Source organism: Haliotis rubra, unplaced genomic scaffold, assembly GCF_003918875.1.
Source record: "Haliotis rubra isolate DU_JTF1 unplaced genomic scaffold, ASM391887v1 Scf1344, whole genome shotgun sequence".
Lineage (NCBI taxonomy): Eukaryota > Metazoa > Mollusca > Gastropoda > Lepetellida > Haliotidae > Haliotis > Haliotis rubra.
The window spans coordinates 145681-212459 of record NW_025765275.1 but is presented as its reverse complement, the minus strand read 5'-3'; the positions used below and the strand labels follow the sequence as shown (position 1 = coordinate 212459).

Below are 66779 nucleotides of genomic sequence, written 5' to 3'. Positions count from 1 at the left end.
GTTGCCTAGCCTCCGATAATTTTTCTTAAAGAGGCCAACCCGTGAATCAAAACCTCTCGATACATCATAATGCGGCGTTTCAACCATTTCAGCCAGTAAGGCTTAATAGCTTTCCAGCTATTGTCGATGGTTAATGACCCACCGTGTCGCCCTTTCTTTTTCCCTCCCCGACATTGTCAGAGCTCCAACCTTCCTCATTGCCCGTTTCTTCTTCCTTCGGCGACTTCCCAGGTGTAGCCCCTCGATGTATAACCTGTTTTAATAAGCCAGTGCTCGCACTTCAGTGTCTGCCATTCTCGGCGACAGGAAAGCAGCTACCTCGTTGTATTTACTACCCCTTTTTTTAGATCAGCTGCATTGTAATCGTCGGCATAGAGTCTCCGGTCCCAGAGACGAACCCTTATAGCTCAAAGTTCGCTTTGTCCGACACTCCCAAGTCTGGATCGTTTTTAAATAAAGTCGGTAATATCTTTAGCATCTCGTCTGTCATGCGTTTTAGGTAAATCGGTCAAAACCTTAGAAGCGTAGCATCTAAACCCGATGTTGTTACTCGGCTTAACCGGGGGCTACAGTCGTTACTCGCTACCGTCGTTTAATGGCTTCGGGGAAAATGTGTATCATCTCGACTCCGCGTTTACCCCTTCCACGCGGGCTCTCGACTGTAAATCTAAATCTTCCAATAGGGCGTTATAAGCGCAACATTTTCTCGTGTAGTTTAACCCGGCGCGGATGGCGTCCCTATTAAGCAGCATCCCCTACTGCGCGGCTTCGTGCGTCATACACAACATTTCTCATTTCATCTAAATTGTCTCCGCCTTTCTTTCGTTAAAAGAGCATTTCCTTGGAGAGGAGAGTATCTTGCCGAGACCCTGACCATTAAATTAAGCGAGAGGAATGCCGCGAGTCGAGAATCGGCTGCCTGAGGTAGCACCACCATCTTAGTAAAGGAGGACATCGGCGTGGTTATCTGGAGCCTGTAATAGACCCTACCACACTTTCGTCATCACGAGGTTTATTTACGACTGGAGCTAAAGAGGCAACAACAATGGTAATATACCACTTTTAGCCAATATTTTCCTCTTGCCAGCGTGCGAAACTCTGCGTCTCTGGCATAGGGTATGAAGAGCTCTTTTCTTGCGATTTAACCCGAGTCTCTGATCATCTGTCATAGGTAAATTGCCGGAATATACATTAGCGGCTGTCTGTCGCTAAAGCGTCTATGACTTCTTTGGGTAAACAATTAGCGAGTCGTCTGACGGCGGGTGGGGCTCTACATAGGTAGTGTATAATGTCAGCGTTGGCTTTAACCCTGTTGACCCGAGATAAGCCTTTGGCGATACCTTTTAGCTTACCATCCGGTGTTCTCTTCCGGCGCCACAGTAGCGAGGTCGAAGTGTAATTTACCGTTAGAGCGACGCATATTTTCGGTGAATTTACTCGTGTCAGGGGGTAGAGTGTAATGCGGCTCTACTCCGAGGGGTGTACAATAAAATGGCGACAAAAACTCACGATCTTCGTATTTATGGTTATTTATTTCCTTTTCAGAACAATCTTGGGTATTGGTATAGGAGGTATTATCTGACCTCTGCTGTTGTTTCGGCGATAAGCTCACCACCCTGTCGCCGCCGGAACGATAGCGACTCGCGTTCTCCGCTGTATCGTCGTCCCTCGGTATCGTCGCTGCTATAAGCTGTCGTCGTTATACAAAGCTACATCGTCCGACAATGTAGCAGCAGCGTCGCTGTCCCCAAGCGAAGAAGAAGGGCTTCGTGGTGGTAGCGTCGTCATTATCGTCTATGCTAGTACTAGAGTCATCGGCTGTAGTGCGTGCATTATGGCGTCGAAGAATAGTCGTCGTCATAGGTGCTGGTGCTTGCTACTATTGCTATCCTGGTCTTAGATCCGTCGTAGCTTCCCCACGACCGTCGTCTGCTCAGCATTTCATTCCCGAAGCGCAACTCTGGCGTTATGGCAATCCATTCTATTCACTTTTGTTTAGGTCGGTATACGTCTATTTCTCCGTTTTCTCTGTTAAACTGGTTTCCACGCACTCTAAACTCGTCGGGCGTGTTCGATTGTTAAAATCTAGTAGTATGTAGGTGTGTGGTTGTGATGTATGGCGAGTAAGCCTCTCTTATAAAGCCCGACTGACCCGGAAATATTTGTCTAGCTAAATGCTCTATCTGACTTCTGTCGGGGATTCTTGTACACAACAATGTGTGTACAATTTAAGCTGATCGTTCTATGGAGCGGTGTTAAGCAAAAAATATTCTGTTGTAAAAGTTATAGTATGCTGGTCTGTCTGTGATCGCGATCTCTTAACGAACCATCTAAGTAACTCTTGCTTTCGTCCTCCTTTGTCAAATCGCCTGCGGCGTCGTCGGCGACTAGCCAGTTATACTTGGAAGCGTCAGCGTAGCCTTCTACGTCGTCACTAATCTTTTGCCGCGAAATGAATGTCGATACCTCCCCTGGCGCAGATGGCTTTTATAGCGTCGTTATACGGGTTCGCGTTTAGCTGTAGACCCATACTATAGCGTCTGGTAATTTTTGTAGTAAAGGCCACGGACCATCTATATCGTTTTTCTAGCATGTGCTTCACGAAAGTGGTTTTACCCGCACCGCTAGGACCTCCTATTAAGAGTCTGAATATCTTTGGGAATTGGAAATGAATTCTGTCGACTAGGGTTTCTGCCCGTCAGCGCGATAGTCGTCCATGTTTACTTTCGGGAGTTGGTGACAACGCTATGGGTTCTCTCTCTCTCTCTCAACAGCGACAGTATATAAATGGGGAGTCTCTCTCTCAACCGCGACGGTATATAAAGGGGTAAGAGTGTACGAGTAGAGAGGGAAATAAACTTATGCCGTATTTGTATTAGCGTCTTGGCGTGTATGCGTTGAAAATGTCGAATACCCCGAAGAAGATTGTCTTTATTTGAAAATGGAAACCACGGCAAGAGGCGGAGAAAGAGACTTCGTGTGTATCAAAGCATGCGTGTCTGACGGCCCTAGGGCTATTGGTAGCTATCGGCGTGCTGCTGCGCTGATAGCTTTACTTCCTCCACTCATACGGAACAACACCCCGGGTCATTTGTCGGCGGGAACAGGTGTGAATCTAGCGGATAACGAGTGTATCGCCAATCAGCTTCGCGCCTTTCGACAACAAAGCGTGTTTCCGTTTGTTTGAAGAAAATTTACCCATCGTAGATATCAGACAATTTATAGCTGGTAAAGAGACAATTTTAGGTATTTCTATCTCCACGGAGGAATGGCGTAAATTAACCGCTAACATTAGGCATATAAATAATCTTATCAAAGCGTTACCGTGGCGTCTTTGTTAAAAGCGGCGTATTACTGACTAGGGTTTTCTAGTGTCCGTAGATTTTACTACTGAAATAAATGTAGGGAGAATGTATAACCACACCCGAAGGCATGACACACCGTTCCCAAAAATTACAACAGCTTATTCTAAAAGTGTCACCGTCCTTCCCAATGTACGACTTACGCTCCAAATGTATGGCCAGCGTCGTTTCAAAAGTATGGCGTTGTTCTAATAATTACACGCACGCTGTTCCAAAAGTATGACAGACCCCTTCCAAAATCGTGTCATTAGTCGTGGACCCGTTCCATAGATTTTACTACTGAAAAAAGCATGGGTAGAACGAATAATCGCACCAAAAGGTATGACATGCCGTTCCAAAAGTATGACACGCTATTCCTAAAAGTATCCATCGTCATACGCCAATGTAAGACTAACTGATCTAAAAGTATGGCGGAAAGTTCTAAAAAAAAACCCTGTGACAACCATGCACCCCTATTTTTTTCCAATCCAGATCTCGACATACCCTGTTGGGGTATCGCGAGAATAACGACAGAAATAGCGGAATATACATTTCCAGCGGAACCGCGATCCGTTCGTTTATTTTTTTAAAAACAAAATATATTATTATCATCATCGTTGTTATAATCGACACGCCGAGAAGGGAGGGCGTGCGCTTGTTCAGGCACCAGTATCCGGACCTGCCGTACTGCCTATCAGCTCGGCCCACGAGCTTCTGCAACTTCGATGTCTATCTCGGCGCTGGTTTCTCCCTCCCTCGGGTGTTGTTCGCCGTCCTCGATTGTCGCGCATAGGAAGCCCGGTAATGCTGTAGAGTTCTTCTTCTTCTTCTTCTTCTTGTTCTTGTTCTTCGTCGTTTAGCGTTAAATTAATTAAGCCGAGTTTTCTCTTTTGGTGCGTGGTTTTCTTCGGGCGGGTGGTTCGTGGTTGTCGTCGCCGCGAGTGTGTTTTCGTGGTGGTGTTCGGTGGTGCTGCTGCCGTTGTTGGTGGTGGTCGGGTTGGTCTGCGTCGTCGTTGTTGTTGGTGGTGGTGTGGTCTCTTTTGGTCCCCTGAAGTGACAGGCTGGAGGATGATTGTATACTAAGGCGCAGAGCCACCATGACGTGTGACAGGGCGTTCGTCAGGGCGTAGCTTATTTGGAACACGTCGTCGTTCTTACACATATGATCGTTTGACTGTAGAGACATGACCGTAGGTGATGGTGAATGGAGCGAGGTGAGGAAAAGGCTATCATACAGCTGGAGGCGAACTAAGGGGAGGTGTTCGTGGCTTTTATAGTAGAAGGCGACTGTCTAGCGAGCTATTACAGGTCGGACGGATCGGCGAATCCGCGAGGCATTGGTTTTCGTAACCGTAAGGCACGGTATAGGTCAACCTAGAGGTTCACGGGGTCGCGAATAATGCGACGTTTTGTGTAACAAAACCGTATTCTTTAGTTTGAGCGGTGGTGTGCCGCGTCCAGCCGCAGCTTAAGCCCAGCCCTCTTGAGAAAATAAAGTGCGTGGCGGCTTATCTTCCCTCGGGTTTTCTAGGCTTAAGAGCTGTCCTGACCATGGCCTTGAAATTCAGGCGAGCCGAGGCGCGATAGTTCAAGGTGAAACCTCGAATTTTGCAAACTTCCTGAGGACCTTCACGCGGAGGATGGTGTAGCCTGTAGGCGTAATTTTTCGGTCCGCAGGTGACAAATTCGTCAATCAATTACCATCCTCTATTTCGTCAGTCCACTCGCCCAAAGAATCACCGAGCTTCAAACAGAGAGGGCGTCATCGTTTTTGTAATGCGTAAATGACCGAATCCGTGTCAAAGTACAGCACGTTTTCGCCTAAAGGCGACCAAGGCCTCATACAGCTTCAAACGCGGCTTGTGCCGTTACCCATGCGGCTAAGACGGGATTGCTGGCGGTATGAGGTATTAAGAATGTTTCCTTGGGAGTAGGTGACGAGTAGAGTGTCGGGGCTAATCAAAGCGGCGTCTTTCAGTTCTATGGTCTTGTCGTGAAAGAGGTCGTAGAAATTTCTCTCGTCTGTGATGTACTGGCACTGGGTCTTGTCATTAGACTGACCAAATTTGCCCCAGTGACTGTTCATCATAAACTTAACTATGGCGCTAGCATACCCTTGTTTTTTAATATTGGTAGGGTCCAGACGAACACCTTCCTTATTGAAAACCCTGTCGACAGAAACGTGCCTTACTATCATCCGTCTTACACTCCTCAGGATAGCAGCTAGCTTCCTGCTTCAGTTTGTAGAAGTTGTCGACGTATTCGGAACAAACCGAGGTGTCGGTTGCTCTGTCGTAAACCTCGAACCGGGAAAAGTGCCATGCGGAGAAAATACGTCTAACCACATAACCCAGTTCTCGAACCGCTTTCTGTACTTCCAGCGTGGTGTACGTACCCACCCACGATCTCTGATCGTCGGTATGCTGACACGCGTTGCTGGCATGCGTTTCGGCACACGTTCGGCAGAGAGGGAAGTAAAGCTTCCCGTTAGTGCGGTATGGTAGGAGAGGATGATAGAGGCGCCGAGGGGAAGAATGTCACATTTGTGAGACCATCCAATTCGAACAGCTCGTCCGGAGAGGGTTGTAAAAAAACGCGGGGGTGAGATCACGGAAAGCGACCCGTTTTACACACGTATGGGTACAGCGAACATCGTCGGCATACCGTATTTTTCTCCCTCGCCACACTTTTTGTGCAAGTGAATCCCATTAGTACGACCCCGTAAAAGCGCGTCGAGGTTGGAAGTAGCGACAGCCTCGTTAAGGTAATTACGTCTTCCCTGGGTCTAACGGCTCTGTAATGACACTCCCATATGGCGTGTATGGCAGACACTTCTGCATGGTCTCGTAAAAGGCCTAAGCGATACATGAATACGGTCGTGTCTGTCTGCCTGCCAGGGTAGTGCCTGAGCCGTAGTGTACTTTGACATTCCGCTTACGAGGAAAGCCGCGACATGCAACCATGCCAAAACATCCCAGAATTCGTACACTACTTTGTTGTGCGGATGCGTATCCGTCTACCTTGAAGGTATGGCGTCTCTCCTCGGCCGTCGTTACCGAGCAGTGGCGTCGACGACGCCCGGAGGGAGAAGGATACTTCCGCGGTCCAGTTGTAAACCACGGTTTCGTTTCAAGAGACGCCAACCATTCGGCACATATTTTAGACTGTCGCGGTTGATTGTCCTCGTTACCCGAGGTATTATTATAGCTATAGTATTGGGTTTCAGGTACTTGCGTCTAAAGGTCAACATGCAGGCATGAGGCAGCGTGATGCATTAGGTACACAAAGGGTTAACGTCGTTAAGGGACATGAAGGCATCTATGAATTTAAGCGCAACCCGTCTTAAGATGGACACATCTTGCCGACAATACTTCAAAGAGCTCGACCTGCATGTTGAAAGGTGTCCTGCGGTTTTCCCTATACCACATTAAGAATTTCACGCTGATCGTCCAGCGACATGCTATCGGATCGTAGTAATGTTTGGGTGGTAGTTTACTCTGGATAGCTGTCTGGTACAGCCAGTCTTATTAAAAGGTGTGGAAAATATCCCTTTTAGCCGTCTTCCAAAGCAAAAGTATCGCAGAACTTTTTCAGAGCTGTAGGGATATAGTTGTGTGAGTCACGCGGAAAAGTAGCCTACCGATGGTCATATTCAAAATTTTACCCCCGTCAAAATAACTTGCGGTTTCTGAGTGAGATGTTCTAACAACGATTTCAAAATGAAATGATTGTCGTAACCTTTAGCATAGTGTGCCACGACCACTATGCTAGCGTCTGTCGACGTCATTTGCGGTAGAATTGTGATTGACCGTGTCGGTAGACTCACTCTCTCGGGGGTGGCGATGTTCTCCGGCAGTATCTCGTGGTTTCTGCACGGGTGGTACGAGACGAGAAAAACAGCCCTACGAGTGTCTCGGTATGGGGACCGTCTATGACTATTTCCGTTTAAAATCAGTAGGCACGCAGCGGTTTTACTCTCACTACAAGGGGCATGTCTGACACAGGTATTCAGATTCTGATCCCATACACTTGCCGCGAACCGAGCTGGAGAGAACGCATAGATTAGGTATGTGTTTACCATTTTCGTCGCACATGGACTCGAAATCGTAAAAAACGTACTTAGTCAAATCATAGTCTACCCGGTCCTCATCCTTGACGATGTCGACGGGTATGTGGCAGCGGTGCGAAGGTCCGAAAAAACTTTTACACCGATAACACACCTAGCTTTATCGTCTTTGAGACACTCGTGGCTTGCATTTCTATCGGTCTTACATTTAGGACACCAGAATTTCTCTCTACACAAGCGGTTGGCGATATGAGCAGCGTGACAGTCCCTCGTAGGAAACCACACTCGACACTCGACAAGGTTGACCGAACAGCATCAGTTCGCCCGACGTCACCATCACCACTACCGGTACGCCAGCTATGGCGCTGTTGCTGCCTCTGTCAATCCGAAAATCGTTCAGACAGCTTTTACCCTTACGCCCGCATTTCCCCACGCAGCGTACTCTTTAGTGCATGCATGAGTATTGTCCGACCTGTATCCTCTATGACACACCCTACAATATTTACTATTTCCGTACAACCCTACTACTGTATTGATGCAGTCATAGTGACCATGCGGTCCACCTCTGGGAGTGTTAGCAGGCCACCAGAAAATATCGATACAGGGGATGTGTTCGGCCGTGTCAAGAGGAGTGTGTGGAGCGTACAAGATAGAAGCACCATTACCGGGTGTAATGGTGTGTACATCTAAGCGCACCTCATTCCTTAGACATGTTTGGAAGGCCTCCCACAGCGGGGCGACCTTCCATACACACTCCCGGACGGAGACCAGCTTTCGTCTGTACAATTCATCACGTGAGCTATCGTTTGTACACCCGCGCATCTCTCAGGAACGCTTCACGCTCTGTATGTTGCCGTCTGCGTTCCTTCTTGGACACATCCGTGGTTCGCGAAGCATGCTTTAGAAAATAGAGGGCTACAGCAATAGCCCTACCTGAACATAAATTGTCGCTGTTCTCTATTTTAGTTAAACAACCACCCCTAGTGGTTTCTGCTGGTAAAAGCCTCCAGCGTGATTAGCTCTTTCTTAGTCAATCGACCATTACCTCTACCTACAACGGCGGGATTCCTCACTATGTGTAACCTTACGGTCATGGTACTGTCAAACGTAAAAGATGTGTTAGACTGGGCAACGTGTTCCATACCTCGCAAATATGATGTCACCCGTGAGTTCTTCAAATCTGACGAGCGGTATGGCGGCCGAGTTGAGGGAGCGTCATGATGAATATACAGGGTGACGATATCCTGAGGGTGTATATCTGGGGGGAAAAAGGGTAAAAGAAAAATATAATGGCAACAAGAATGCGCTTATGTCAGCTTTGAAAAGACACGCAATGTTAAACAATTATTAGTTACCACACTGTAAATGTATAGAGCTTATGTTGTTTTTTATACACTTACTTTCCGTGTTACCCAAATGAGCCACGAGGGAGTCGAACCCGCGTGACAGGTTGTCTTCCACATCCACGCTGCCCTGTACTCTCTCCAGAAATTGTTGTAAAAACCCGAAGAGGTACACGATGTTCGACACCCCATATCTCTGACTATCCATCCGACGAAGTTCTCTGAGGAAAAAAACTTGTTGCGGCGAGTAGTCATACTCGCCATTTTCTTCCTCGATAACCTCGTGGTGTTCGTCGTTGCGGGGAGAATGACGGGTAACCCTTCCTCGACCTCGATGATGTCGTCGTCGTGTTAATGTCGCAAAGGTTGACCTGTCCCAGACTGTCGGCATGTGTGGCTGATGAGGCGTTGGTATTCCTCATCATCCGGCGAAAAATATATAAGCATATCATCCTCGAATGTTCTATAAGAGACATGATCGTATTTCTTGCTAGCTCGTTTACGGGGTCTTCCTCGTCAACAATGATGAGTATGTTGTCGTTGTGCGCCATTTTGTGATAAGCGAGAGAGAAGGCTGTTTGCTTTACGACCGTGATTGAAAGGCTTATATCGTCAACGCACTCAATGGAAGACACAGGCAGAGAAAATGGCGTGTAAGATGGGGGAGGTATTTTTCGCGATATTACGCGAGTTTATTTGGGGAAAAACTGGTGAGACGATGATGGCGACGACACGCACGACTGTGTATTAGAGACACTTAGGGCAGTTAAACCTGTTGGTGATGTATGTAGCAGCTATTTTCGAGGTGGTAGGTAAGTCTATGTGAAGGGAAAAATATGTAGAGACGGCGGGGTGAACACTCACGACTGCGTATAATAAGGGACGATTAGAGCGATTAGGTCGATTAACCTGTGCGTGAGGGGTTATTTTTGAAGGAAAGTGTGTAGAGACGACGAGGGTGGACACTATGGGTCCTGTATAATAGGGGACGATTGGAGCAGCTAGGCCAATTAATGATGTACGTAAGGGGTTATTTTCGAAGGAGAGGTGTAGAGGCGAAGGGGTGGACACTACCGATTGTGTATGATAGGGACGATTAGAGCAGCTAGACCCGATTAACGATGTGCGTAAGGGGATTATTTTCGAAGGAGAGGGTGTAGAGGCGACGGGGTGGGTACTCGCTGTTGTGTATGACAGGGATAATTATTATCGAAGGAGAGTGTGTGAAGAGACGGAGGAGTGGACACTAGCGGCTGTGTATAATAGGGGGTGATTAGATGCTAGACCCGATTAACGACGCACGTGGGGAATATTTTCGAGGGAGAAGGGGTGTAGAGACAGCGGGGTGGACACTCACGATTGCGTATAATAGGGGACGATTAGAGCTGTTAGGCCGATTAACGATGCGTGTATGGGTTATTTTCGAAGGCTTCGGCACACGCGGTGGTCGAAACGATTGCGTAATAAGAGTGGTTAGACCCACGAGCAGCAATATACGATAAACCGTGGACATATGGTGCGTAAGATAATAGAGGCGATTTTCGTCTTCCTGCTGCGCTTGTCGGACGTGCATGGTCATGTCTACATCGCGGACACGGTCAATTACCCTCTGGGGTGTATATGACCATTCACTTGACCATTCTCAAACCATACTGACTACAGCTCGCCATACAGTAAGACGTACTCCTGACCAGCTCTCCGCTACTACTACTGCTACTACCACGGCTATTACTACTACTACTACTACTACTTCTACTACTACTACCAACCATGGATTCTTCAAGCAATGCGTGTGATGCTGCTCCAGCAACCATGCTATACTGCTGGAAGTGTCCCCAGAAGAATGACCACGTATTTAAGAACTGCCCACTGGCGGTGTGCGGGAACAGGTGTGGGGGACAGGGGCACTGGGGAACAGATTGCCCCATGCCGTGCACCATCTGCCAGCAGAGTGGGCATTACAGGAGGAACTGTCCGTCCTTCAACATGGCCTCCTCTTCCTCCGCGATCACCGCCACACCTTCCGCGACTGCCACGACTCCTACACCGACTGCCACGACTACTCCATCATATGGCCATTGCTACAGGTGTGGGGACTCTGGTCACTGGGCTCCCCAATGTCCGACGGTCTCGTGTTACAAGTGTGGAGGGAGCGGCCACTATGCCCGGTCATGTGCGGGTGATGTCACCCCCGCTAAGAAGGTCAAAACGGAACAATCTAAACCCGCGGCAGATGACTGGGCCGACGAGGATGTACTGGTGGTCCCCGTAGAGCGGTGTGCAAAGTGTGTCGTGAAGACACGTGATGTTGGCACACAGACTACGGGGATAGTGATGTCGAGTATACAATACAGAAACATTACTCGTAGTGTGGATGGGAGTGAAAGGGGAGGGACCTTGGGGGTGGCTACCCCTATTGTGAGGAACATACAAACAGAGGAGTTGGAAGAAGAGGATGAAGATGAAGCCCTCAGCCCTCAGGGGCCTCTTGTATCTGATGATGACAACACCTCCCCTTTCCTCTCCCGCCCGACATCAGCACACTCTCCCCTCTTCATCGACGACGACGATGAAGAGGAAGGGGAGCACGCCCAGCAGCCGTCGTGGGACGACGACAACGACGGCAATGGAGGGGTTTTCACCAATTTTGAGGAGGCCTCTCATCACCCCTCAGAAAATACTGTGACTGTGGTTGCAGACGTGCACAGGAACGGCGAGACACCTACTCGCCGTATCCGTGTACGCAACCGGAGAGGTCGCCTCATTTTGTGAAATGTATAAAATTGTATGTATATATTGTATTATGTTGTGTTATATGTTGTATATATCTGTATTAAATTCTTTTTTGATATCGTACACATTTAGTTGGTGCTGATTCGCGAATTGTGGGAGTGTGGAAAGGTAGAAGAGAGCATTATGTCACACGTGCGCGCGCGCACACACACACACGTGCATGTACGAACACGTAATTTGTGACAGTTCAATGACCACGTGACGTCAATACCGTCGTTGTAGGGCGTGACGTCAGGGTGGTAGTATATTTTCGAGGTTGCGTCACCATCAAGTGACGTCACTACCTTCGTTTGTAGGTCGTGACGTCACGAGACCTATCGTCGTGACACGTCATACGTGTATGACGTCAGTGTCGTAGTATATTTTCGAGGTTGCGTCACCATCAGGTGACGTCACTACCTTCGTTTGTAGATCGTGACGTCACGAGACCTATCGTCGTGACGTCATACGTGTATGACGTCAGTGTAGCAGCATATTTTCGGGGTTGCGTCACGTTACGTCACCTCGGATATGTGCTGCTACCATATACCTGACTGTACGTAGTCCATTTTCACGTTTCCATTTTTTATGTCTGTATGTTGCTTTTTAATCTCACATATACTCGTCTAATTACACTAATGTCAGTAGGAAGTGGAAAACAAGGATAAGTTTGACCGGCGCAGAGAACGCGTTTACGAGAAGTAGGCGGTTCGCGGCAATGAGCAAACCCGTTTGGTTTGTGAAAGGTAGAGCAAATGTAGGCTAGTGTACGTGCATTACATGACGATGAAATTGATTCCGCGCGTAGCTGCACACGCCTTGCTCATAAGACTCTAAAATCAGTGTAGCAAGTCGCACTACACTTGATCGCGGACAACCTTGGGCCCCTTCGCTTACAATGGCAAGCGCCAATGGGCGGCACTCACACGTGCTAATACGGGTCAATTGTCAAGTCCGTGCTCACCTTATCCTTGTTTGCCAGTATCCTTGCATTCTGTGTCATATACAGACCCTGCCCCATCTGGCTTCTCCCTTATTTCCGCCGTGATATTGCTGGAATATTGCTACTAGCGGCGTAAAACTAAACTCTCTCATTCACTCTTCCTTGATTTCACGTTCAAATGTTTACACATGCATCTTCTTTTCCTGTTCATCGTTATTCTATCCTAATCAACCTTGTATTCTGAACATACACACGACCATTTCTCCACTTACTGTCTTCAGGGGGCGGTGGGGTAGCCAAGTAGTTAACGTGCTGGCTCGCCACGCCGAAGGCACGATTCCTCACATAGGTAGAATATGTGGAACACATTTCTGCTGTTCCCCGTCGCGATATTGCTGTAATGTTGCTAAAAGCGGCGAAAATATCTACTCAGTCACTCGATTCCTATCTTTAGATTATCAACCGCCTCCGTGGTGTAGTGGTTAGAGCGTCCGCCCGGAGAGCGGAAGGTCGCGGGTTTGATCCCCGACCGCGTCATACCAAAAGACGTTAAAATATGGTACTTGTTGGTCCCTGCCTGGCGCTCGGCACGAATGGGTACAACAAGGACTGGCCGGCTCGGAGTCAGAATAATGTGTCTGAGTGGATTCATGCTTCACTGCGGCCTGGTATCTCAGTGGGCTAGCACTATAAAACCAGCTTCAGTCTGGGCTAGTACAAGCAGCCGCACATACACATACACACACATGCACGTCGTCATATGAGCGACGTTAAACCCATTTTCACCTCACCTCACCTCACCTCACCTCACCTCTTTAGATTATCTATGTCTGAGTGTTACCCTCACATTCTCCGTTACCAGATGGCACTTGTTGTTACCCAACGAGCGGTCTGCTGTGCTTAGGTGATCCATGTTAAAATAGTAATAGTACAAGTCCGCTTATATGGCACCCATATTCAGACGCATTGCCTGCTCACGGCGCTACGTAAATCACTATTCCCGGTCATAGGACACAATGTACTGTTTGATACTTTTTTAACTCCCTGGGGATCATATAGCCATGCTGCCTGTTAACACTAAACACTCACATTGCCAGTACATCCTCACGGGTCCCCATTTTACAGCTGGGTGAACTGAGACAATGTGGATCTGAGAATATTGTCCAAGGATACTACTAAGATGTGAAATTGTATCACTAGGTTACGACTACAAACATAGGGTAAATACTGACAAGCACAAGCACCCATGCACACCCGTGCGCGTATATTTAAAGCGCAATAATCGTTAACGGGATGCCACGCCCATTTCACATAACCTCAGATTTCGACATAAATACATAACATGCTTTGTAATCACTAACATGCTCTTCTGTTTAAAGATGGAACCGTTTAAGATAAAGGTAGTGGAACCTCTACCAAAGGTCACACGAGAAGAGCGTGTTAGGCATCTCACGGCAGCTGGGTTTGAGCCGTTCTGTCTCCAGGCTCGTCACGTGATCATGGACCTGTGTACAGATTCCGGGACATGCGCAATGAGCCAGAACCAGTGGGCAGCCATGATGGGAGCTGACGAAAGTTACAAAAACTCAACCAGCTTTGAACGGTTTAAGAAGTCCGTACAGACTATCACGAGGTTCCGATACGTGATACCAGTCCATCAAGGCAGGGCCGCGGAGTCCCTTCTCTTCCGTTTAGTCTTAAAGGCGGGTTCCGTGGTGGCGAGTAACGGCTTGTTCTTCACCACGGAACACAACATAACACGACAGGGTGGGAAATGCATCGAGATACCTTGCAAAGAGTCACGTGAAAACAAATTCGGTGGCAACATTGACTGTGAACAACTCAACAACATTCTTGATGACGTAACCATCGTCGTCATCACAGTGACGAACAACGAGCGCGCTGGGCAGCCTGTTTCCATGGGCAATTTAAAGCGCCTGCAGCAGCTATGTTCTTCAAGAGGTATACCCGTGTTCATGGATGGATGTCGGTTTGCTGAGAATGCATTCTTCATTAAGGAAAGTGAACCAGGGCTTCAAAATAAACCAATACCGGAAATCGTCGCTGAGATGTTTTCTTGTGTTAATGGTTGTTTCGTTTCGGCAAAGAAGGATGGATTGGCAAATACGGGGGGGTTCTTTGCAACGGACGACAAGGCGCTATTTGATAAATTCACGTACGAGATGCTGTGGTCAGAAGGGTCTCCCGAGTACGGTGGTCTTGCCGGAAGAGACCTTGACGCCATTGCTGTTGGCCTGCAAGAGGTCATTGACGAGGACTACTTGCGTTACAGAGTAGCTATCACGCGAGAGTTCGGCGAGATTTTGAAGAGAGCAAATGTTCCTATTATTGAACCTGTTGGGTGTGCTGTACATGTAGATGCAGAGAAAGCCTTATCGCACATCTCACCTGCCGATTACCCAGCAAGAGCTCTCAACTGCGCTTTATACGTCGAGGGCGGCGTTAAAGGTGTACACTACAGCTATAAACAGGGAACTACTTTGGCGGAAGGGTTGCAGAAACGGGAAGTGTTACGACTCTCACTCCCGCGAAGGGTTTACACACTTTCCCACCTACTGTACGTCTGTGAAGTTTTCAAGCGGGTTTTACAGAAGGCTGATAGTATCTCTGGACTGAAGCGATTTTCTCAGAAAATAAACTACTCAGGTGCTCCGATGGTGCCAATACTTGGGTCTGTTTTCGCTTCAGACACTGTTGGTGCAGGTGCAGACATTGAGGACTAGCCGCCCAGGGGTACCTGGTAGGAACAACGTCTTATCCAATGATGTATACTACCCATCAAAAGTTTAGACTCACCGGTGTAAATATAGCCACGTACTTCAGTCATCTGTTCTGAAGTAGATTTTGCAAAATATTCCATACTGTTTAAAGGTACTGTTTACACATGAACTGATGCGTTGTAAAACAAATTCGTAACGTTCAAAACGTTATTGTCATAGGTTCAATAAATGATGAACCTCAGTGGAAATGGGAGAATTCTTCACAAAGCTTTACACTAAAACGCAGTTCACATGCACGATATTTGCACATGCTTTTCAGCAATTTGATGCATGATCCTCATGCATTTCATCTGCATAAGGTTTGCAGTTGGGTCCACAAGTTAGTGAAGAAAGTCATCTGTAACCATATATATATATGCTTAACATATAGTGAGGGCTTTAGGTGAGTCTAAACTTTTGATGGGTAGTATATAACATTAAGGCGAAGATCGACCCTTTATCATATCGCTATTCATTCGGTACCCAGTTGCAAACTGGGCATTATATTGCGCTTCAGCCTCGAACTGAGAACAGCATTCCAAGGCCCTTTCATAATTGTAGACCTCGCCTTCTGTGTTTAACAAAATAACGTATATTTGTATTTATATTTATAACATGAAAGAAAATATAGTTATGGAGTAGTAGTGTATTCTGTGTTGATATTACCTGGTCCATTTAATAAATAGTAGTTTTGGTACGACTATCGTTAATCGTGTTGTGTTCTTGAAGCATAGTGTCGAATAAGACCCAAACAAACTAAGCACATTATACTCACAGCACGCATGAAATTAACGTCACATTGACTAATATTCCGCCTACATCACGTCCAATCTAGGTCACTGGGTGTTATTATGATTATGTATGGTATGGTTCGCAATCACTGAACCCGAATCTCCATCTTGGTCTTCAGCAACCCATGCTTGTCGTAAGAGGCGACTAACGTGATCGGGTGGTCAGGTTCGCTAACTTGGTTGACACATGTCATCGTATCCCAATTGCATAGGTCGATGCTCATGCTGTTGATCACTGGATTGTCTGTTCCAGACTCGATTATTTACAGACCGCCATCATATAGCTGGAATATTGCTGAGTGCGGCGTAAAACAACAACCAACCCAAACCAAAACAACCAAACTAGGCTGGTCAGTGGCATGCCCATTTTCTTGCATTCTGAACCTGTGGGATGTTCCCGGCTCTCAACGTGTCCCTGTCTGGCGTGCTTCTCCTTCACCCTACCAGAATGAAGATCGGGGGGTCAAGGCAGGTGTGCGCAAAATTCACACGATCCCAGTCTTTCTGCCCCTATGGCGGAGACGGAGTGGATCAGACTGACTGACTGAGTTTGGTTTTACGCCGCTTTTAGCAATATTCCAGCAACATCACGGCGGGGGACACCAGAAGAGTGGATCAGATGATACACGTACATATTGATCAGTATATATGTGTATAACCACTCTTATGATCCTAAAATACAGGTACCATGTATGCTTCAGCTGGTCAAATATAATATTCCCTATATTAGCACTGAAAACCCATCCAATCGATTAAAGATTAATCAAAAAGTGGACACGTACGACCATATGCCTTGCGTTGAAAAATATATATGGATTGTAAAATCAGTGAGGAAATTATAATGGCAAAGAATGAAATATAAAGGATAGATAACGATAGGTTTGAACTGTAAGAAAAGAGCTTGAAACCTTTCGCCACTTGGTGAGTTTATCAGCAGTTGTTTGGCCGGTGCAGACACGTTATGTTTCGTCTTTTGGTGCAGGATTGTTGGAGAGGTTAAGGTTAATTGATGCAGCATGGACAGGGGCACAGAAGATGGGGGTTTCAAATAAAGACAGGGTTTTTATGTTTGTAATAATCTCGTTTTTTCTAGAGATATGTTGGCAGTTAAAGTTGTGAAAATATGAATGAACTCTCGTAACATTTATGAATTAGAATGTGACCTGGTTATCCATTGTCATCCAGTCAAAGCGCTCCAATATGAGTCAAACCCGGACACCACGTGTGAACCCTGCACGCCACACAGGTGTCACGCGAGTCTTGTATCTCACTATCTGTTCGTTCACCGCGTGGGTAATAAAAATATGTTCACGAGTAGCATTCCGTACATCTAGCAAGCTACGCCCCTGTAATAATCTCCAGCTTGAATCGGCTGGAGAAAAAGCGGTGATAATATTTTGAATATGGTCTACCTTTGGTTTACTAATGAACTTAACATCGATTTATGTGAAAAAAATATATTAAAAATATAACGTATATTTTTAAATATACATATAACTCCATCCCGTCTACAGTAATGATGAGCTAAGTCCTGTCCTGACCGACACTTTGTGCGCACGCTGACATTTTACGTATGCTTCCGTGGCTATTGAAACAATCAAGCAATACCACAAAACACCTTATGTTACCGCCTTAATTACAGTGCTACCCATCGGGTACAGTCCTATGTGACAGTATCACATTTTTCATATTAAGAATGATATATTTTGTACACTAATCTTTCTTGATTGACATTGATCGTAACATATACTCATAGAAAAAAGTAAGGGAACACATGAAAGTACAAGTGTTCCTTTATGTATTTCCGGAATTTTACTCACACTGCAATACATACCTTGTGAAGAAACCTGGAAAAGAATAAAGGAACACTTGTACTTTCATGTGTTCCCTTATTCGTTTCTATGAGTATATTATGTGATTTGCGACACTGTTACCTTTGTACCACTCCTTCCGTCTCCAAAGATGGTCCAACTTACTGTGTACAAGTGTTGGCCTGTTGCATATTAATTTTGCATTTTTATCCGATTCACTTCAAAATTTGGCAGTGATTTAGACGACTTCAAAGTGAATGATGATGATGATGATGTGTGTGTGTGTGTGTGTGTGTGTGTGTGCTAGCCTAGTGGTTAAAGCGTTGGCGTGTCACACAGAGGATCCTGGTTTGATTCCTAACATAGGTACAATGTGTGGAGCCCATTTCTGGTGTCCCCGGCCCTGATATTACTGGAATATTGCTAAAAGCGGCATAAAAACATACTCACTTACTCAAAATAATGGGACTGTTTCAATATATTCAATAATTTAATGAATAAAAGAAAAAAATCATTGGTAATGCGAATGATCTCGCCCCCCAACCAGGGAGAAACTTTGCGCGATCTATCAGCGAATGGTAAACGAGGCTATCACAAGAATGGAAACCCCGTAATCGCCAACGTACATTCCATACCTACAAATCGACACCGTGGACCTAAAGACAATAGTAGGCGAACTGTTGGGTTTAATAGAAATAGTTCCAGATCTAAGAGAAAATAGAAACATATGCCAGCTCGTCTAAACGCATCTCTACGGACCCTCAACGACACGTTTCTACATGTTTCTATGTGTTTTCTTGATTATGTGAACAAGGTGATAGATTTGTTTCACCTATGAGGAACATAGGTTAGTGCGACAGTTTTCATCTTTTACCAAATAACAAGTGTTTCTCTGTGTCATGTACATGGGGCGTTAGAAGGCAGAATTATGCCATACATAAGAAACTAATTTGTCAAGTTGATAAAGAATATTCACTAACGAATAGCATATACTGAAAAGCCTAACAAGTGTTGTTTCATCATTGAATAATATATCTACGGAAACGTAGTATAGATATTATAGGGACCGTTCATAATTTATTGCTAGGGGGTTGATGACTGTTTTAATAGAGAAGCATGTACACTGTAAATGACCCCCCATATAATTTACGTACAAAGAAAGTCTCCCCACCCCCACCCCTCCCATCCCGCGTGGCATGTATAAAATCAACAAATTATTTCAACCCTCCCCCACCCCCATCCCGCAGTACATGTGTGCAAATTTGAAAAATTTGATGATCCCCTACCTCCCGTAAACAAAATGGGTTAATCTCGCCTCATCTCCTTGTTGTTTGTTCGTGGTTTACACTTACATATTTAACGAACTGATTCCGAGCACTTTTTAGTTTCAACTTGGGAATCGCCACCTCATGGAATCTTCACCTCGTGGGCACTCGTGAGCATATACCACTAAACTCACACACCTAATTTTATTGAGTATGTACAATGTGAATGATCCTTCTAACATTTAGGTACACAGTAAGTCACCCTCCCCACTGCATGTCATGTACAAAATCAATGACACGCCACTCGACATAAATTTTAAGCATAAATTTCTATATACTTAGATACAAATTGCCCCCCCACCCCCGACGAACGATGTAACAAAAGAAAGTTGTTATCCTTAAAATCGTGTTTCTTTTTTATCTCACCACCTTATGGTATGCTTGTCAAACATATTTTCTTATTTACTCTTGTCACAGAACCTTCGCACATACAAAGAGATTTTACTGCGCTTCATTTGGTTTGATGAGAATAAAGCGCAACTGTGATGTAAAAACGGTTGTCTCCCATGAGAAAATACATTCGCTTGCGCGTGAAATCTAAATTGCAAAATAGATGTCAAGAACAGTCATAAATGTATGGGTTTGTTTTCATATAGAGTGATTGAGTTTGGTATTTGTGATTTTGGGAGGAAGGCCCTAAGTCATGATTTGCTTGGACCAGTAACATGGGCATTCCCATAATGGGCGAATACTTCACACAACTCATTAACATCAGGAACTGGCGAGTTTGGTTTTACACACGGCTTTTAGCAATATTCAAGCACTGTCACGGTGGGCATACCAGTAATGTACTCATGTTGGGAATCCACCTTGGTCTTCGGTGCAACTAGTGAACACTTTAACCAATTTGGGACCCGCTCTCCCCTCAGAAATGAAAGGGAAAGAAAGTACCCTTGTTTTTGAGCATGTGCCATTCAATAGTCAATTGTGTTGTTTATGCCACTTTTGGCAACAGGCAGACTAGAATGTGCTTCACATATTGGACATGTTGGGAATGTAATCTTCTGTGTGAAGAGAATGCTTTAATGATCAGTATTGATACTTTTGAAAACACCACATTGCATTTCTAAAGATATCTTTCAAGACACTGAGTTACCAACTGCTTCACATGTCTTGCATTCATTAAAATAACACTCTACTAAGTTTCATTCTGCTGTTAACATTTCCTAATTATTCAAAACAATTAGGCCATATTATATATTTGCTCTTGACAGACAAATACAATTTTCAGTAAAATTATTAAAAATAAGAGGTTTAACGAGTCGAGTCAGGCTTGCAATACTTCCTCATTGGTCCATCACAGATTAACAGATGTGGAAATGGTACTGAGATGATGGACTGACTGACTGACTGAGTATGGTTTTACACCGTTTTTAGCAATATTCCAGCAATATCACGGCGGGTGACACCAGAAATGGGCTTCACAAGTTGAACCCATGTGGGGAATCGAACCCAGGCCTTCGGCGTGACGAGCGAACACTTTAACCACTAGGCTACCCCACCGCCCCACTGAGGTGATGGAGGTGACATAATGATGCATGTATCTTTAAAACTTCATTAAAAATTGTTTTAAACTTTCCAAAGTGCCAGGTCTTGAAACAATCAAAAAAGAACATATTTGTAAAAAAGATTGAAAGTGTGGAGAATCCAAACCAACCATATATCGCATGGGACAATAAAGCATCTTACTGCAGCACATCTTACTAAAGTACAACAGATGTTTCGAAAACACACAACACAAAAACTTGGATTCACCCAGACAGTTTATTATCTGTATTTACAATTTTTCTTGTTTGTTTTTTAATCCCTCTTTGCCCGTCCGGCCTTCTTGACAACAATTGGCTTCTGGCTCCGGAGGATGGCGCCAGCTCGCCGCACTGCAGCCTACAACATGAAAACACCCACTCAGTTTGTGCTGAGATTGTCCTGCTACTATGTAAAACCACTCTAACATTTGGCAGGTGACATAACTTGTTCACTGGTCACGAGGGGGGATACATTGGATAAGATCAAGATCAGTTTTGTGAATTACAACTGTATGAAATCTTCTTGCCTGAAGAGTTACATTGGGACCACTGCAAACTGTTTCAAATTGGATGAAGGGATAAAGTCACCAGTATCATACTTATTAAGGAATTTTTCACGCTGGGAGGCTTTCCCAAAGTTGAAAAACACCCCATCTCCCTGCCTACATCATTTTTTTACAAAGCAATTGCCTGAGAACCAATTCTTTCAATTTCAAGCCTATAATCCTGGTTAGTTACCATCTTCAAGTCTTTCCTGTACTTGTTTCTCCTGATGGTCTTCCTGATAGTAGCGAACGTCCGGCGGGGATCACGCTTCAGTTCAACACGAGTGAAGGATTTGTTGGGTTTGCGGCCTCCTGGAAGTGAAACAGTGAGTGAGTGAGTGAGTGAGTTAAAATTGAAAGTCACATCGGCATTATTTCAGCCATATCATGACGGTGAAAGTTGTATATAAATAAAACAAAATTATACTATATTAATGCCTGCTGATAGAGGACAGTAAAATATAGGGGTGAAATGGTATACTGTGGTATTTTGCCTTCGGTTTGGTATACAATAATGCAATCCAAAAATGCGTTGTTTTTGGCTTTTGTACCATCATTTTATTAACCTTTTCAAACCTTTTCTAAAATGTCTAAAAATCAAATCATTTTGTTATAACCTATGTATTCCTATAAGGTTTAGCTCTTGTTGAATGTCAATTTTCTGCATTATGATTATATCTCATATACCGAACCAAAACGAAGGCTTCATAACGCAATACGTACTGTGGTAAAAGCGTACTGTTTCACCCCTGTAAAATAACTCGACTGCGATTATCACAGACTTAGACTTAAAACTAGCATGCTATCATAAAACAATAATTCTAAACACAACAATACGAGTGAGTGAGTTTAGTTTTACGCCACACTCAGCAATATTCCAGCTATATGGCGGCGGTCTGTAAATAATCGAGTCTGGACCAGAAAATCCAGTGATCAACAGCATGAGCATCGATTTGCGCAATTGGGAACCGATGACATGTGTCAGCCAAGCCAGCAAGCCTGACTACCCGGTTCCGTTAATCGGCTATTAGAAGCATGGGTTACTGAAGATTCATTCTAACCCCGACCTTCCTGGGTCCAATACAATATGAAAACGGGGTAGAGATTGCCAACAACTGAAGGCAGATCACCATGGTGACTTACAGCACTTTTGCTACCTGCATGTGAAACAACACTAGCTTCATTGACAATGGAGCCAGTAGTGGCTACACTTTAGTAGGATGTTCTTACTAATCCATTCGAAAATGAGCTAGTTTTACTTTTTCGCTGCTTTTAGCAATATTCCATCAAGGTGGGGGACACCAGAAATGGGACTTCACACATTGTACCCATGTGGGATCTTCGGCATGACGAGCGTATGCTTTAACCTCTAGGCTACTGCACCGCCCCCATTTGAAGTGAAGTGAAGTGAAGTGAAGTGAAAGTGGGTTTAACGTCGTGCGTGAGAATATTTCGCTCATATGACGACATGCACATGCGTGTATGTGTATGTGCGGCTGCTTGTACTAGCCCAGACTTAAGCTGGTTTTATAGTGTTAGCCCACTGAGATACCACGCCGCAGTGAAGCATGAATACCCCACTCAGACACATTATACTGACTCCGAGCTGACCAGTCCTTGTTGTACCCAGTAATGCTGAGTGCCAGGCAGGGCCCAACAAGTACCATATTTTAACGTCTTTTGGTATGACGCGGTCGGGGATCGAACCCACGACCTTCCGCTCTCCGGGCGGAGGCTCTAACCACTACACCACGGAGGCAGTCTCCCCCATTTGAAGATGGAACAAGGACCCTTACGACAAGTGTAGTAATGGACAGTGATCCATTCTAACCAGGAATCACCACAAAGATGCTAGTACACCACTCTCTCCAGCCGATAAGACTGAGTGATTGCTGTTCAACACCGCATTCAGCAATATTTCAGCTTTATGGCGGCAGTCTGTAAACAATCAAGTCTGGGCTAGACAATCCAGTGATCAACATTATGAGCATCAATCTACGCAAATAGGATACAATGATGTGTCAACCAAGTCGGCGAGCGTGATCACCTAATTCCCTCAGTCACCTCTTACTACAAGCATGGGTTACTAAAGACGAATTCTAACCCGGATCTTCATGTGTTAATTTGTTTGGTAAAATTTCAATACTTATTACTGTATTTAATTTGAGGTTGAACATAGACTGTCAGTACAAGTGCCATTTTACTTTCTGGCAATTTCATTTCATTATGTTCATACGTTTTCTTGTTTTGCATGATAACTTTGAAAATGTTAAGATTGCTTAACCTCGAACCTGACCATTCGTAGAGTTTACAATCCATGAATTCTGATAATATGCAGATGTAACACAAACCACCACTGACCAGTTGAATTTCTGGTGACCAAGACAACGCCCTTTCCGTCCTTTGCTGGCTCCACACCAAGAGTCTTCTTGCGGATCAGACCATTGTAACGGAAGGAGTTGATACCCTTCAAGTTGTTTTTTTCCTGCAATAAGAAAAAACCCCATGTAGCAGAAATATTTTTTGGTTAAATGCCCCATTCAGCAAAATTCCAGCTATAAGCTGATATTAAGATCGGACTCCAATTGCTACAATGACAAGTTCCATTGGGCCAAAATTTTCGACTTTGTGAAACAACCCACTGAAATCACACTGCCTGACAAGACGACCTATTTAGTCGCGTCTTACAAGAAGCACCAGCTGCTCAGAATCTGTATTCCTACACAGAGGAGTTTTACTATCTCGTATACTCAGGGGTGGAAATAACCCATTTACAAATTTGCTTGCCCGACAGAAAAAAACACTGGACTCGGACGTCTGGCAAGCAAATTTGTATATCACACTGTACCGGTGTCCAGTTGACTTTCCAATGTTAATTATGTTCTTTATTTAAAAAATCAACAAGAAAACGGACGGTATAGTGGAAAAATTATCAGGGCAAGTGATTTTACATGTGCCACTGTACCGGAGTACACTAGCACTGTTAAAGTTATTTCCACCCCTGTATACTGTTCGAGTGCAAGTGTACCGTGCTGATGGTGAGTCTGGGTCTCTTCAGCAAGAAGGAGGAGTTGTTCCTGATGATCATCCACTGTAGGTCGGCCGACATTGTGACGACGATGGTCAGCTGAAGCAGACAAATTACCAATATAACAGTCTACATTTACTTCATGGACTTGCAGGGATCTATCTACATGTGCTCAGACGACCTGGTTTGGCCCCAGTCCACAACATGTCAGCAACATCAGCATGGTTAGAACACTGACTGATGGACTGAGTTTGGTTTTACGCCGCTTTTAGCAATATTCCAGCAACATCACGGCGGGGGACACCAGAAAAGGGCTCCACACATTATACCCAGCATGGTTAGAAGAAAATATTTCCCTGTCTATCTGTGAATCAATGCCTAGGATAATATCATAAGTAATATATAACTTCTTGTGGCTTGGCAAAAAAAGAGTTCTATTTCACTGATAACAGGCTGAATAAAGTGGAATAGGTACAAATCTGTGTTTAAAGCTTTTCGCATTACTCAATGGAATGAACTGTAAACTAAAATGTCTGTTAACATAAATGTTTCACAAAATAACTAACTCTTCCCAATTTGTCTGCCAAGGTTCATAGTTCAGGTTTCATAGCTAAATCTCCATTGTTTCTTCAATCAAGTTGGAGAGCCTGCTCACCTAATCCTGTCAGTTGCCCTTTACAAGCATGGGTTGTTGAAGACTAGTCTGCCTATCAACAGAGTGAGTGAGTGTGGTTCTACGCTGCTTTTAGCAATATTCCAGAAATATCATGGCGGGGAACACCAGAAATGGGCTTCACACATTGTTCCCATGTGGGGATTCGAACCCGGGTCTTCGGTGTGACGAGCGAACGCTTTAACCACTAGGCTACCCCCACACCCCTCTATTAACACAGGATGTTGTTTGGGTGCTTGCAAAACATGCCTGGTGAAAGCTTTCTATAGTTTGCTTAACCATCCATGCAACATTATAGTCTGTTTGCAGTGAAAACGTACTGATGAATTTCATTTAAAAAAAAAAAGTAAATCAAATAGAGTGAAATTAAGATTGCAAATCCTCATAATTTTACCTTGCCAACTGAACATTTAAATCTCAGAATTTTATTCAACTTAGGATAAAAGTTGTTTAAAGGTCATATGCAACCAAAATATCAAACAATTTAAACACAATTATCACTTATTCATGATTATGAAAAAACATATAAACAAAATAATAAGTGTACAATCACAAATCAAAAGTGCAATATTGTGTACTTGGGTTTACTTCCCTAGAAACGAAGCAGCCGGGATACCGAACCCAGTCAGAGCGGGTGGGTGTGCACTCAAGTGTAACGGCTGGTTCATTTGCAGATGCCCTCACGGCTCATTGTGTGTGTATATATAGAGATGATGGGTTTTGTAAATACATGCTCATTTTTGTGTATAACATTTTTCAATCAACAGACATCATAACATGTCATGTGTACAAGTATCACACCTGCCTGTCTGTGTAATTACATAATGTGAAAGAGACTGAACTCAGGCCATAAATCAATGCGTTTTGTTTATGGTGTATAGCCTGATAGGTGTTAAGTTCAAATTGCATGTGGTCAGTGATCGAAGTTGTGTATTGAATATTGTCATTAGCAGACAGGCGGGCAGACACATAGGTGTCAATAAAACCGACATTGAGTTTTGTCTGTGACAACGACATATCTATATCACAGTTAGAAATTCTGTCAACGCTAAATAATGACATTGCTTTTAAGTATCGAACTGAGAAGGTGACTCCGTAAGAAGAACAGTTGGTAATCTACTGTCATAACATATAAAAAGCTCGCGCCTGTGAAATATTAACAACAAAACATTTTAAAAAATAGCTCACACCAAAGCTTTCACCGAGTATTCACCGGACAACCCGCTTCCAACCTGCGCGAAACTATTAGTGAATCGTTTGAACTCTGGGTTTTTTCATCGTGTTATTTTTCAACTTTATAAGTTGAATTTGCATTTTTGATGATTTGCTTCGGTAAGTCCATACCGAAAGGTATCAGAATCTGCAAAGTTGTATTTTACGTTTCATGTGACCTTTAACAAACGATCATAGTTTCAAATCGCTATTTTTGGTTTGTATTGCAAGGGGGGAATGCACATTAAATGAAACACCGAGAACCTTTTGGGGTTGGTCTGACTGACTGACTGAGTTTTGGTTTTACGCCGCTTTTAGCAATATTCCAGCAACATCACGGCCGGGGACACCAGAAATGGGCTTCACACATTGTACCCATGTGGGGATTCGAACCCGGGCTTTTGGCGTGACGAGCCAACGCTTTAACCACTAGGCTACCCCACCGCCCGGGTTGGTCTGAGTTAACGCTCATCACGTACAGCACGTGCATTTGTTTCATTGTTCCAACTAATGCGCTTACCCCCTTGTAGTACAAACCAATAATAGCGATTTGAAACTATGATCGTTTGTTAAACAACTTTTATCCTAAGATGAATAAACTTCCGAGATTTAAATGTTCAATTGGCAAGGTAATTATGAGGATTCGCAATCTTAATTTCACTGTATTTGATTTACTTTTTTTGTTTAAAGTGATATTCATCGGTACATTTTCACTGCAAACAGACTATAGCTGGATGAACTTTCGGACTAACGATAAATTTTCCCTGCATTTTCAGGCTTATAAACATGTATCAATAACGCAGGCTGACTGTTTACAATTACAAGGCATAGATCTCAAAGGAATATTCAGAAGATGTATGAAAATGAATCCTCGTCGGCAACAATGAAACTTTTCATGTCATTCTGATGTATGCAATCTTTCATTCATTGGCCTTTTGCAAAGATGAGCCAGTGAATGAAGTTGAATGATTTAGCATAAAACAATGCATCTTGATGGGATATCACACTGGGTGTGGGAACTTTAGACCCGTTTTGCTTTATGGAACAAAATGATAATATTAATATTATCACTATTTTTGCAGAATATTTACACAATTTTCCTATACCTCAACAAGTATTTTTTTTATTCATGTGACGACTTATGATTGGCTGGCTCGCGTCCTAAATGAAAGACATTTTCATGGGTTGCATGTTTTGTTCAAGTTCCCTAGTTTTATCCAGAATTATTGTGTTAACTCACAGCTTTACACGCTTTCCCAAACAACGAAGTCTTTGTGATAACAATCAGCAAGCATTTCATGCTGTAAGGTGTTTTCACTACTTATCTTTTCGATCGCCCAATTTGCGGTTGTGTTGAACCAAATATTAATGAAACAAGAGTTTACATCATGACCAGTGTTGTGGAGATGCAATGAGTCAGATAACATCCCCCGCACATCGTAGACCGACCAAAAAGAGCTTTGGAACCGGCTACCTTCAGTGAACTATTTTGAAAATTAGTGAAACGTATGTTTCAAGCTGAAAGAATGATTTACTAAGTGAAACATCAGAATGGAAAGAGAAGCGAAGCACATGGCATGTGCCTGGTGTTTAAAGAGAGCTGTATTTCATGATCAGCCCTTTCTACGTTCATAATTTTAGGTAAAGGTGATATGTAGTGCCTTTACACTGACCACTCCTTATCGAACAATCATAATTTTCAGAATTAGTACAATTATTCGCAGTTTTCTACGACAACAATTGCAAAGTTCGTATACCTCAACGTGAGAATTGAAAAAGAGGCTGATCGGAAGTAATGGGACTATAATATTCCTTCGCCCGCTAGAGGAAAATATTATCTACACAACTATTTAACACTGTGCCTCCAATGACAGGACCTCATATGGATTCTATTAATGATGCCTCAATTATTTCTTGTTTATTTTGTCGATCACACCTTTGACTGAATTCTTGCTGATATTCGAGTAGTGTAATAGTTTCTGGCTTACAAATAAACCGCCATTTTCATAGTTAGATATCAATTGTTAAGTCAAAATTCGTGCAAACTATGTATTTGAATACTTTGAAATTAATTTGGTTCAACTAGGGATAATCTACGTCTTCTTTTCTCCCTGGTTCAACGAAAACGAGGGGCGATCGGGTAGCCCAGTGGTTAAAGCTTTCGTCCGTCACGCCGTAGATCCGGGTTCGATTCCCCACATGGGTACAATGTGTGAAGCCCATTTCTGGTGTCTCCCGTCGTGATATTGATGGAATATTGCTAAATGCGGCATAAACCCAAACTCACTCAACCACTCAACGAAAACGACTCGATTATTTTGGCATTCTTTCAGACTCAAATATACCAAAAAATGTTAAAATAGTTTCACAAGAGCTAAATTTGGAGGAAACTCTGTATGTAACAAATATAATAATGCGGACGTTTTCTGTCTCGGCAATATTCCAGCTACATGACAGTGAGTCTGACTACACAATCCAGTGATTGACATCATAAGCTAATCATAGACGCAATCAGGATAAGATGACATGCATAAAACTACATCGGGAGATGTAATGATGACCACTCGATCTTATCATGCAGTCGCCTCCTACAATAGTCGCCTATTACCAGGATCTTCTGAGCCCTGACATCTAGACCGCCTCCGTGGTGTTGTGGTTAGGGCGTCCACCCGGAGAGCGGAAGGTCGTGGGTTCGATCCCCGACCGCGTCATACCAAAAGACGTTAAACTATGGTACATGTTGGTCCCTGCCTGGCGCTCGGCATTAATGGGTACAACAAGGACTTGTCGGCTCGGAGTCAGTACAATGTGTCTGGGTGGGGTATTCATGCTTCACTGCGGCATGGTATCTCAGTGGGCTAACACTATAAAACCAGCTTCAGTCTGGGCTAGTACAAGCAGCCGCACATACACATACACACGCATGCACGTCGTCATATGAGCGAAATATTCTCAAGCACGACGTTAAACCCAATTTCACCTCACCTCACCTCACCTGACATCTACCCTAGCTGATCCGTGGTCAGAGGTCTACGTTTACACTGTACTGATATCATATATTATATGACAATAAGGGCCAATTATACATATTATTTTTTACCCTGTCAGACAGGTAGGTAATTTATTTTTCATATCTAAAAATGTGTGAAACATACAGCGTGGATCATGTTTGTTTGTTTAGTTATTTACTATAAATTGGGATAGATATATATCGTTGACGAATTATTAGTCATTCGCTAATAATGCTATATTGAAATATGCCACGGTCTGCCCTTGCGAGTACCATCTCAAGTTGACAGACAGGCAGTTTTATTCCATACAAAGACCACTGGCCCAAAATACAAATCATTTGTCATTTAATAATTAAAGCGCACATAAGATATGTAATCAATGAATATAGGATTTCCTGATTTTGTTGACACATTTATAACGTTTGTCTGGGGTTTTGAACAATGTTGATGATAATATAAATTGTTGTAAAACAAACCGTATATGTAGGGACTACATTTTGCTGCGTGAGCGTATCCGGCTCCGAATTGCCGGAAGTTATTGTCGCTTATTATTTCACAGGTCGTGTCAGCATGGAGGTGTTTGACAGATAGTTGTTGCGAATGTTGCTCCCTTTCAGGGATGTTGATGTCATGTTTGGTCGGAATATATATATTTTGCATATACCTCCCACATGTCAAAAGCAACGATGCCAAAGAAACATGACATTCTTTCGGAACATCTCTATATCAAAGTGGAAGAGTTGAAACCGAAACATTCCCTGCACAAATTACTGGGATGTTGTTAGACGAGAATGACGAGAATGTGTTGAAAATGTTAGAAAACCCTTCCCATCTGAAAAATTATGTGGAAAAAGCTGTGCAAACATTGGATAAACACAATTTTACGTCTGAAAGTCACAGGTACAAACTGAAGCTGAAGGGGTCGTTGTCGGCACAGGTACGATACAGATATGTACCCCAGGTACGTTTCTGTATACAGTAATGTACCCTAAACAATGTCAAAATACAGAAACGTACCCGGCACCTTGCACGTCCATATTTCGCAACCCAAAAACGAAACTGTATGTAGTTGTTCCCGTTCAACTGATTGCAAATGGTATTGTGCTCCGCGAAATATTCGTTACCGTGTATGGTCGTTTCTTATAGAACGCAATCAAATGCATCTAATTCAGCTGTATGACAGTTCCAATCAAGAAAACAACACACTAGGGTACGTTTCTGTATTCCGATTTTGGCTAGGGTATTTTTCTGTATACAGAAACGTACCTGGGGTTCACATCAGTAGTACCCGTGCCGACAACGACCCCTTCTGCCAAACTGAATGTTTCAGGGTGTTTGATTATCAGGATATAATCTAGAAGATTCTTGGGAAAGAGTTCCTTCAGTTCCCCCAACCCTAAACCTAACCCTAACTTAAATTTTGGACTTTGAGTCATTTTGTGAGTTCTCTAGTAATTGTTGTGTTAAGTTTTGTTAATAATTTCAGTATATTTATAAATATTATTTGGGATGGGGGAACGGGAAGAACTCTTACCCTATATCCCAATCATTCTTATGTGATAGTTAGGCAAGATTACAGAATACCGGATACCCGCCATCTTTGAAAGCACGCAAGTTTACTTAGGGTTAGGATAAGGTTTAGGGATAGGCTGACGTGACACTAAACAATATGGCTGATAGGTATTCTGTAGGTGTACCGATAGTTAATTAAAGGTAAAGATGTACTACATTGTGTACCACGGTGTATGTCATTGTTGACAGTGGTTCATGTTTTAAATGTTTCAGTATGGACTCAAGTGTTTCAGAATAGTTATCAATGTTTCAGTGCATTCTGTAATGTGAGGAAGTCCGCAGCAGAGTCCAGTCCAGAACTCTGTGATGCCCTGTATGCCAAAATATCTGTTCTTGAACCATCAATGCCATCAGAGTTAACAGGTACAGTAGTGTTCCACTTTGCTCCATGAGGCCTAAAAAGAAAAATGCTGTGGTTGCCGATTACCCGACCAACCCTTGAATTCTAGTGCCGATCCAATTTTTTTTAGAGGTATGATGTATGCTTTTAGATGACGAATTTTTTTCTCAGCACAAACAGACATTGGCCATTCTGATAGGGACAGTCAAAACAATGGCTGCAAGAGGGCAATCTAAACCTTGATTGAATAAACAATTACACATTGATAAATGTGCTATTAGTTTGTACTTCTGGATAAAAAATGAAAACATCCTACCTACCTACCTACTACCAAACTTTTAAAGAGGTGTAATCTGAACCACACCATTTTTTTATATTGGCCTGATTGATTTATATTATCATCTCACCTATACTGAACCACAAAAGAAATGTCGTGACTGATAGGGTTTCTTAAAGCACACACTTTAATTCACTCTAACAATCAAAACTTGACAATTATGGTTAACACATTTTCGGGAAATACATTTAGAGTTCACACAAACAAAATCATCAAAAATGGTACCATTAAGATACCCCAAAGTCAGTATCGTGTGTGGTCTCTATGGGCATTGCTGAAATCGTTGCATCGTCTGTACATGGAATGAATTGGCCAGTCGATGAAGGTCATGCACACTTGGGTCCATACTCTGCGAAATGCATGATCGAGTCTAGCCGTAGTTGTCGGCCTTGGTTGGAGGCCATTCAGTCTTTTTTGAATCTTGTCCCAAAGATGTTCTACTGGACTTAAATTCGGACCTAGTGCAAGATTTTGTAGGGTTTGGATGCCATGCTATCTTAGGAAGTCCAATGTTGCTCTGGCAGTGTGGGCACGAGCGTTGTCTTGCTGGAAGATGTGATTTCAGTAACGTCAAAAATGTGGTACAACGTGGAGTCTTATGACTTAATCAATATAGCGAGCAGTTGTCATGTCATTTCCTCATCCTGGACCAAGATTCTGGAACACCACGGTATTAACTAACTGGTTCAGACCGATTGCACCCCACACTATGATGCTTGGACCACCCCACAAGTCTCTTTCAACAATACACTCATTGGAAAACATTTCACCACGCCCTCGCCATACTCTCACTCTGCCATCGACTGTCGAAACGCAATATCGGCTTTCATGAGATAACAGCACAGTTCTCCACTGTCGATAACGCCAATTTCAATGCTGAGTTGCCCATTTTGGTCGGTTTTGGCGGTGATGAGCGGTGAGGACAGGACTACGATATTGTCTGTGACAGTAGAGGTTTCTTCCACGCAAACGTCCACACATTGTATCGGCACTGTATCACTGTGGTGAGCCTAAATGGTCTGCTGTGCTGTTTCCGCCGTCCTTTTGGGGAAGCGATTCTGCTGATGGTTGCGCACAGCCTGGCAATCTTGATGTTGTGATGTTACTGAATGTAGCCCACTGCATGGACTGTCTTGGATGCTGTTAGTGACCTGATACCACTCCTGCAGTCAGTAGATTGTCCTACCATGAACATTAAAATGATTGGCTACCCTCCGTGCAGTCTGGACAACTTGCAACCGTCCCACGACTTGGTTACTCTGATTTCTCGTAAGATGTGGCATGGTGGCTGTGTCAAAATAAAAATGATTTCAGGTGAGTTTGGGACTCGCTTTCATTGGTAGGGTTGTCACAACATGCACATGCATTTTCATTTTCACGAATGTCATACGGAACCTTTTACCATGTCTGCCTTTTTCAGTGCATTTGGTCGATATGCTTTTTCATCAGAAAACACACTGATGTTGGTAATAACTGTCAATTTGGATTGAAAAACATGTTAAGAAAACGGTACAATCATAACAAAAACACCACCTTGCAAGAACAAAATTTTGCATTTGGTTTTGAAAAGGGACGTTTCTTTTGTGGTTCAGTACATAATACCTTACATCTCGTATGTTTCAGCTGTTTTTACACGTTAGATTGTAACTTGATGTGAGTTACATTTGTGTTTCTGATCCAGACTCAATGATATTCACAGGCCAACATCAAGGAAGCAGTAAATTCATTGGCAGAGCAATCTTGTAGGCACAATTTACAGTGTATTCATAGACAAACTGAGAGTGAATTTCTTTAAGACACATTTTTCTTTTTGTTTGGAGTGAATGAAAGTGATTAAACCAATCATATCATTGATACCTCGCAGAATACTGACGTGTCATGTATTACCTCAGCTCTCAATTCTTTGTTCTCGAAGGATTGATAAAAAAATCACTTTCTCGGTATTCCCACAATAGAACTGGTTCTTAGGATTGTCTCTATATTTGATCATGTGATCAGACTCACTGACTTACAGCACATCATTACACCCTAACTGTGAATCAGAGCGTAGATCAATATCTGACACATGTTCATCATGTTAGGCTAATCGAAACTCAGTTGTTGTTATTTAGCTGGACTGGACAATAATGATCAATAAACAACAAACAGACAATATCTCTCTATTTCCATGTGGACAGGCATGCTGGCTGAGTTAGACTCTGACACTGTGTCACAGCTTCTAGCGTCGCCAGAGATGTTGAGACAGGCGATGTCCCGAGCCAAGGATTCCTATCTCAAGTGTTACCATGTCTCCCAGGAATCCAGTGTTCCACACACTGAGAAAAACAACAACCACACTGCAGAAGCTGATCTCGGGACAGGAAGTTTATGACAAAGTTAGAGAAATGTTCCCTGATCATGCATCTCACATCACAGGTAAACAAAACTGGCCCTTTTTACATTTTGTGGACAACAGATTCTTTTCTTGGTTCTTGGTTGCAACAAGTCATTTTTGATAAATGGGAATAATTTACAAATGGGAAGCCACTTGAGAATGTTTGTCTCAATATGGTATGGCAGGGTTTTGCTTTTGCAAACCTTACAATTGATCATTTGATTTTATTTGATTAGTTGGTCTAGGACTGTGATCGGCCATCTCGACATTCAGGTTGTATAACTGGCTCATCACCAAATCCTGAGTACCAAGTCAACTGTATTGTTATGCATTATTCACTGTCTGTCTCATATTGTGTTTGGGGCAGTGGGGTAGCCTAATGGTTAAAGCGCTATTCGCCGCCCGAGACCGGTTTGAATCCCCACATGGGTACATTGTGTGAAGCCCATTTCTGGTGTCCTTGCCGCCACGGATGTTGCTGGAATATTGCTAAAAGCAGCGTAAAACCAAACTCAGTCAGTCAGTCATATTGTGTTTCAGTTGACATGGTAGAGAATATTGGCACAATGTGTGAAGCCAATTTATGGTGTCCCTTGCCATGATACTTATAGAATATTGCTAAAAGTGTCATAAAATCAGGCTTACTCAATCACTCTGTATTTTGTTTTTTCTGGTTGCACATAAATAGCTTTGCTCACACTGTTGTAGCCCAACCATATGATTGTTAATGAAATGGTAAAGCCAATCAAGGAGGCTGAACAACGGTCTGTCTGATACAGCAACAGAGCTGGTGACAGCAGTAGCAACTTATTCTGTTATGATGTCAGAGTGTAATGGAAGTCTTTCTGACTGATGGGACGTTGACTGTTGTTGCAGGGATGCTGTTGGAGATGAGGACGTCACAGTTGCAGCATCTTCTCTCTGATGACCCAGACCGACTGAATCTGTACATCCACTGGGCCTACCAAACCCTACAGCAGTACCATGCCCAGTCCTGAGGACAACACAAGCACAGATAGTCTCTTTATGTCACATATACATCATGCTTTCATACCTTGTAAGACATGAATTGAATCTAGCACCCTTTCCTATTCGAGGTACTAACTATTAGTGACTCAGACTAACATTGAAAGATGGAACGGCAACCACTTGTTTGTACAAACTTCAAAACACCTGGCCAAAATGGGGTTTGGTCATGACATGTTTCATTATATTAAGCTGTGATCTTGGAATCAGTGTGTAGGGTAGGCAGCCTGGAGGCTGCAGCATATGCTGCATGACAAGTACTGCTGTGTGTGTGTGTGTGTTGTAATCTGAACACTTATTGTCAGGATCCACCTGCATATGGCGGTCATCTCAGCACTACTATCACAAGTTGATGTTAAATATCATCATAGTGCTAAGAACCTAGATTGCCACCTGATTTCCTCAATCTGGAACCAGAATGTCAACTTGTTTCATTGAGGAAATGGGGCGGTGGGGTAGCCTAGTGGTTAAAGCGTTCGCTGGTCACACCAAAGACCCAGGTTCAATTCCCCACATGGGTACAATGTGTGACGCCCATTTCTGGTGTCACCAGGAACACCAGAGACCTATCATGCCGAGTTTAAATCCTAGTTTGCCAGGACTGTAGTTCTTGGTTTGTCTGCACCAACTAGTAAATGTCTAATATCTACATCTGATTAGGCTTACACCCACAAGTTGTCATGTCACAGAAATAGTTTCAAAGCAACGTTAAAACAGGTTCATATGCAAATGCTGTATTACCTTATCAATTGCTTCCGTTAGTCATTATGATTCATGACCCTTGAATTTTGGAAACCAAAATGTCTTTTGCCGTCATCATTGAGCTTCCATCAACACCAAAGATCATTTATCATTGGTTAGTTGGTTTGTTGTTAACTCCCCACTCAGCAATATTTCACCTATTTAGCAGCGGTCTGTAAATAATCCAGTCTGGACCAGACAATCCAGTGATCAATATTATGAGCATCATTTTACGCAACTGGGATACAATGACGTGTGAACCAAGTCAGTGAGTCTGACCATCCAATCCCATTAGTCACCTCTTACAACAAGCATGGGTTGCTGAAGACCAATTCTAACCCAGATCTTCACTTGTTCATTCATCATTGGATGTTTAAATGCAGGTATAATTCAAGGTTTTGAATATCCATTATTTGATGTTTTAGTTGTAAAAGCTACAGATTTCATTAAAGTCTGGGGCGGTGGGGTAGCCTAGTGGTTAAAGCGGTCGCTCGTCACGCCGTAGCCCCGGGTTCGATTCCCCACATGAGTACAACGTGTGAAGCCCATTTCTGGTTTCCCCAGCCGTGATGTTGCTGGAATATTGCTAAATGCGGCCTAAAACCAAACTCCCTCACTCATTAAAGTCTTAACTTTTACTCTGACTTAAAAACTCTCTTTATAGACACAATTCAGAAGTGGTTCCATGCATAGAAGAAATATTTTCATATTAGACATTGTTTATGATCAGACAAGAACCTGTTTAAAGGTCAGTCACTTAGTGTGTTTTCGTTGCGTAATAGTCGAGACAGTTTTCCCTGCCAAACATTTCCAGCCAAAATGCTATATCTTAAATTATGTGCAAAATATTCCCTGCATTTTCAGAAAACAGTTGTGGTATTGCTGCCAAATGTCAGATATTAGTGAGTTGGAATGAAATCACAATGTTGTTTTAGCTACGCATTGATGCAGATGACAATGCTGGGCCTATGGTCACATAATCACTGTAATGAATTCCAGCTTTTACATAGGTCTTTCCACATATATGAGGGCTTGTGATATTATATTAACAACTATTTGTATTTAGTGTTTTGTTTTCTTGTTTGTTGTATGTACCGTTTGTCGTGTCCGGTGTCAGTGTTGGTGTCTACTCCTACTGCTGTGTTGAGGTTTTGTGGTATTCCGCCCGTAACTGGTCAAAACTCCATGAATTCACTAGGTGGCCAAAATGTTTGATTTATTTTTAGTATTTAGTGCATTTATTGTACCGAGAGCCAGAATTTGTTTTTTCTTGTTTATGTTTAGTGTTTAAGTCCAGTTGGTAAATTGTCAGCATGGTAAGGGGAGAACACTAGATGTTTCTATTTTAATATTTGTTTTTCTATTTTTGTGTTTGTGGGGGTTGATGGATCAATAAGAGTCAATTCCAAAAGGCCTTGCTTGCCATGTGTCCGAAGTGACTGGTCAACTCACTGGATCATGTAATCTTCATCTATCTACATGGTGTAACAAGACTTATAAGTGGTCTATGTACATTCATTTCTTGTAACCATTCCATGGAAACCATTTTGATCCTGAAAGAAAAGTTGTTGCCAAAAGCGTTGTTATAACAATTCCGGGGTTGTTTTTTTTGTCTTCATCGCCAGTCAGGAAATCCTTAAATCTAAATATCAGAATGTGCATGTGATATTGTATTGCATTTTCTGAAGTGTAGTGATTTGTTTTAGTGATAGTGGAATTGGTGACCTCTTGACATAAACCAATGTATCGTTTGTTACCAAATATGTTTTAACTAGATTGTTGGATGGTTTGCATGTTGTTAGTGTTTCACATCCATCATCTTGATGTGTGCACAACGGCAATGGTGTACGGTCTTAGAATCATTTACAGATATATTTTTCTGAAACATTATTGTTTTATTACCTTTTTACTTAAGCGTAGCAATGTTGTGGTGCATATATGAAACGAAACACAAGATTACTGATACTCCATTTAATTCCATTCAGTACTCTAAATGTACTCTTATGGTTTTCCAGTACTCCTGTATTGAAAAATCATGGAGTACGTACTCCTGATGTTGAAAACTTATCTGGAGCCCTGTTGAATGTTTCATAGATAAACTGAAAAAATATGTTTGGTGTCTTAGCCAATTAAAATGTCAGTGGAAGATGCCAACCAATCAAAGCCAATCATTTAGAAATGGTTGAATATAGCATCTCATATTTCATGTGTATTTATTCTGTTCAGAGTTTATTCCCATGTTTCAATATTAAGTTTGCTTGTTTTACTGGATAAAATTATTTTCCCAGAAGTAGCGAGTATGTATTATCTGCAAGGCAATATTTACACTGGGAATATCATTTTGTATCTTCAGTGAAATATTTCATGTTTAATATTCCTGTCCTAAACTATATTTTGACTGTGCATTTTACAAAAGTGATAATTTATCTCTAAAACTATAGCCAAAATGGTGTGTGTGTATTATCTGCCAACATTGCTCTGTCCGCCAACAGTTTATTGTGTGCATTGTAACCAACAGGATGTGAACTGATGGCTGAGAGAGTAGATGCACCTACACTGCAAGTGTTTATTATTTGTTCTAAGAGGTAGAGGAACTTATTTACATTGTGTGACCAACTGAGGACGGTCTGTAGGTTTCAGTGATGACACAAAGAAGTGCTAACGTGTATGGTGTTCATAAACCTATTCAAGTATGCTTTATGCATGTAGCTTGTATGATAATCACTTTGCATTCCAGATAAAGTTTACAAAGAATATGTTGACTTTTGTGTTATATTTTGTCCTGTTTGATATTTATCACCATGGACATTCTGGGGGAAGGGGGGGCTCAGTACTTGTCTGATTGGGATAAATGTGGCATGATTACAATGTGACATGACTGTTCAACATGTGTTGTTTTATACTTGTCAGAGGGGTGTACAAATTACGTGATCTAGACTACTATATAGTTGAGTGTTCAAGTCCGTCGGCTGAGTGGGTTAGATCACTAACTTCGTATGCTGGTGATTAGTTGCCTAACCCTGAGAGGGTGGATTTGAATCACAAATGGGATCAGACTTGATCATTGGCATTGGCTGTTCAAGGTCTTGTATAACCTGCCTTGCAATTATCTTCTGGCCAAGTACTGATGGGAGACTATCACAAACCACAGAATTTCTGTCAGCTTCTAACACTTAATGGATTCAAAGCTAACAGTGATGGACATTCATGAAAACACTGAGGATGGTGGGGCAGCCTCGTGGTTAAAGCGTTCACTCGTCACGCTGAAGACCCGGGTTCCATTCCCCACATGGGTACAATGTGTGAAGCCCATTTCTGGTGTCCCTCCGCCGTGGTATTGCGGGAATAGTGCTAAAAGCGGCGTAAAACACAACTCACTCACGATGAATTCACTGACACCTAGCACCTATTACTAATGGCTGGTGGCACAGTTTTCAATCATACACTCTGATCCTTCTTTTGGCATTGGCTTGACATCAAGGTGATTATGGTTGTTCAAACAACAAAAAGATAACTGTGTCAATATTTATTTGTACATCCACATTTACACACCTAGATTATGTACAGTGTCATTCATACAGACGATTCACAGACTTTCAAAGTCCTCACATCATCAAACAAGGCTTATCCGAACAGCTCTGTTATCAATCACAATAAAACCTTCCCCCAACACAGAAATCATCTTCTTGCTATAAAATGTGCAGCCATGAACTGAGCTGAAGGTAAAACTGTCAATAGTACAGTTACATATTTAACAGTGGATTAAGTGATTTAATTGTGAAATCACTTCCCATTGTGTATCACAGAAACACTGAAAAAACACTGCAGCAACATCTGGCAAGTACAGGACATCACCACCTCATGTCACAGAACATCATTACTGGATGCCACTGCATGTAACAAACAGTAGAAATATGAGAACATGCATGTACATATCCATTTGTTGATACACAAACACCCACAAAGAAACAATGATTACTTGCTGGTATACCGTATAAGACATAAGTTTGAGGACCAAGAAAAGTAGAAGGGGGTTGACTTACCTACAGGTTACTCTTTCATCAAAGTTCTTTTCAGGTGGTAAGAAAACGACATTGTATTGCTTTGTGTGAACAAACAAGTTAGAACCTCAGCATATCTATGAGATTGTCTTATCTACAGTAATATATGGTAAAGGCAGTATGTCTATCAAAATGTAAAAATGATTTTAGCAAGTTAAATACATGTTGGCTCAAAAATAATTAACATGTTTTTCTTGCCTTTATCATGTCACTTTATATCCTGATTGTCAGAGATATTTACTTTTTCTTTTCTGGACCTCTCTGCTACATGAAGCAGACTTGACAAAAACATTTGATCAAAGATCGGAGTTCATCGGGTGCCTAGTTGTATGTTGGCACTCCTGGCGGGGAAATTCATAAAAAGTATTCCACTCTCATTCTTATTTTCAATACATAACATCTAATGAAGCACACAACATGGACAAGAACTTCTTGTTTATTGCACATTGCGAAGTTTGAGCTTGAAAATGGTTTAAGAATGTACACCAAACATTGCTCTGTGCAATATAATACACAAGAAGATGTTATCAATAAAATTGTTTGCTTTATTATTGACTCACCGACTTCTAGAATGCCGAACAAACAATAAATCACATGTATATAGTCCTACAGCTGTCCTCACTTATAGTTCATGTATGTGATGGCTGCATCCTTTGTGACGCATGGGAAACATTGGTCTGCCAACTGATGTATAACGGAAAGTACTCTCCGTGTTCTCAGCTATTATTATTCTTTCAATGTCATATTATACTGTTCAGCTTATGAAACCTTTCATGCATAGTTCTATGGAGACAAAGCAAAATTAATCATGTAGGAGTGATATATTTTGCCTATTTTAAGCAAAAGTGCAGCCTGTTGGGAGCTCTGAAGAACAGGCCATATAGATTCTATTTCAAACCAAATATGTGACAGAACCTTTAAAATGTAATGCTGAAATTTAACCATGTCACAAACGGTAATATTTTCTTGTCAAATCGATCATACAGTTTCGATCTTGTAGCACCTTCGTCCTGCTTGATGTGTCATGGTGATCCACGGAGACTACAGCAGTGGACGCACCATAACCTTGTAGAAGCTCCATTAAACTCAGCAGTGGCCTGGACCCTGTCCTCAGCTGTCCCCGTCCTCAGCTGACCCCGTCCTCAGCTGTCCCCATACATCATGTAGGCCACGCCAACCACAGCTGCCACCACCCCACTGACAGCCATGCCTGCGGTGGAGGTGAAAATAGTGCACTGTAAGACTCAAGGAGTGTTATAACGGGACACTTATTGTAGTCTGAATAAGATAGAATACACAGTTGCTTCATTATAGGGTGATCCTGTTTCATTGTATCAGCTTCATTGTGGATTATATTGTGTTATGATGGGAATTTGACCGCCTCCGTGGTGTAGTGGTTAGAGCGTCCGCCCGGAGAGCGGAAGGTCGTGGGTTCGATCCCCGACCGCATCATACCAAAAGACGTTAAAATATGGTACTTGTTGGTCCCTGCCTGGCGCTCGGCACTAATGGGTACAACAAGGACTGGTCGGCCCGGAGTCAGTATAATGTGTCTGAGTGGGGTATTCATGCTTCACTGCGGCATGGTATCTCAGTGGGCTAGCACTATAAAACCAGCTTAAGTCTGGGCTAGTACAAGCAGCTGCACATACACATACACACGCATACACGTCGTCATATGAGCGAAATATTCTCAAGCACTACGTTAAACCCAAATTCACCTCACCTCACCTCACCTCATTGTGGATTATATTGTGTTATGATGGGAATTATCTCACAGCTTTTGTTGGCTCCCAGTGTCTCATAAGACACTGTAGGGCAGCCGAGTTGATACAGTGTTGCCCTCCTTGCTGCTCACCTGGGTTCAATTCCAGACAAGTGGCCACGGTATGAAACCCTACTTTGGGGATTCTGGGCAAGGACATACCTGTTCATGATAATCAATATGTGTATCGTCTGATTGTTTACCGATTACTGTTATATAGCTGGAACACAGCTGAGTGTTGCTATACATGGTGTAGCAGGGTAACATACGCAGACCCAGAGAGGTGTGCGCGTGCGTGGGTGGGGGGCAGGGGAGTTTGCAGGGATGCGCACCCTGTCTTTTGTCCTGTCCACTAACCATTGAAACTCAGGTGAAAATAAGTGTGCAAACCCCCCCAACCCCCCCACACACACACCCCTTTTCTCAATAGTGTGCACCCCCTCTTTCTCAAAAGCTGCATCCGCCCCTGTGTAATATTGTAAAAGGCAGCATGAAACCAAATTTAGCCAGGAAGACAACCCAGTGGGAGGTATGGTCCTACCTAGATAAGCTCCGAGACCACTCCCGTCTCCAGCAGAACCTCCCGAGTGTTCCGTGCCATCCTCTGACTCAACACCTGAGGACCAGTCCCCCTCCTCTGCAACAGGACAAACACGCTCACAGAACCTGGGGGAAAACTACCTTTAAAACATCATCACATTCTGTTTCCCCTATCAGATTACATAATGGAATAGCAGGAACAGTTTTGAAACTGAGGAACAGTTTTGTGCTGATATAAACATGTCCAAGCAGATATAAAAGGGAGACATTTTATTGTGGAGTAAGGACGGCCATGAAGGATGAAGGAAAGACCTTGTCCCTGACAGCATCTCTCCCACATGACTTCCAAGTTGAGTCTACCACCTAGAAGGCCAAGGTCATTATACCTGCATGTCTCTCACACTGAAGTTCAAGGTCATCCTCTGTGACATCGATGTCTAGCAACTCCTTCAGCCTCTCTGTCACCTCTTGCGTCTTTTCATCTTGGAACATGTAGTCGCAGAATGCCAGCGATGACTTGGGAACGGTGGTGAAGACACGGACTGGTGTATCATACAACTCCCTTGCTGGAACAGGGATCGAACAGATTCATATTGTTAGTGAGTCAACATATACTGTATACTGGGTTCAAGAGGTTTCCTTCTCTGACTTGCGTCACTTGCATCTCATATCAAGAATATTTTGTTTAGATTTGGGTTTGGCTTTGTTTGGATTTCACCGGATATTGGAGATATTGATGGTTTCATTTCTGTTTTTAAGCAAAGATTATCTGATAATCTTTCACAAGATTGGTACTCATCCCTACATAGTACAACCAAGTGTTCTAATTATATACTTTTCAAGTCCCTCCTGAATGTTGAAACTTATCTCAGTTTAGGTATTGCCCCATATGTAAGAAATTGTTTAACAAAATTTAGATGCGGTAAATTTAAACTTAGTTCTGAGACCGGTAGATATAACAAATGTCCCTTATTATTAAAGATTCTGTCCTTTTTGCTACAAAAATATCTTAATTTAATTGAAGATGAAATACATGTTTTACTTTATTGTAAAGCCTACTTAGATATAAGGAATAAGTTTCTGGGTAAATATTTCAAACATCCAATTTCACAACCCAGTTTTATAAACATAATGACTTCAACAAACATAAATGTTATAAATAATTTGAGCCTATTTTTATATAATGTTGGGAAAATAAGAGATTCTGATGTTTTTATGTAAAACCAGGGATAATCTACAACGTTATATAGTCTCCCTGGTAAAACGCATGTAACTTCTTATCAAATTTATGAATGTATTTTGGGCCAGTGGCCTATTACTGAATAAAATGTCTGTCTGTCTGTTTGACTTGCGTCACTTACTCATGGCTTCCAGCCCACACGACACTGGCTTCAGAAAGAGGTTCAAAGTGGTGCTCTACCCAACTCACTTGTATACTACGTGTAGCAACACCGGGTTTACAAAGGTATTATAACTAGGAAATCACAAAGCTAAAGCCGTGCAGGTCAAATACCTCCGTGCTCTTCCACGACCTCGAGGTCTTCACACAGGAGCTCACACCGAGATACCAGACTCCGTACAACATCGGACCGCACTGCCTGTGGGTTACAACACAAAGGATATGCCTAATTCAATCATCAACAATGATCACTTGTGACAATTACCGTAACCACTCCCGAAACAAAATCTGATTGCATGACAACAACACGAAACAAACCTAAAACACAAACCTGATGGCAACAACCTCTCGTGTTCACACCATAGTACTGCTCTAGTCAACAATGCAAGTATCATGCCCCTCTAAAATTCAATAGACTTGGGAACGGTAAGTAATCTATCAACTAATTCTTGTATTGTCATCATAGTTACCATATATCAAAAATAAGTGCTCTGGCTACTTAGAAAGTCAACAACAGGTGGTCCTTATTAAAAGCAATCACAAGTTAAATTTGTTGTCAGAGGTAGGAAGGCTGACTGACTGAGTTTGGTTTAACGCCGCTTTTAGCAATATTCCAGCAACATCACGGCGGGGGAAACCAGAAATGGGCTTCACACATTGGGCCCATGTGGGGATTCGAACCCGGATCTTCGGCATGACGAGCCAACTCTTTAACCATTAGGCTACCCCACCGCCCCAGAGGTAGGAAGTGATTGTTGGACCAAGTCTGTACTGTACTGATGCTTATACTGAATTGTTACAGTCTGTATCCTGACATTGGTGGTTTCTATGTTGCAAGAGTTACCGTCAGCATCTGTGTGAGTTATGGACACAAAATATACCTGCAAGTTTGAAGTTGAACATCAAAACATCATCTGTAAAACAAACTTACCTCAATAGCATCCCTCACAGTTGCACGATTGTTAACCAATGACCTTCCAATCATCTGACCTCTGACCTTGAGGATGGCCTTGACTGAGAGTGCGGTGGGGTCAGGTACATTGTTGTTATCGGACTGCAACCCACATAACACATAACACAGATGTGTGTCATGGACAGAGATAACACAGTCTTATTTACAGCACTTTAACTGAGGACATTTATTAACCCACTCTGTGCATTCCCAGAGACTCTCTTAACAAATTATCGTGCATATCTCGGGTAAAACAGTCACTTACCCCCGATGGTTGACTGGGTGTTCATGGGTACAGGCATGTTCATCTGATTTACACATATTTGTTGGTTTTCCTCACAGTATCACCATAAGCAATGTCTAGACTTCAACAATTTAGGATGTAGAAATCTCCACTACTCAAACTACAAGACGTCATGAGCACTTATTGAGATATGATAACAGGCAAACCAAAGGCAAATCAAATCCATTTCATCCTTCTCGCCAGCACTGGTTGCTAGGACCAACAGAACCCAGAATTCCACAGCATTTACATGCACATAATACTGACTGAATATACTAAATACTACAGTGGATAAAACCCTGTCAATAAAAATATGGACTACTCTATATTACATAAAAGAGGAACGACAGGCCAGCTGGCATACTTCAAGAATTGTTGACTTGCTAGTTTCAGGTTCGCATTCCGTTCACCATGAGGATAGAAACAATACCTGCTTGAATGCATCACAAATCCCTCCCCAACCCCCCATTTTTTTGGGTTTAATATAAGTGACCATTGTATAGAGAATTAAAACCTGCTAGACATGATTTACCATGTTGTCGAGAAGATCCACAGCAAACTGTTGTCTCCCTGGGTTTGCCTTGTCCTTTGACTTCCCTTTCCTTGGTTCTGATTGGTCAAGTACTTCATCATCGTTTCGAAGCTCACCATTCAACAGCGCCATACCATTGTATATGGATTTACAGAAGGGTTGAATTCCTTGCTGTGAAAGAAGTTAATATTTCATACTGATGGAAATAAGTAACTGAACATATATATATAAGGGTGCCAGCATTTCACAGTGTGTTGAAGTTATATGTAAATTCTGAAACATTTCAGTCATATTGTGACTTAAACAGCTTATAAAATAAGGGAATACCTTTAAAGGGGAGTTTATAACTTACAATATATCACAGACTGAGAACATTAAAGAATTTTACCATTACACAATGATAAATTATAACATTTGGAATACCCATATTTCTAAACATACAGGTATGAAATCTATTATGTTGTGCCCAAATTGTCTGCCACAGACACTTAGGTTGAAAACACTCAATAAACTCCGTCACCAGGGAACACTTTTTTATCTCTGACTATAAAACATATATCAAGCATCAGAAAAATCGACAACAAAAGTATTCCTGTAACCATGGTAACTCCCAGCAATCTGACCTGAATCTGTTTATGCATGGTGGTGGTGCGGGCGTCGTTTGGGACGGTGATAGCGACGTCGACTGACACCATGGTGGACAGCTGTGACCAGCGGTCAAGAAGACCACTCACGTACCGCCATTCTGCTGGACGAGCAGTACTCTGGGACAGACAGGAGTTGCAATTTGGTGAGCGAGCATGTTTGGGTTACTGACGCTTTGAATAACATAATTGCCACATTGCATTGATGTGGGAGCAATGACCAAAGGTCTTGACTCATATGGAGAAAGCCATACGCATGTGTATGGTGTGGACAAACCTAAGAAGATAATCAGAGTGAATTCAAATTCAAATTTTCGCTCACAGATGGCCTGCTTATTAAGGTGAGGCAACTCGGGACTTCTCTAAGAGCAACATATAAGATACCTGTCAGAGAGTGAGTGAGTTTTATGCCGCTTTTAGCATTATTCCAGCAATATCAGGGCAGGGAACACCAGAAATGGGCTTCATACGTTGTACCCATGTGGGGAATCGAACCAGCGTTACAAGCGAATACTTTAACCACTAGGCTACAAAACCGCCCTGTCAACATGATTAAGCCTAGTGAGTGTCCACTCCAATGGCTTCCTTTTAAAATATGGGCACTCAGTTGTAACAACTCTACGACAAACATAAGCAACAGCATTAAGCAAGCCCACTTAGGATGTCCCCTTTGGGAAGCAATAAAAGCCTGTATTTTGAGCAGCAATAGAAAATGAATGCTTGGAGAATTCATCACAAATGTTCTCAGAATCTGGAACAAATTGTTCAGTCATGTCAATGTTGTCTAAATCTGGGGAAATGTACACAATGACTGAACTGCCTAAAGAAGAAGCCATGTCTTACCTTCATGTCTGCCACATCAAACGTCCTGCATGTCAGTCTGGCAGAAAATAAGGAAAATCGCCACCATGACATCTTAGTTGACAAGTGAAGTTTCAACAGTGTTCCTCCTGAATTTTTGTAACAAACTACATGGCCTTTTTTCGGTGTTTTCAAGGCATCCACCTCTAACTTTAAGCCAAATTTTTAAATAAAATCTGCTTTCCACACTGCGTCATGAAACATGATGTAATTTCAGCTCAACACTGGTACACAAGCACCACAAATTATAACCTGGAAAGGGCTGCATCGAGAGTTGTGTCCCCTGAGTGATGAGAAACCTCTCACAGGTACACGTGTACTCAGACCACCTGGCAGCTTATACACCTTCAGAAGTTTCTTAACAGCAGCCAAGTCTGATTCCATGTAATGTCCTACAGATGAAGAAATACTTCTGAATTTAAGAAAGTTAGGAGTGGAAGCAATCCAAATTCTTTGATAAAAATAATTACACTTTTCCCAAATGTCTTGATGTACATCTAGTCACAACCCAATATAAATCTCATTTGTTGGCAGGTGTAAAGGATACTTTCTGGCCACTGAACAGATCTGTAGCACCATGCGGTCAGTGATGGCATTTTCTCGGTCACAGAGGGTCAGTTTACTGAGGGCCTTGTGGACAGCAAATACAACCTGAAACAGAGGGTGAGGTGAAGTGAGGTGAAATTGGGTTTAACGTCGTGCTGGAGTATATTTCGCTCATATGATGACGTGTATGCGTGTATATGTGTATGTGCGGCTGCTTGTACTAGCCCAGACTTAAGCTGGTTTTATAGTGCTAGCTCACTGAGATACCATGCCGCAGTGAAGCATGAATACCCCACTCAGACACATTATACTGACTCCGAGCCGACCAGTCCTTGTTGTACCCATCAATGCCGAGCGCCAGGCAGGGACCAACAAGTACCATATTTTAACGTCTTTTGGAATGACGCGGTCGGGGATCGAACCCGCGACCTTCCGCTCTCTGGACGGACGCTCTAACCACTACACCACGGAGGCGGTCTGAAACAGAGGGACACTTTGTGGCTGTTGTTATGTAGATATAGCCATGTTTGTCCTCCCTGAAGTGATAGGAAGACCGGCTGTGAGATGCCACAGTTGCTTACCAGTAGAAACAATTTGCTGTGTCTGGGCCTAGATTTTCGAAGCTCTCTCAGCGCTAAGATAGTCGTGATTTAATGTTACAGTATGGCACTTAGCGCTAAGAGAGCTTAGAAAATCTAGGCCCTGGGACTTAAACACCAGTAGATCCTGGCTCAGGTGCAAAGAAATTTATGTGTGGGAGGAAAGATCTACCTGCAGGAGGAGAGACTGATCTGTGGGGGGGGAGACAATCCTGTGAGAAAAGAGATCTGCCTGTGGGGGAAGAGACTGATCTGTGGGAGGGGAGACAAGCCTGTGAGAAAAGAGATCTGCCTGTGGGGGAGAGACTGATCTGTGGGAGGGAGACAAGCCTGTGAGAAAAGAGATCTGCCTGTGGGGGAGAGACTGATCTGTGGGAGGGGAGACAAGCCTGTGAGAAAAGAGATCTGCCTGTGGGGGGAGAGACTGATCTGTGGGAGGGGAGACAAGCCTGTGAGAAAAGAGATCTGCCTGTGGGGGGAGAGACTGATCTGTGGGAGGGGAGACAAGCCTGTGAGAAAAGAGAGATCTGCCTGTGGGGGAGAGACTGATCTGTGGGAGGGGAGACAAGCCTGTGAGAAAAAGAGATCTGCCTGTGGGGGAGAGACTGATCTGTGGGAGGGGGAGACAAGCCTGTGAGAAAAGAGATCTGCCTGTGGGGGAGAGACTGATCTGTGGGAGGGAGACAAGCCTGTGAGAAAAGAGATCTGCCTGTGAGAAAAGAGATCTGCCTGTGGGGAGAGAGACTGATCTGTGGGAGGGAGACAAGCCTGTGAGAAAAGAGATCTGCCTGTGAGGGAGAGACTGATCTGTGGGAGGGGAGACAAGCCTGTGAGAAAAGAGATCTGCCTGTGAGAAAAGAGATCTGCCTGTGGGGGAGAGAGACTGATCTGTGGGAGGGGGGAGACTAGCCTGTGAGAAAAGAGATCTGCCTGTGGGGGAGAGACTGATCTGTGGGAGGGGAGACAAGCCTGTGAGAAAAAGAGATCTGCCTGTGGGGGAGAGACTGATCTGTGGGAGGGGAGACAAGCCTGTGAGAAAAAGAGATCTGCCTGTGGGGGGAGAGACTGATCTGTGGGAGGGGAGACAAGCCTGTGAGAAAAAGAGATCTGCCTGTGGGGGAGAGACTGATCTGTGGGAGGGGAGACAAGCCTGTGAGAAAAGAGATCTGCCTGTGGGGGGAGAGACTGATCTGTGGGAGGGAGACAAGCCTGTGAGAAAAAAGAGATCTGCCTGTGGGGGAGAGACTGATCTGTGGGAGGGGAGACAAGCCTGTGAGAAAAGAGATCTGCCTGTGGGGGGCAGAGACTGATCTGTGGGAGGGGAGACAAGCCTGTGAGAAAAAGAGATCTGCCTGTGGGGGAGAGACTGATCTGTGGGAGGGAGACAAGCCTGTGAGAAAAGAGATCTGCCTGTGGGGGAGAGACTGATCTGTGGGAGGGAGACAAGCCTGTGAGAAAAGAGATCTGCCTGTGGGGGAGAGACTGATCTGTGGGAGGGAGACAAGCCTGTGAGAAAAGAGAGATCTGCCTGTGAGAAAAGAGATCTGCCTGTGGGGGGAGAGACTGATCTGTGGGAGGGAGACAAGCCTGTGAGAAAAGAGATCTGCCTGTGAGGGAGAGACTGATCTGTGGGAGGGGAGACAAGCCTGTGAGAAAAGAGATCTGCCTGTGAGAAAAGAGATCTGCCTGTGGGGGAGAGACTGATCTGTGGGAGGGGAGACTAGCCTGTGAGAAAAGAGATCTGCCTGTGTGGGGGGAGAGACTGATCTGTGGGAGGGGAGACAAGCCTGTGAGAAAAGAGATCTGCCTGTGGGGGAGAGACTGATCTGTGGGAGGGAGACAAGCCTGTGAGAAAAGAGATCTGCCTGTGGGGGGAGAGACTGATCTGTGGGAGGGGAGACAAGCCTGTGAGAAAAGAGATCTGCCTGTGAGGGAGAGACTGATCTGTGGGAGGGGAGACAAGCCTGTGAGAAAAGAGATCTGCCTGTGAGAAAAGAGATCTGCCTGTGGGGGGCAGAGACTGATCTGTGGGAGGGGAGACAAGCCTGTGAGAAAAGAGATCTGCCTGTGGGGGGAGAGAGACTGATCTGTGGGAGGGGAGACAAGCCTGTGAGAAAAGAGATCTGCCTGTGGGGGAGAGACTGATCTGTGGGAGGGGAGACAAGCCTGTGAGAAAAAGAGATCTGCCTGTGGTGGGAGAGACTGATCTGTGGGAGGGGAGACAAGCCTGTGAGAAAAGAGAGATCTGCCTGTGAGAAAAGAGATCTCCCTGTGGGGGGGAGACTGATCTGTGGGAGGGGAGACAAGCCTGTGAGAAAAGAGATCTGCCTGTGAGGGGGAGAGACTGATCTGTGGGAGGGGAGACAAGCCTGTGAGAAAAGAGATCTGCCTGTGAGAAAAGAGATCTGCCTGTGGGGAGAGACTGATCTGTGGGAGGGGAGACTAGCCTGTGAGAAAAGAGATCTGCCTGTGGGGGAGAGACTGATCTGTGGGAGGGGAGACAAGCCTGTGAGAAAAGAGATCTGCCTGTGGGGAGAGACTGATCTGTGGGAGGGAGACAAGCCTGTGAGAAAAGAGATCTGCCTGTGGGTGGAGAGACTGATCTGTGGGAGGGAGACAAGCCTGTGAGAAAAGAGATCTGCCTGTAGGGGAGAGACTGATCTGTGGGAGGGAGACAAGCCTGTGAGAAAAGAGATCTGCCTGTGGGGGAGAGACTGATCTGTGGGAGGGGAGACAAGCCTGTGAGAAAAGAGATCTGCCTGTGGGGGGAGAGACTGATCTGTGGGAGGGGAGACAAGCCTGTGAGAAAAGAGATCTGCCTGTGGGGGGAGAGACTGATCTGTGGGAGGGGAGACAAGCCTGTGAGAAAAGAGATCTGCCTGTGAGAAAAGAGATCTGCCTGTGGGGGGAGAGACTGATCTGTGGGAGGGGAGACAAGCCTGTGAGAAAAGAGATCTGCCTGTGAGGGGAGAGACTGATCTGTGGGAGGGGAGACAAGCCTGTGAGAAAAGAGATCTGCCTGTGAGAAAAGAGATCTGCCTGTGGGGGGAGAGACTGATCTGTGGGAGGGGAGACTAGCCTGTGAGAAAAAGAGATCTGCCTGTGGGGGAGAGACTGATCTGTGGGAGGGGAGACAAGCCTGTGAGAAAAGAGATCTGCCTGTGGGGGGAGAGACTGATCTGTGGGAGGGGAGACAAGCCTGTGAGAAAAGAGATCTGCCTGTGGGGGGAGAGACTGATCTGTGGGAGGGGAGACAAGCCTGTGAGAAAAGAGATCTGCCTGTGAGGGGAGAGACTGATCTGTGGGAGGGGAGACAAGCCTGTGAGAGAAAAGACATCTGCCTGTGAGAAAAGAGATCTGCCTGTGGGGGCAGAGACTGATCTGTGGGAGGGGAGACAAGCCTGTGAGAAAAGAGATCTGCCTGTGGGGGAGAGAGACTGATCTGTGGGAGGGAGACAAGCCTGTGAGAAAAGAGATCTGCCTGTGGGGAGAGACTGATCTGTGGGAGGGAGACAAGCCTGTGAGAAAAGAGATCTGCCTGTGGGGGAGAGACTGATCTGTGGGAGGGGAGACAAGCCTGTGAGAAAAGAGATCTGCCTGTGAGGGGAGAGACTGATCTGTGGGAGGGGAGACAAGCCTGTGAGAAAAGAGATCTGCCTGTGAGAAAAGAGATCTGCCTGTGGGGGGAGAGACTGATCTGTGGGAGGGGAGAAAAGCCTGTGAGAAAAGAGACTGATCTGTGGGAGGGGAGACAAGCCTGTGAGAAAAGAGATCTGCATGTGGGAGTAAAGTTCTACCTGTGGGGGGAGAGATCTAACTGTGGGGGAGAGATCTAACTGTGGGTGGAGAGATCTACCTGTGGCCGAGAGACCTATCTTTCGGAGGAGGGATCTACATGTGGAGGAGACATCTATTGGTGGAAAGATCTACCTGTGGGGGAGAGAGCTACCTGTGGAGGAGGGATCTACATGTGGAGGAGACATCTATTGGTGGAGAGATCTACCTGTGGGCGAGAGAGCTATCTGTCAGGGGAGGGATCTACATGTGGAGGAGACATCTATGGGTGGAGAGATCTACCTCTGGGGGAGAGATCTACATGTGGAGGAGGGATCTACATGTGGAGGAGACATCTATGGGTGGAGAGATCTACCTGTGGGGGAGACATCTATGGGTGGAGAGATCTACATGTGGAGGAGACATCTACATGTGGAGGAGACATCTATGGGTGGAGAGATCTACCTGTGGGGGAGAGAGCTACCTGTTGGAGGAGAGATCTACATGTGGAGGAGACATCTATGGGTGGAGAGATCTACCTGTGGGGGAGAGAGCTACCTGTCAGGGGAGGGATCTACACGTGGAGGAGAGATCTATGGGTGGAGAGATCTACCTGTGGGGGAGAGAGCTACCTGTCAGGGGAGGGATCTACATGTGGAGGAGACATCTATGGGTGGAGAGATCTACCTGTGGGGGAGAGAGCTACCTGTCAGGGGAGGGATCTACATGTGGACGAGACATCTATGGGTGGAGAGATCTACCTGTGGGGGAGAGAGCTACCTGTTGGAGGAGAGATCTACCTGTGGGGGAGACATCTATGGGTGGAGATATCTACCTGTGGGGGAGAGAGCTACCTGTCAGGGGAGGGATCTACACTTGGAGGAGAGATCTATGGGTGGAGAGATCTACCTGTGGGGGAGAGAGCTACCTGTGGAGGAGACATCTGTGGGTGGAGAGATCTACCTGTGGGGGAGAGATCTACCTGTCTGAGGAGAGATCTACATGTGGAGGAGACATCTATGGGTGGAGAGATCTACCTGTGGGGGAGAGAGCTATCTGTCGGAGGAGAGATCTACATGTGGAGGAGACATCTATGGGTGGAGAGATCTACCTGTGGGGGAGAGAGCTACCTGTTGGAGGAGAGATCTACATGTGGAGGAGACATCTATGGGTGGAGAGATCTACCTGTGGGGGAGAGAGCTACCTGTCAGGGGAGGGATCTACACGTGGAGGAGACATCTATGGGTGGAGAGATCTACCTGTGGGGGAGAGAGCTACCTGTGGAGGAGACATCTGTGGGTGGAGAGATCTACTGTCTGAGGAGAGATCTACATGTGGAGGAGACATCTATGGGTGGAGAGATCTACCTGTGGGGGAGAGAGCTATCTGTCGGAGGACAGATCTACATGTGGAGGAGACAACTATGGGTGGAGAGATCTACCTGTGGGGGAGAGAGCTACCTGTTGGAGGAGAGATCTACATGTGGAGGAGACATCTACATGTGGAGGAGACATCTATGGGTGGAGAGATCTACCTGTGGGGGAGAGAGCTACCTGTTGGAGGAGAGATCTACATGTGGAGGAGACATCTATGGGTGGAGAGATCTACCTGTGGGGGAGAGAGCTACCTGTTGGAGGAGAGATCTACATGGAGGAGGACATCTATGGGTGGAGAGATCTACCTGTGGGGAGAGAGCTACCTGTTGGAGAGATCTACATGTGGAGGAGACATCTACATGGGAGGAGAGATCTACATGTGGAGGAGACATCTATGGGTGGAGAGATCTACCTGTGGGGGGGAGAGAGCTACCTGTCAGGGGAGGGATCTACATGTGGAGGAGACATCTATGGGTGGAGAGATCCACCTGTGGGGGAGAGAGATCTACCTGTGGGAGGAGAGATCTGTGGGTGGAGAGAGCTACCTGTCATGGGAGAGATCTACATGTGGAGGAGACATCTATGGGTGGAGAGATCTATGGGTGGAGAGATCACCTGTGGGGGAGATCTACATGTGGAGGAGAGATCTGTCAGGGAGGGATCTACATGTGGAGGAGACATCTATGGGTGGAGAGATCTACCTGTGGGGAGAGAGACACCTATGGGTGGAGAGATCCAGGAGAGACCTGGGGGGAGAGAGCTACCTGTCAGGGAGGGATCTACACGCGTGGAGGAGACATCTATGGGTGGAGATCTACCTGTGGGGGAGAGATCTACCTGTGGGGGAGACATCTACCTGGGAGGAGACATCTGAGAGATCTACCTGTGTGGGGAGAGATCTACATGTGGAGGAGACATCTATGGGTGGGAGAGATCTACCTGTGGAGGAGACATCTATGGGTGGAGAGATCTACCTGTGGTGGAGGAGACATCTATGGGTGGAGAGATCTACATGTGGAGGAGACATCTATGGGTGGAGGAGATCTACCTGTGGAGGAGACATCTATGGGTGGAGAGATCTACATGTGGAGGAGACATCTATGGGTGGAGAGATCTACATGTGGGGAGAGAGAGCCATCTGTCAGGAGAGAGCCATCTGTCAGGGGAGGGGATCACATGTGGAGGAGACATCTATGGGTGGAGAGATCTACCTGTGGGGAGAGAGCCACCTGTGGAGGAGAGATCTACATGTGGAGGAGACATCTATGGTGGAGAGAGCTACCTGTCAGGAGAGATCTACATGTGGAGGAGACATGGAGAGATCTACCTGTGGGGGAGAGAGCTATCTGTCAGGGAGAGGATCTACACGGGAGGGAGACATCTATGGGTGGAGAGAGCTACCTGTTGGAGGAGAGATCTACATGTGGAGGAGACATCTATGGGTGGAGAGATCTACCTGTGGGGAGAGAGCTACCTGTTGGAGGAGAGATCTACATGTGGAGGAGACATCTATGGGTGGAGAGATCTACCTGTGGGGGAGAGAGCTACCTGTTGGAGGAGAGATCTACATGTGGAGGAGACAACTATGGGTGGAGAGATCTACCTGTGGGGGAGAGAGCTACCTGTTGGAGGAGAGATCTACATGTGGAGGAGACATCTACATGTGGAGGAGACATCTATGGGTGGAGAGATCTACCTGTGGGGGAGAGAGCTACCTGTCAGGGGAGGGATCTACACGTGGAGGAGACATCTATGGGTGGAGAGATCTACCTGTGGGGGAGAGAGCTACCTGTGGAGGAGACATCTGTGGGTGGAGAGATCTACCTGTCTGAGGAGAGATCTACATGTGGAGGAGACATCTATGGGTGGAGAGATCTACCTGTGGGGGAGACATCTATGGGTGGAGAGATCTACATGTGGAGGAGACATCTATGGGTGGAGAGATCTACATGTGGAGGAGACATCTATGGGTGGAGAGATCTACCTGTGGAGGAGACATCTATGGGTGGAGAGATCTACATGTGGAGGAGACATCTATGGGTGGAGAGATCTACCTGTGGGGGAGACATCTATGGGTGGAGAGATCTACATGTGGAGGAGACATCTATGGGTGGAGAGATCTACATGTGGAGGAGAGAGCTATCTGTCAGGGGAGGGATCTACATGTGGAGGAGACATCTATGGGTGGAGAGATCTACCTGTGGGGGAGAGAGCTACCTGTTGGAGGAGAGATCTACATGTGGAGGAGACATCTAGCGGTGGAGAGAGCTACCTGTCAGGGGAGAGATCTACATGTGGAGGAGACATCTATGGGTGGAGAGATCTACCTGTGGGGGAGAGAGCTATCTGTCAGGGGAGGGATCTACACGTGGAGGAGACATCTATGGGTGGAGAGATCTACCTGTGGGGGAGAGAGCTACCTGTCAGGGGAGGGATCTACACGTGTAGGAGACATCTATGGGTGGAGAGATCTACCTGTGGGGGAGAGAGCTACCTGTGGAGGAGACATCTGTGGGTGGAGAGATCTACCTGTCTGAGGAGAGATCTACATGTGGAGGAGACATCTATGGGTGGAGAGATCTACCTGTGGGGAGACATCTATGGGTGGAGAGATCTACATGTGGAGGAGACATCTATGGGTGGAGAGATCTACATGTGGAGGAGAAATCTATGGGTGGAGAGATCTACATGTGGAGGAGACATCTATGGGTGGAGAGATCTACATGTGGAGGAGACATCTAGCGGTGGAGAGATCTACATGTGGAGGAGACATCTATGGGTGGAGAGATCTACATGTGGAGGAGAGAGCTATCTGTCAGGGGAGGGATCTACATGTGGAGGAGACATCTATGGGTGGAGAGATCTACCTGTGGGGGATAGAGCTACCTGTTGGAGGAGAGATCTACATGTGGAGGAGACATCTAGCGGTGGAGAGAGCTACCTGTCAGGGGAGAGATCTACATGTGGAGGAGACATCTATGGGTGGAGAGATCTACCTGTGGGGGAGAGAGCTATCTGTCAGGGGAGGGATCTACACGTGGAGGAGACATCTATGGGTGGAGAGAGCTACCTGTTGGAGGAGAGATCTACATGTGGAGGAGACATCTATGGGTGGAGAGATCTACCTGTGGGGGAGAGAGCTACCTGTTGGAGGAGAGATCTACATGTGGAGGAGACATCTAGCGGTGGAGAGAGCTACCTGTCAGGGGAGAGATCTACATGTGGAGGAGACATCTATTGGTGGAGAGATCTACCTGTGGGGGAGAGAGCTATCTGTCAGGGGAGGGATCTACACGTGGAGGAGACATCTATGGGTGGAGAGATCTACCTGTGGGGGAGAGAGCTACCTGTCAGGGGAGGGATCTACACGTGGAGGAGACATCTAGCGGTGGAGAGATCTACCTGTGGGGGAGAGAGCTACCTGTGGAGGAGACATCTGTGGGTGGAGAGATCTACCTGTCTGAGGAGAGATCTACCTGTGGGGGAGACATCTATGGGTGGAGAGATCTACCTGTGGGGGAGAGAGCTACCTGTTGGAGGAGAGATCTACATGTGGAGGAGACATCTATGGGTGGAGAGATCTACCTGTGGGGGAGAGAGCTACCTGTCAGGGGAGGGATCTACATGTGGAGGAGACATCTATGGGTGGAGAGATCTACCTGTGGGGGAGAGAGCTACCTGTTGGAGGAGAGATCTACATGTGGAGGAGACATCTATGGGTGGAGAGATCTACCTGTGGGGGAGAGAGCTACCTGTCAGGGGAGGGATCTACACGTGGAGGAGACATCTATGGGTGGAGAGATCTACCTGTGGGGGAGAGAGCTACCTGTTGGAGGAGAGATCTACATGTGGAGGAGACATCTATCTATGGAGAGATCTACCTGTGGGGGAGAGAGCTATCTGTCGGAGGAGAGATCTACATGTGGAGGAGACAACTATGAGTGGAGAGATCTACCTGTGGGGGAGAGAGCTACCTGTCAGGGGAGAGATCTACATGTGGAGGAGACAACTATGGGTGGAGAGATCTACCTGTGGAGGAGAGATCAACCTGTGAAGTAGAGATCTGCATTAGAGAGGAGAGATGTACCTGTCTGAGCTTGGCTTGAGAACTCTGCATCATATTTGGAGGAGCCAGGGCGAAGACTCCGATCACATCCAGGCCGCCCAGTAACATTCTGTTCACCTGCAACACAATATCATCCAGTGTGCAAAATATCTCCCTTCAGACCAGTGTAACCACTGTTATAGTAACTGTCACTGTGACATGTTGAATGAATTGGAATGAAAAAAATTTGATCCTATAGTTTGATATTTAACAGTTTTCCATTATATTTCAATACAGTGTTCACTGATTCTGTTTCCTTGAATGACATCATCAAAATCAGTATGACACCTTCCACCCTCCAGAAAATCTCGTCACCTTGGAACTAGCCACCGAATGTCCAGGTTACTGACAACAAACAATGTGAGTGTGTGTGAGTGAGTTTAGTTTTACGCCGCACTCAGCAATATTCCAGCTATATGGCGGCAGTCTGTAAATAATCGAGTCTGGACCAGACAATCCAGTGACCAACAGCATGAGCATCGATCTGCACAATTGGGAACCGATGACATGTGTCAAGCAAGTCAGTGAGCCTGACCACCCAATCCCGCTAGTCGCCTCTTACAACAAGCATGGGTTACTGAAGATCAATATTCTAATCCGGACCTTCACTGGTAGACATCATCAACACTGAAAACAGATACAAGTGCAATTCCACTAAAATCAGATCTGTCATGGATCTGATGACTACTCTACAAAAGCATATAATGTTGTGCTGTTTGTGCGCGCTTTGAGCATGTCCCTTTGTGGTGTGGAGTATTACGCGGTATAAGTACCATCAATATTATTATTAAATCTGATTTTTGCTTTGTAAAACAACTTGGCTTCCACCTCTTTACAACCTTGAAATAGTTGAAAAGTCAAGATACAGAAATCAGACATGCTTGTCTGAATGGTTTGTTCACTTCTACTCGAAAATCAGAAAGCCTGAATCTGAATTGGTTGATTAAGATAACACATGACGTCACTTCTTCATGTAGAGGGGTATTGCATTAGAGTAAAAGATCAGGGCCTAGATTTTCGAAGCTCTCTTAGAGCTAAGATAGTCGTAAGATAATGTTAATGTATGGCACTTACGACTATCTTAGCTCTAAGAGAGCTTCGAAAATGTAGGCCCTGATGTTAAGGAGATGGATGCTAGGGAAGAAGCACTGATATGATGTGATATGATGTTTATTTTTCTATGTTATTCAGACAGACACTTGTCATGCTAAAAATCTGCAATATAAAACCAGAAATGGTCTTCACACATTGTACCCATGTGGGGATTTAAACCTGGGTGTTTGGTGTGACGAGATGGAGTGACGAGCGGACGCCTTAACCACTAGGCTACCCCACCGCCCCTCATGTGCATGGAGACATAATTATATTTCAGCTTCATGCTATAAACCATACCTTCCATTTTGTTAATATTAACAATAATCAAGTCTTCACGTGACAACACCCAGTGACTGATATTATGAGCACTGATCCACATCATCGTGGCATGCTGACAGTCTAAACCAAGTCACTGAGCATGGCCGCTCGGTCTTCCATCCAGTTGCTGGGTAGGTATTCTAACTTGGTGTAATCTGTCTTTAGAATGATCTGTACTCACTGACTGACTGACTGACTGAGTTTGGTTTTACGCCGCTTTTAACAATATTCCAGCAATATCACAGCGGGGGACACCAGAAATGGGCTTCACTCATTGTACCCATGTGGGGATTCGAACCCGGGTCTTCGGTGTGACGAGCAAATGCTTTAACCACTAGGCTACCCCACCGCCCTCTGTACTCACTTGTGTGGCATGAGAAGAGACCCACTGTTCATCAGTGAGGTCGAGAGATTTGGGTCGGAGACAAGCTTCCTTCTTCCTCTCTGTGACTACTTCTTCTCCCTCTTCCTCCTCACTGACTTCATCCTCCGCTGGATCTGGTGTCCGAATCAGTCGGGCAACATAGTCTTTGTTGTTTGTTAGCTGTTAACAGACAAATATGTCAGAATACATCTGTCTTCTCTCTTTCAACTGGGTTAATCAGACTGAACATATGTTTCCATTTCAGATATAGATTTTGAACACTGCATTCATCATTACCTTCCCCTGGTAACATACTGATCTATTTTATATCTGAAATGTAGTTTCAGGTAGAAGACATTTATCTAAACAACAGATGAGACTAAACAAGTTAACACTGTGGCAATACTGCAGTACATGTTTTACTTGTCACTCTTAGTATCATAAAATAATGAATGAAACTAATTATCTTGACTTAACCTTGTTTTGTTTGAATATTCTTTATCCAGTCATATTCAAATCACATAAACCTGTGAATAGCCAAGCCTGGACAAAATAAACCAATGAATTGGGGCCCGGATTTTTTTAATTAACTTCTGTAATATATGAAGAACACTGCGATTTGGAGTATATTCATATTCTTATTTCTTTAAGAACATACTCAGAAAAGTTGTGTTGCCCCTTTTCGTATATTTCTTCCAAATGCCATTCAAAAAGTCCAAACCAATGATTGATATTAAGACCAATGTTTCTAACAGTCATAGTACAAACTACAAGGACACACAACAAACCAAGTTATAGAACCTAACTAGACGATCGATACAATCCAAAGCCGACTACAGTCGTATCGCTTTATGGGCAAACCAAAATGAGGTCTTGCCGGTTTAAGACGTGTGATGTTGTCAGTTATTATTTATCAGATATATGTTATTTGTAGTGTCAATATTGTTGACACCCACTATCCCATATGGAAAGACGAAAATTGGGGTTACCAACCTGCCCGACAACAAGTCCAATGTGCCACTGTCCAGACTTAATTAGCTGTTCTATGTAGGCCTCTACAGCGTCATCAGCTTGAAAAGACCGGCCCATGATCGCCTGTATTACTCAACATAAATCTTCAAGCCTATATACTTTGTTGACACATGGGCCGGAAGTGTTTACAAGGGGAGGCGACTCGCAGTGAAATCCAGCCTGGTTCCCATATTTCGGGTCTGCTGCGCTAACGCTCCTGTGGGGGCTTGGTTAGCGCAGCAGATCCCATTATGAACCAAGCTGCATGAAATCGAACCGCTCGAAAAATCCAAATGGCTAAACCCTCTGAGTTCAAATCTGATTGTTTCCTTTACCCTTTTCTATAAATGTATTTATTTTAAATATAATGTATTCTTGGATGTAAGTAAAATATCAGTCATTCCACCAAAATGGTGGCAATTAATGTTTATCCATGCCTCCATGATACACACGGTAATACACATTAGGAAATCAACAAGAAACTGTTTTGGGGGCACTTCAACTATTGTTTCGGCAAGGCTGACTAGAAAACCAAACTGTTTCACTACTGTTTGTTATCAGTACCAGTATAAAGTAGTCGGAATAAGCTCAAGAAAACTAAAAATGTAATGTCGCCAATAAATGTTTATATTTAAATAAGGTGTGGTGCAATTCTGGTGTTGGAATTGTCACAGTTCATGTTATTTCTTGGAGATAAATATATCATATTTCTTCTAGCAAAAGTACAACCACAGTGTTCCAAATCCCAAATCCTCGTTGCCAAATCTCGACTAACCTACGTAACGTATTTATTATCACCAGTGACTTCAACATACAGCCAGAAATAATTGCATTTTGCATTCAAAAGGGTTCAGAAATAGTTACTGAATATATATTGTTAGCGTTAATGTCAACATAACTAATTATACATATATATATTTAGCATCGCGTTAGAACTGGATAACACGTCTTTCTTCCTGTAAACGTTCAGATAACAAAAACTGAATTTGTTTCTGGACATCAGAAGGAGTTTGGTGTGGATGTTTAATGGAGTCACCTCGAGAGTGGTCTTGGTCAACATAACTAATTATATATATATATATATATATATATATATATATATATATATATCTTTAGCATCGCGTTAGAACTGGATAACACGTCTTTCTTCCTGTAAACGTTCAGATAACAAATACTGAATTTGTTTCTGGACATCAGGAGGAGTTTGGTGTGGATATTTAAAGGAGTTACCTCGAGAGTGGTCTTGGTGCCAGCGTAAAGAGGGGAGCTGGCAATGCTGTTAAACATGGAAAATGTTCAATACAGTCGGCAGATGACTTTTGGAAGTGGGCAGAATCATCTGTAGTTTCAGGCAGCAATTTCGATATATGTTGTACAGTCAAGAGGATTATGAAATATCACAGACAAAGCTGTGACAGAGATCATCCCCATGCCCAGTTAAAGGAACATTCAACATCCAGTATGTGGTTTGGCATTGAGAATAAACTGCATGTGAGAGATTTATCATGTTATTGTGAAACCTGTCTCAAGGATGTTTCCAAAACACAATGTGGTGGTGATCAGCTACTTAGACTGGAAACAAACCTGTCCTGAAAGATCAAGGGATAACGCCTCTCCTCCAAACCTAATGGAAAACAACCAACAGACCAAAGAGTCAGTTAAGAAGGTGAGGTGAGGTGAGGTGAGGTGAGGTGAGGTGAGGTGAGGTGAAATTGGGTTTTACGTCGTACTTGAGAATATTTCGGTCATATGACGATGTGCATGCGTGTGTATGTGTATTTGCGGCTGCTTGTACTAGCCCAGACTTAAGCTGGTTTTATAGTGCTAGCCCACTGAGATACCATGCCGCAGTGAAGCATGAATACCCCACTCAGACACATTATACTGACTCCGAGCCGACCAGTCCTTGTTGTACCCATCAATGCCGAGCGCCAGGCAGGGACCAACAAGTACCATATTTTAACGTCTTTTGGAATGACGCGGTCGGGGATCGAACCCGCGACCTTCCGCTCTCCGGGCGGACCCTCTAACCACTACACCACGGAGGCGGTCAGTCAGTTAAGAAAGATTCCGGGGTTGCAGTCATGTATAACAGAAAACGGTATGTGGGTGAAGTGTTAGAAACAGATTTAATTGATGGCGAAATATAAGTTACATTTCTGGAACAAAGAGGTAAAGACGGAAATAATTTCAAGTAGCTGAACGAGAAGGCTGATATTTGGATGACAGATAAAGTTATTATTTGTACACTACAAGAATCTCCCAAGACTGCTGGTAAATCTACTAGACTATTGAAACTATCCCCTGAAGAAATCAAAAGAATTGAAGAAATGGCCTGTCACTGTCATTAAACTGGTTAATTATGAAGTTTACCCGCTGTGGAAATTACTATGAACACATGATGGATGGATCTGACGTTTGTCCGGTTTTGATAAAACGGACATTCTTAAAGTTCAACCATGTGAGATCTTGGTAAAGTTATTGTTTTGGCTGATTATGGTGTATGTTTTATATAAACACATTTGAAATGTAATTTCCGTGTAAGTTTTTCATCAGACACGAATGTTTTCACTTAAAAGTATCTGATTACATAAGCACGAGGTAAACAAAGTTTATTGTGCTTAAACAGAATACATATTCCTCTTTAATTTGACAAATATGTAACTGGCTTGTCATAAGAGTGTCGTAACTGGCGTTTGGGTGTTAGTAAACCCTACCGCAGTTACCTATTGATTATGGTCGTTCCACATTGTCAGGGGAGATGTAAGCTCCAGCTCGGCACTCGCTTGGTCCATGGGGAATGCTCAGTCAAGGAGTGAGGGGTCGGGCGACCTTGACTCCTAACTAACTACATAACATTCATGTACTGGCCTGCATACATTCAAGGAGAAACGCAACACCAAGTTCTATACTCAAATCGGTTTACTGTCTCTCAGTCCATATCTCTCCAAGTACAACTCCAACACAAGACAGAGCAGGCTCGTATCCTACGGGGAACTTGGTAAAGTGGATTGGCTTCCGAAATGTTGAGCTAGTACTCTCTGCACTCTCTCTCTCTTAGCGCCCAAACATGCCTTTTTAAATGAGACGAGCCTGACCTGATCTTGATCACCTATTTCAACATATTGTTTTGATTCGTTAATAACTGTATCTGTCCTTTCTCTCATGTGTATTATAATTAGAGGGGTCTCGGACAGCACCATTCAGTGACTCCACTTTTCAGTGATTTGCTACTTCCGTCTCCGCCCTTTAACTCATGTATTTCGTAACCTTCCTCTTACGACCTTGTCGTGTTTTCGCCTCACGAAAAGTTTTAGCCAAGTTCATATCTCAATGTTTATCTTTCTCTTATTCCCGACTTTCTGTCTCCACTATGTGTTTAACCGTTCTTAGTCATGAGCCAAAGGTTATCAGTTCTGAGTCATATTGGTAATCGAAATACGGAATCTGCTGTAATTCTCATACTGCTTTAGGGATGCATTTTCACCTTATAACATCCTCCGCCCGTGGACAAGAGCTGCCCACAGCTCGGATGAATTAAACCTGAGTTCCAGTCAGATACGTTCAAAGTTAAACACAATATATACTATCGAAGTAAAGCAGGATCGGTAATTGCTGATAGAAAATGATAATCACTTTCAAAATTTTGAAATATTCGGGAAAACCGTAGATACTGTGTATGAAAAGACTGTCATGCCAAAGAATGATAAAATGATCCTATGTTACTTCGAGTAAATCCACAAAGCATATACATCAGACATATATTATTATGAGTTGGATCGCACAACACTTCATTAAAGTCAATCTTGAATATTAAAATGTCATTGCTATGGCCAAATATGGCACCACCATTCACAAAAAGTTCACAAGTCTCTGGTCCCATGGAATATACTGGCTCTGGTCGACTTGAAAAGTCACAGTCAAATTCCGATTGGTTCTAGGTTTACACTGAACACTGTTAATGTCCGAACAAACGGCCTGGGCGTATCGCACAGCATAGGTCTTTGCTTAGGCCTCGAAATGAAAAGATGAAATGTTCTGCACAATGCGAGAGTGAGCACTGATTTCTGCCGACAATGGACCGTGATGCTTGCGTGGGGAAACAATGTAGAGGTCCACCGTGCTGAACGCCAATGTTGAACCTTCGTGGGCGGTGTAATGTTCAGCGTTGTACACTCGTACCACAACGTTCGTCAGTATCAGCCAGTCTAGAGCCAGATAATAGATGTAACGTGGACCAGACGACTGCGGGGAGGAGCTTATCTGTTCTCCCGTCCGAATGGGGTCCGGCCAGTTATCTATAAAACTTGAAACGAGTGTTAAACCACGACAAATACTTGTATTATAATACACATTGGATACGACAGTAGAATATGTTAAATTACATTTGTGACGTCATTCCATTGTCTGTTCGTTTCATTACTTTTCAGGAATGGAGCGATGTGTACCAGTTTCAAAATAAAACCTTCATTTTGTCATTTTGACCTTTAATTTTGATAACAGAAATATTCCCAATACTTCGAATGTAATTTAAGTAGGGTTATATCCTCGTAACTCTCCATTCCTTAAAAATAATGTGCCTCGGCCCCTCCGGGGCCTCGGCTCCATTATTTTTAAGGAATGGAGAGTTACTCGGACATGAACCTCTACTTAAAACATGACACGCTCAAATCAATGTCAACCTGTGTACAGATCACAGTAGACAATAACAGCATTCTTCACTGCTTACTGCGTGTCGAATAACACTGGGATCCAATATGTAGCATGATTAGTCCTCGATACCTCTGTAACATGGCATCAAGAAATACGGATGAAATGTCATATACACCATGAATGACATCTGTAATACATATAATAGGTTACAAAAGTTAACATCTATTTGACACAACGTTCAGTAAATGCTTTGCGGTTAAAAAGACAAGAACGAACAACATAGATAAGCATGTGATGGACTGAGAGCATACCTTGAAACACGGATACAAATCGACTATAGAACAAGAATTGTTTTTGTGTTTTCATTTCTAAACATAGATATATTGATACAATGAACGACTAATAATAAGATTTATGACAAATATTAATTCAGTATGAGACAATCTAGTACAGTAGCAATGTGAACAAATTATTTCCCGCAACCCGTGAAAAATATTCGGATTATATCATTATATTTTGTGAAGAATTAGGACTGAGGAAAATGTGAACAAAGAGAAACCCGATAGATGATCTACAAAAAACTAGTTTTCAAAGAGGAGGTAAAGTAGAAACAATGTCTTCTAAGGAAGTCATGTCAGAATCTGTTGACCATGACGAGACAGCGGATAAGCAGCCTGAGCGGTCTGCTGAGGCCGGCGCTGCTCGCGTTGAGGATGTTTGCGTCATTGAATGATTGCATGATGAAAGGAATAGCTAAAGGAAATAGAACAGAGAAAAATACAGTTAGACTGAATAAAGAATTTGACTGGATGTACAATACCAAGAAAACTTGGGAATAAGCCAAGTAGTCGATACAGATTTCCACAAGAGAAATGTAAGTGCAATAGAGATGAAAGAAAAGTGTTACCGAATATGAACCAAAGTCCGATGCTTGAGAAGCGGGGCCGAATGATATATGATCATGGTCTTATATACCTATGGAAGGGTATGATTTGACAAAGGGGTGTCAACAGTTGCAATCAATTCTTTGTTACGAGCCGAAGTGTTTCAAGACGTTTACATGATTACAGGCATCTAGTAAGATAACGGTTGAAGTCATCTGCACACTACACCCAGCTGCGACCGTTATCTTCGGCAACTGGCGGAGAAACAAAAGACTGTCAAGTGCCAAATGATAACTTGGTCCAGCCGTATGACTCAAGTGACCGGAAAGGCAATTCGGCAATGTTGTAACACCATAAACACACCGGTGGTAGTTGGAAGGAATCGTTTTAATTGAAACGCTTGTAACCAACCGATAGCAATTTTCCCAGAAACGTAGATAGATTGAGTTGGTGTTTGAACTTGCAAGTTAGAACTATCAAACAGTAAGTAATATGTAAAGAAAACACGTTGAATACGAAAGTTAGTCAAAGCATTTGCAGCTGACAACGTGAGGTCACGAGGGCAAAGATAAAATTGTGAGACAATTATCTCATGACAAGCAAATGAATTCGTCAAGTGTAAAACTAAGGACGTAACCGGTCTATTGTACTTTTTTATTTTGCGAAGAAGTAAAAATAAACACCAAAAATACTGTTGATATGATCAGGAAAACATCCATTGAAATAGTTGATTTAATCAAAGACATAAACGAAGGTTGGGGATAGTTCGGAGGGGTGGTTGTTTGGTATGCTTTCCAGTTTGTCAAACCATTAGTCGGGGAACCTGCTGTAAGTAACGTTAATGCAAAAGCTAAGCGTCGAACCCTCAACCATAAATATAGAACCATTATTAATAACAAGAGGGACAAACCTGCGGCAAAACTAGCCGTTAAATGATATGGGTTATTTACGGACCCGTCCAAAGCAGAGGATGGAAGGGAGTCCATCCAACTATCTTAAATTAAGTTATCCGAAATCACTTGTGCCTTTTTCATACGTTGGGAAATAAGGCGTAAATCAACTTGAAACTTTTTGTCCTTTTTTCGAATGTTATCGAAAACTTTATCATCGATTAATAAATGTGGAATTTTGAAAGCTGCATCTTCAAAAAGAGGCTGTAAAGTTTCGAAAGGTTTAAGTGCGGATGAATTGAAAAATTCCGATAAGAGTAGAAGATTGGGTAGATATAATTTTGAAGTTGTTGACTTTTTCTCACAGTTATGAATTCTCATGTCTATGTCGAATTGATCCAGTTTCAACGCGCAGTGGCAAGGAATTTCGAATATACAAAGCTGACAAGCTGGACGCTTAATATAAGAGTTTTGATGCCACTGAGAAGAACAAGGCCTGGTTCGATTTCCAGAGCCATCGAACGAAGCCCCTTTAATTTAAATTCAACATCACACAAGGATTTAATTCCT

General features: G+C 43.9%; 4 protein-coding genes and 1 long non-coding RNA gene across 9 annotated transcripts; 3 read left to right on the top strand and 2 right to left on the bottom strand.

Annotated features, from left to right (window-relative positions):
- The first annotated feature begins 13844 nt into the window (after positions 1–13844).
- On the top strand, positions 13845–15209 carry LOC124267890 (tryptophanase-like). The gene has a single exon (XM_046702880.1). The coding sequence runs from the start codon at positions 13845–13847 to the stop codon at positions 15207–15209; it is 1365 nt and encodes a 454-aa protein (XP_046558836.1).
- Positions 15210–20922: 5713 nt separating this feature from the next.
- LOC124267882 (60S ribosomal protein L28-like) lies at positions 20923–27936 on the bottom strand. Of its 3 annotated transcripts, none has more exons than XM_046702873.1 (5): positions 27914–27936; positions 24272–24370; positions 23605–23728; positions 21437–21555; positions 20923–21056 (listed from the first exon to the last, which is right to left on the bottom strand). In XM_046702873.1, exons 2-5 carry the CDS (start codon positions 24350–24352, stop codon positions 20973–20975), a joined length of 408 nt encoding a protein of 135 aa, XP_046558829.1. In that variant the 5' UTR covers positions 24353–24370; positions 27914–27936; the 3' UTR covers positions 20923–20972. The 3 variants fall into 3 exon arrangements, with proteins under 3 accessions (XP_046558829.1, XP_046558828.1, XP_046558827.1); XM_046702872.1 differs by lacking the exon at positions 27914–27936 and adding an exon at positions 27542–27598; XM_046702871.1 differs by lacking the exon at positions 27914–27936 and adding an exon at positions 27397–27471.
- Positions 27937–29703: 1767 nt separating this feature from the next.
- LOC124267889 lies at positions 29704–34788 on the top strand. Its single transcript, XM_046702879.1, has 4 exons — positions 29704–30067; positions 30993–31102; positions 33594–33779; positions 34667–34788. The coding sequence occupies exons 1-4, from the start codon at positions 29943–29945 to the stop codon at positions 34786–34788; spliced, it is 543 nt and encodes a 180-aa protein (XP_046558835.1). The 5' UTR covers positions 29704–29942.
- Positions 33768–35067, top strand: LOC124267883. The gene is made up of 2 exons (XR_006896147.1): positions 33768–33831; positions 34667–35067. It is a non-coding gene; the product is annotated as an uncharacterized LOC124267883 (long non-coding RNA).
- A 4001-nt stretch (positions 35068–39068) lies between these two features.
- LOC124267881 (protein odr-4 homolog) lies at positions 39069–59943 on the bottom strand. Of its 3 annotated transcripts, none has more exons than XM_046702870.1 (13): positions 59765–59943; positions 58772–58951; positions 56977–57072; positions 47142–47245; positions 46577–46613; positions 45713–45853; positions 45090–45260; positions 44254–44376; positions 43437–43521; positions 42310–42489; positions 41925–42020; positions 40749–40828; positions 39069–40715 (listed from the first exon to the last, which is right to left on the bottom strand). In XM_046702870.1, exons 1-12 carry the CDS (start codon positions 59858–59860, stop codon positions 40761–40763), a joined length of 1377 nt encoding a protein of 458 aa, XP_046558826.1. In that variant the 5' UTR covers positions 59861–59943; the 3' UTR covers positions 39069–40715; positions 40749–40760. The 3 variants fall into 3 exon arrangements, with proteins under 3 accessions (XP_046558826.1, XP_046558825.1, XP_046558824.1); XM_046702869.1 differs by having other exon boundaries at positions 39069–40718; positions 40752–40828; positions 59765–59942; XM_046702868.1 differs by having other exon boundaries at positions 39069–40828; positions 59765–59942.
- Between the last annotated feature and the right edge of the window lie 6836 nt (positions 59944–66779).

Excerpts from the sequence above, each read along its gene's own strand:
- LOC124267890 (XM_046702880.1), top strand. The coding sequence starts at position 13,845 with ATGGAACCGTTTAAGATAAAGGTAGTGGAACCTCTACCAAAGGTCACA.
- LOC124267882 (XM_046702871.1), bottom strand. The coding sequence starts at position 27,456 with ATGAAATGCTTGCTGATTGTTATCACAAAGACTTCGTTGTTTGGGAAA. Across the intron at positions 23,729-24,271 it reads CCAGACTCACCATCAGCACG|GAAAAAAACAACTTGAAGGG; the intron begins GTACACTTGCAC and ends TTCTTATTGCAG. Across the intron at positions 21,057-21,436 it reads ACAGGAAAGACTTGAAGATG|GCTGCAGTGCGGCGAGCTGG; the intron begins GTAACTAACCAG and ends TTCATGTTGTAG.
- LOC124267889 (XM_046702879.1), top strand. The coding sequence starts at position 29,943 with ATGTTGTTAGACGAGAATGACGAGAATGTGTTGAAAATGTTAGAAAAC. Across the intron at positions 30,068-30,992 it reads TTTACGTCTGAAAGTCACAG|TGCATTCTGTAATGTGAGGA; the intron begins GTACAAACTGAA and ends TCAATGTTTCAG. Across the intron at positions 33,780-34,666 it reads AGCTGATCTCGGGACAGGAA|GGATGCTGTTGGAGATGAGG; the intron begins GTTTATGACAAA and ends CTGTTGTTGCAG.
- LOC124267881 (XM_046702870.1), bottom strand. The coding sequence starts at position 59,860 with ATGGGCCGGTCTTTTCAAGCTGATGACGCTGTAGAGGCCTACATAGAA. Across the intron at positions 47,246-56,976 it reads CTCAAGCCAAGCTCAGACAG|GTTGTATTTGCTGTCCACAA; the intron begins GTACATCTCTCC and ends CCTCTGTTTCAG. Across the intron at positions 44,377-45,089 it reads TGGATCTTCTCGACAACATG|TCCGATAACAACAATGTACC; the intron begins GTAAATCATGTC and ends TGTGGGTTGCAG.